Raw genomic sequence first — 63,622 nt, 5'->3', positions numbered from 1 at the left:
GACTGGTCATCCCTCCAGCTGCCTGAATGCCATCCCCTCTGCCTCTTGTCATAAGTTTTTAAGATATAGGAGCAGAATTAGGCCTTCAGCCCATCGAGTCGGCTCCGCTATTCTATCATGGCTGATATGTTCCTCATCTGCTACCTACAATGTTACAGGCCAAGAGTTGCCCTCAAATCTAATCTCTTCCAGTAAACAGTGGTCCCCTATGCTAATATTTCTTTATTTGACTGTGTTGAATGACGTCAGGTAACACTTTAGTCAGTGAAGCATCTCGGAACACTTGTTGATGTTAATAGTGCTATATTAGAATTCCTAGTGCAGAAGGAGGCCATTTGGCCCATTGGGTCTGCACCGACCCTCTGAAAGAGCCCCCTACCCAGGCCCACTGCCTGGCCCTACCCCCACAACCCCATCTAACCTGCACATCTTTGGACTGTGGGAGGAAACCGGAGCACCCGGAGGAAACCCACGCACACACGGGGAGAACATGCAAACTCTACACAGTCACCCAAGGCCAGAATTGAACTCGGGTCCCTGGCGCTGTGAGGCAGTAGTGCTAACCACTGTGCCGTAACCAACCATAGCACCATTAATGCAGGTTGCTGGTACATTCTGAAATATTATAATGTGGCATTCTAGTCTCCTGTTGTATTGTAGACTGATAGAATGTTACATTCTGGTTTACTGTTATGTTCCAGCCTATGGCAATGTTATGTTCTAATTCCTCTCCATATATTATGCTCACAATTATTAGCATGTAGGAATCTAGCCTGTCTTTGTAGCCATCGTAGAATGTTATATTCCACATATTTTGGCCATGTGTGCCATGTATAGAAGTCCCACTGAGGGTGTAAGATGTGCTGGAATGACTACTGTTCCATCATAGCTGATGTTATTCCCTGGCCAATTCTTATAGCTTTCTATTCATCCCAGACAAGGCAGTCAGCAATAATTATACAGGCTTAATCCCTTTATCATTGTTTTAGCTCTATTTAAATCATTGAAGAACTCAGCATGGCTGTTTGATGCTCCATCAACAGTTTCTTTGAGGTTCCCGTCTCCTTTTGATGTGACCTTTCCTGCTTTCTAAAATATATAACTCAATGGAAACTCTTAAATTGAGAGATTTAGAAATAATGCACGGCCACGATTGTCTTTAAGTTGCAGCCGACAGATGCATTTTGGAAAATAAGTAGCTCGTAAACATAAGCCTACACGAGCCTCTTTTGGTTGCTTGGCAATGCATTAATTGTCCGGTGCGATAGTGAGTCATGCAGCAACTGCACCAACAATCGTTTGTATTCATCTAGCACCTTTAACCTGTGAGAACATCCCAAAGCACTCCATTGGACTGTTATCTGACAAAGATTGACGCTGCATCAAAGCGGAGATATTACATCCACTGTGCCACACCGGAGTAAAACAGGTGCCTTTTAAGGAAAGATTAAATGGAGGAGAGATGGAGAGGTAACAATGTTGAAGGAGGGCAATTCCAGAGTTTAAGGCCCAGATAGGGTGGCACGGTGGCACAGTGGTTGGCACTGCTGCCTCACAGCGCCAGGGACCCGGGTTCGATTCCGGCCTTGGGAGGCTGACCGTGTGGAATTTCTGCGTGGGTTTCCTCTGGGTGCTCTGGTTTCCTCCCACAGTCCAAATATGTGTAATGATGTGGAGATGCCGGCGATGGACTGGGGTGAGCACAGTACGAAGACTTACAACACCAGGTTAAAGTCCAACAGGTTTGTTTCGATGTCACTACCTTTCGGAGCGCTGCTCCTTCCTCAGGTGAACTCTTCATACCTCTTCATTCACCTGAGGAAGGAGCAGCGCTCCGAAAGCTAGTGACATCGAAACAAACCTGTTGGACTTTAATCAAATATGTGTAGGTCAGGTGGATTGGCCAGGTATTCTATGGATAGCTGAAGGCTTATGTTTACTGAGGGGGATGGGGGAATACATGAGAGGCTGGAGATGGAGGAACCCAGAGGTGGGTTGGGAAGCTGCAGAAACTGACAGGAATAGGGAGGGGAAATGCCAATAAAGGGATTCGAAGGGAGCAAATTTTATAATCGAGGCATTGGTGAACCAGAAACCAATGCACATCCATGAAGGGAGGGGCAATGGATGAGATACACCTGGCGCATGTTCGGATGCTGTGAGTAGAGGTTTGGATGGATTCTGGTTTCCTACCACAGTCCAAAGATGTGCAGGTTAGCTGGGGTTACGGAGATAGGGCGGGGGAGTGGACCTGGGCAGGGTGCTCTTTCAGAGGGTCAGTGCAGACTCGATGGGCCGAATGGCCTCCTTCTGCACTGCACAGAAGTGGAAGCAAGCAGTCTTTACGGTGGAAAAGTTACAATTTGTTCCCCTTCTGTGCTGTCTTAACCTCATCAAGGTCTGAAGTTCAGTACAGAACAGTTGACCTTGCTACCTATGGGCTTGAGTGTAAAAAACAATCAATCATTATCTAGTGACCCCTGCTGGAAAGTGTGGACATCAGATGAGAACAGCGCGATCTCATTGGTGCCAAAATTCACTATCTATGTCAAATAATGAAAAATGCACATCCATAAATATGAGGGAGCCACCAGTGGACCCCAATGCCAGCACACACCATCAGCCACAGATCAGCAGCAAACATAAAACAGATATATAGTTAAATATAAAACTACCTGCCAGGTTGACTATTGGCAAGATAATTACACTGTGCACCCATCAAAAAGGTTGAATTGTTTTAAATCTTGTGAAACTCAACCATTCGATTTGCAGTTTTCTGCAATGGGAAATAATTTTAACACTGTTCTAATCGGGGGGGCGGAGGGGGATGGGGGCGCACTTGATTAGAATCTGTTCCAAAATGCTCTGTATCAAAAAAGGGCCCAGCCATTCTCACACATAAAAACTGACCCTAATCCCGAAGCATTGTGACTGCACTTTGCCCACAGACAGAGCAGCAGCAATGAATTAAACATCTTATGGACACCTTCCAAATTGGCTGCATCCCTAATTTGTAAAGCCGCAGAATAGCTTTGACAGTGACTGCGAGAAATTGGCCATGTCGTTCAGGAGTCCAGCAATTTTTAAAAAAAACAGGAAATCAGTGATCACTTCCAACAGGCTGTCAGTCAGTCAGTCCGACAACCGCTTGGACTCCAGCCTTGGGGCAAAGCCACCCTGCAACATTTAGACACCCCAGGAACTTTTAGGTTTAAGGTAAGCAGGGAACTCACCATCCTTGAGCATTAACAGCAGCACAGTGGTTAGCATTATTGTTTCACAGCGCCCAGGGACCCGGGTTTGATTCCCGAGCTGGGTCACTGTCTGTGCGGAGTCTGTACGTTCTCCCCGTGTCTGCTTGGGTTTCCTCCGGGTGCTCCGGTTTCTTCCCACAAGTCCAAAAAAATGTGCTTGTTAGGTGAATTGGACATTCTGAATTCTCCCTCAGTGCACCCGAATAGGCGCCGGAGTGTGACGACCAGGGGATTTTCACAGTAACTTCATTGCAGTGGTAACGTAAGCCGACTTGTGACACTAATAAGATTATTTTAATCTCTCGGGCAATTCATGTAAATACAGACATGCCCAGCTCCCTCCTTGCCTGGCACAGCAACAGATGAAGAGCAGCCTTTGCGGTATAAAGTGTGATCTGCTGCTATACTGCTCCCTCTGCCACATCAGTGCAATGGAAATACAGGTCTAAAGTTCAAAAATAAATAAAATAGATCTATTTTCCTTCGAAGGAAGACGCTGCTTAACAACCAGCGTTGGACGTTTAATTACCATCGAGTTAAAAAATAAAACCAGCCCGCTTTCTACATAATCATAGAATTTACAGTGCAGAGGAAGGCCATTCAGCCCATCGAGTCTGCACCAGCCCTTGAAAAGAGCACCCTACTTAAGCCCCACGCCTCCACCCTATCCCCTTAACCCAGGAATGCCACCTAACATTTTTGGTCACTAAGGGCAATTTAGAATGGCCAATCCACCTAACCCGCACATCTTTGGACTGTGGGAGGAAACCGGAGCACCCGGAGGAAACCCACGCACACACGGGGAGAACATGCAGACTCCACACAGACATATTTCTCCCAATCCAGGAGATATATCTATCCCACATTTTACAGTATTCGGTTTCCCACCATATCTGTGGGTCTTCCTGGCTGAAGGAATTACCACTGGGAGATTGGGTGTGTGGGTTTCAGAGAGAACCATTGAGCTACCTCACTCTGCCTTGTGTCAGCCAAGTGTGGAAATGGGGGAGGTGGGGACTGGAGTATAGAGGGAAGGAGGAGCCTTATTCCATATAGGACGGAGGTGATTTGCGGGGGGGGGACAGTAATTTTCCCATTTCAATCTTAATTAACCGAGTGGGGTGGGGGCTCTGAACGCTCCATTTTCCAAGTGAGGGGCAAACTAGTGATTAAGGAAACAGAATGAAACCTGTTTCCCTGCTTGTCTTCGAAAAAAAAGGTGATATATAGGACTCGCCTGCCCAAAGACACCAACAGCCCCACAGATCTAAAACATCAAAACTGGATGCGCCTGTTGAGGTGTCAGAGCCTCTTTTGTCTCCTCACAGCCGCATGGGCGGATACTACAGGAGGAGGCAGTTCGGTCTAATCTTTCAGGCAGATTTTCCCATTTGTCCCAACGATAATCTGGCACAAATGAATCACGGGGATCGTGATTGCAATTGAAAGCGGGGAGGGGACCACTTGTGATTTAGTGAAGAATGCTAAAACGCCTATAAAATAAAATAAAACACTTCCTAAATTCTGCTGTTTAAAAAAACCCCCACAAATAAAGCTTCACCTTCCCTCCTTAACCATTCCTGTGTCAATTTCAATCCTCTTTGTTTCAATAGCACAATTGAAATAGCACACGTTGTATTCTCTCCCTCCCTCTCACCCCCTTGCCTTCAGAATTGTGAAATGTACATCATTTATGTGAGATTGACAGTTAACATTCGTCCCTTTCCTTTTTTTGACACAATATATCGCTGGTACTTACCAGGAGCGGGCCGCTTTGATGGGGAAAAGAGGAGCTGGTGACTTCCTGAGGTCTTGTCAGGAGGTAGAGTCAGTGAAGAGAGAGAAGCAGACTTGAGAGAGAGAGAGAGTGTGAAATAGAACGAGAGACGGAGAGCTGGTTGCCTAGGAGATGCTCCCAGCGTTATTTTCTCCCTAGACTTGGTGCTGGAGGTAGCTTCGCAAGCTCCACACGGCTGACGTCTCTGAAATGAATGGTCTGCACTCGGATCTGACCTGCTCTGCCTGATCAGCGAGGGCACCTCGGCTTGGAGAGGGTCCAAAATGCCATCCTAATTGAACCCCACTCAGTATTCAGGTAACGTGAAGGTGAGAGCTCCGTATTGGAATAATAATGCATCCCTGCTTTTGTTTTCTGTTCCAAAGAACTATGCGGTAAAATAGGACACATTCGGGTTTTTCTTTAACAAACCTCTAGAACAGTGACTTTGCACCCTGCATAGATTGAAGTTGTGCGGGTTTTATTCACCAGACCACATCAATTTGAATTGCTGAGTGTAAATATCAAACTCAAAATGAGTTTCCTACAGATAGATACACCATTGAGAGTCAGCACCAATAAGAAATTACCTTGCAACCCATCAAAGTTCAACAAGTCGTGGTGTTGCCACTGTTACACATCCTCAGTAGATGGACATGTCCAATCACCTGTTGCATGGATCTCAAATGGCAAATCCTGGATTCCATCATTTCCCACTGCAGGAGTTTGAGACAGGGAGTTACCATTGTTCAGCATTAATGTCCAAAATTGGCATGACCTGTATTTCCCAATAAGACAGCATGGCATTCTGTAACACTGTGTAAGAGTCCTTCCTGCCTATTTCCTTTGTTCCCATGTATTTTATTGTTTTGGTCGGTGGATCAATAATTGGGATGTACCTTTAAGTAGAGAGTAGAAGGCACACGACTCCAAGTTTAAATGCCTGCTTGCGAGGATACTGTATTCTCAGGCTTTGTGTTTGGGAGAAGGATAAACTATACCCTTGTACCAAGTAAATGGGAGGAATTGATTTTGGAGGGAGTCAGTTTGATTAGTTAATTGGAAACTGGTTGGCGAGGGACAGTGTTCTGCCTGACAACAGTCAGTGATTAGTTCCTGCTGGGTGATGTTTCTGAGAGAACCTTCCAGAAGGGATCAGATCTTAGAAGTGAAGGGAGCTATGCTGCCTGCTCTCTGGATTGGATTGGATTGGATTTGTTTATTGTCACGTGTACCGAGGTACAGTGAAAAGTATTTTCACTGAAACTGAAAGTGGAAACTGAAGATCTTTTAAGAGTATCAAAACCAGCAGCTTGCTGTTCTTCAGTAAAATAGTGGATCTATTGTTTTGAAAGCAGTGAGTGTCCAGTATATCATTTGCTGTGAACCTGAAATGATGTTGAGTCTGCAGGGAATGTAGACAATCTTGCTTAAGAAGAGCATATCTAAGCACGGCACAGTGGTTAGCACTGCTGCCTACAGTGCTGAGGACCCAGGTTTGAATCCGGCCCTGGGTCACCGTCCGTGTGGAGTTTTCACATTCTCCCCGTGTCTGTGTGAGTTTCACCCCCACAACCCAAAAAATGTGCAGGGTAGGAGGATTGGCCACGCTAAATTGCCCCTTAATTGGAAAAAAATAATTGGGTACTCTAAATTTGAATAAAATGTTTTTTTTTAAATCATATCAATCATGAAAGAAAAGAAGTACCAAATGGAAAGACTGAACTTCAGAAAGATGTTGACTGGAAGCCATTCCGGCAAATACAAGATCCCTATCTTTTATTTTTATTATTTTATTTTCCTTCCCACCACTCTTTCCTCTCTATGTTGTTTGTCTGTATGTGTGTGTAAAGAGTTGGGTGAGTTAAAAAAAGGGGGGAGGGGAGTTGGTAGTAGATAGACAACTACATCTTCTGTCTGGTTAATTAAAGGTACTGTTCATAATAAAAGGTTACTCATGCTTTAAAGGTACAAACCAGGTGACTGTAGTTTATTGGACTCAACCAAAGATCTTGGGTATTTAAACAAATCTAATTTCACTGGTGTCGCGAGTCAGGATCAACTGGGGCTGGAGTTGGCCATGCACTAACCCAGGGTTCATAACAACTTTACTTTGAAGACTACAGACCTAGAGGAAAAACAAATCAGTGAGCCACGTAACAAATTTTGATCAATCAAATTGTATCCAATTAGGGTTGTAAACTCTGGTTGGACATGGGTTTCAACCCATCATGTCCCACCTCCATCCAGACAATCTCTTTTCCCATCACCACGTTTTTACAATTAACAAAGCTTCCAAAAGAAAATGAGGAAAAGCACACTACTTATTTTGTCTGCTGGGTTTCTTGTAGAAGTGCCCAGATGAATAACCTTTAATTCATGGACGGGGAAGGGGGGGAATGGGGGGGCAGTATCCCCAATGCCCTGGCCAATATTTAAATTCTCAGTCAACATTACTAAAGAATATTGATTATCTGGTCATTATCACATTGCCCCTTGGGGGATCTTGCTGTGCATAAATTGGCTGCCAAGTTTCCTACATTACAACAGTGACTGCACTTCGAAAAGTACTTCATTGGCTGTAGTGGTCAGGGATTTTCTCGAGCCATCTTTTGTTTTTTTCCCCCTTGCTCCATTACCATGTCCTTTTATTTTGCATTCAGAGAGTTGGCGAACACACAATGGGCCAAATGGCCTCGTTCTGTGCTGTAATAATTCTGTGACACTGTGAAATATGGATCAGCATGACTCTGGGATCTGGTGTCAAATTTAGTTCAGATCTTTGGGATGGATAGGTCCTTTCCTCGCCCATTGAATTGATCTTGCCACTCAATTAGTTTGGCCTGTCTTGAGGTAGGACTCTGGAACCTCGATGACTGCCAGGGGCATGTGTCACAAACCAATGGCACATCAGCTCTTGGTACCCACCCACTCATTTTAATGGATTGAAAATCAAACACTTTTATGATTACAAATCCTCTTAAGTGCCCAGCGTAGCAAAATGGAATTTGTATTTCCACAGTGGACACAGGTTTACAGAACCTTAATTTGTCATTTCCTGTCACTTGAGTATATCCTGTTGCAAAGTCATGCTTAATAAAAAAAAAAGACTTTATTAATTTCCAGCTGGAAACCACCAATTGCATTTTGAAAAGACTGAAGCCACATTCTGGAGACGTGAAGATGTAGCTAACCGTAGCTTCTGAGATGACTGAAAATCTGTGCCACTGCACACGATAAATTGCAATGCTATTAACGCGGAGCCAACCTGTCTAGAAAATGCCAGTATGGACAATTACCTTCAATGACTGTGAATGGGATCATCCCCTAACCCATTCAAAGAACGACAACCACCTGGGTGGGGATACCCTCAGACAATGAATTCTGGCTGGGAAAGGAATCCACTCCAGCCATAATCGAAACGAACCAGAACCATCCTGTCTGTGTGTGACTTGACAGAGTGAGCAATTGGGTGTTTGGTGAGTGAGGGAATCTTAAGGATTAATCTCTTTCTGAAAATCTAATTTTGGTTGCATTTACCATTTAACTGAAAAATATTATGTAAGTTAAGTTTAAATTTGCTCCAGTCTCTCTGGTACAGTCCAACTGTATTTAGTTAATTAGACGGCTAACATAATCTGTTTACTGCAGCTATAGCAGAGCTGACACATTTACTATATATACAGTGGTCTCAGTGCAGCTTGACACAATGAGCATCTGGGAGTTTGGTGAGTGAGGGCATTCAGGGAAACAGACCAATGAGGTGCTCCTTTTTCCACCTTTTTCAGCCTCCTGTATTTGGTTCCCACTTCGGTACAGAGGAACCTGACTGATGAGTGATGACTCTAATTATAATAAATAGTTTGTAAAGTTTAGGTATGGCTGGACAGTTTGGCCAAGTGGAATGTGTGTCCTGTGGCACGTGGGAAGTCATGGGCGCACCATGTGCTCTGGACAAAAACCTCTGAAGGAGGTGTCGCTGGCTGCAGAAGCTTAGTTCCAGGTTTCAGAACTCGAATGGTGGCTGATTCGTGAGGCAGAGAACTACATGGACAGCATGTTTGGGGGATGGTTACACAGTAAATTAGGAGCATCCAGGCACAGAGGGAATGGGTAACTACCAGGCAGTCTAAGAGAGCCAAGCGGGTAGTGCAGGAAATCCCTGAGCCCATCTCACTCACTAACCAGCTTTACATTTTTTGATACCGGTGAGAATGATCGTTCCTCAGAAGAGTGCAGCAAGAGCCAATTCCGTGGCATCAGAGGTGGCTCAGCTACACAGGAGGGGAGAAACACAAGTGGAAGGGCAATAGCGGTAGGTTATTTGTTAGTTAGGGGAACAGACATGTTTCGGCAGCCATAGACATGACTCCAGGTTGTCTCCCTGGTGCCCAGGTCAAGGGTGTCACAGACTAGCTGCGGGTCATTCTTTTGGGGGAGGGTGGCTGGTCAGAGGTCGTGGCCCACATTGGTACCAAGGACATAGATAGGAAGAGGGATGAGGTCCTGATGGCAGATTTTAGGAAGTTGGAAAATAAATTAAGAAACACAACCTCGAAAGCATTAATCTCAGGGTTTCGCCCCGTGCCACGAGCTAGCGAGCACAGGAATAGGAGGACTGAGTGATTGAACATGTGGATGGAGATTTGGTGGTGTAGGAGGGAGAGCATCAGATTCCTGAGGCACCCGGACGAGTTCTGGGGCAGGTGGCACCTGCACAAATGGACAGGTTGCATCTTTGCAAGACAGGGACTCAGATCCTCGCGGAGAGATTTGCTAGTGCTGTTTGGGAGGGTTTACGCTAGTTTGGCAGGGGAATGGGAGCCTGAGAGGGAGCTTGGATTGGAGGAAAGCAAAACTGATAACAGGAAGTAGAAGAGTAGTAAACAACAAGACAAGGCAGGTAAAGCAAAGGCAAGCATCAAATAGGATCATAATGCAGAATAACATTAAAAAGACAAAGTTAGGGCACTTTATCCAAATGCACCAAATCCTTTTTTATTCTTTCAAGGGATGTGTGCATCACAGGCAAGACCAACCTTTATTACCCAACCCTAATTGACCTCCAGCCAAGTGGCATTTATTTTTTAAGAGCCAACCACATTGCTGTGGCTGTGGATCTGCAGCCTCATGTCGACAGACTAGGTAAGGACGGCATATTTCCTTCCCTAAAGGAGAATTTCATAGAGCCTTGGCGAATTCTGGAGTATTGTGCAGATGTAGATTGGATGGTTCCCCTCGCTGGCGAGTCTCAAGCCGAGGGACACAGCCTCAGAATAAGGGCCAGGCCATTTAAAACTGAGATGAGGAGGAATTTCCTCACTCAGAGGATGGTGATTCTTTGCAATTCACTACCCCAGAGGGCTGAGGTAGCTCAATCATTGAACATGTTCAAAACAGGAATCGATAGATTTCTGAATACTAATGGCATCAAGGGGTTTGGGGATAGGGTTTGAAAGGGGCGTTAAGGTAAATGGTCAGCCATGATATAATTGAATAGCAGAGGAGGCTCAATGGGCTGAATGGCCGACTCCTGATCCTATACGCATCCACCTGGAATACCCTAGCCATGACCATATTTGGGTCGCTTGCCGATTGGAAAGAGAGAGAGAGAGGGGCATGTGACAAGCCAGCTAATTAGTTTTGTTTTTAAGGAGCTGTTTTATCCAGATTAGAGACAAAGCAGAAAAAACACCAAAGTGGGAAGACCCAAGTATGGGCCTCATTCTCTCCCTCCACCTATCCTACAAGCTCAAATCCTATCTGATGCTTGACTATCAATGTGCTGCAAACAGAGATTTTAAAAAGGATTCAACCCTGCAGCTCATTTCTCTCGAAGAACAGATAAATCATTAATTTACATACTTAAACCGCCTCAACGTTGAAACCAACAGGACCCCTGTTGAGGAAGGAAAGAGTTAAGGGGCAGAATTCTCCATGAACCGGCGGGCCAGGCCACTCCGGCACCAAGGAGTGGCGTGAACCTCTCTGGCGTCGGACCGTCCCAAGGGTGCAGAATCCACCGCACCTTCAGGGGCTCGGCCGGCGCCGGAGTGTTTGGCGAGGAAGGGCTTGGCGCCACGCCAACCAGCGCCGAAGGGCCTCCGCCTGCCGACGTGAGTTGGCGCGTGCACGGGAGCGTCAGCGTGTGCTGGTGTCATCCCAGCGCATGCGCAGGGGGGTTCTTCTCCGCACCGGCCGGAGCGGAGGGAAAGAGTGCCCCCACAACACAGGCCTGCCCGCGGAACGGTGGGCCCCGATCGCGGGCCAGGCCACCGTGGGGGCACCCCCTGGGGCCAGATCCCCCCCCCCCCCCCGTTGCCTCCCCGAGGACTCTGCAGGCCGCCCGTGGAGCCAGGTCCCGCCGGTAAGGACCTGTTGTGATTTACGCCGGCGGGACCCACCGAAAACGGGCGGCCACTCGGCCCATCGCGGGCCGGAGAATCGCCGGGGGGGGGGGGGGGGGCGCTGCCAGCAGCCGCCGACCAGCGCGCTGCGATTCCCGCCCTCGCCAAAACCCCGGCGCAGAGAATTCGGCAGCCGGCGGGGGCGGGATTCACGCCGACCCCGGCGATTCTCCGACCCGGCGGTGGGGTCAGAGAATCCCGCCCAAGGTTCCCTAGCATTACAACTTACAATGGCATCAACTTGAAAGAGAAAGTTTTCTTCATCCTCCGACAACGGCGGCAAACACAGGAAGGGTGCTCTGAAAGTTAAATAAATGCATATACGGGTTGCATAACGCTTCCAGAGTTTGGCATTTCTCACTTGAGGTTGGTGTTGTTGAAGCGGAAAGCAGACCCAGATGTGTTTTATTGGTGTGGTATTATCATAACTGTCAGAACTGCAAGGGTTAATGAAGTATCAAGAGTAGCCACTAGAGGGAGCTACAGTTACAACGATATAAGGCAGTGATGCTAAGCCTTGTGGGAGAGTGTGTGCAGGAGTTATCTAGAGGGAGTCAGAAGTGCAGATAGTGTAAGTGAGAGCAGATCATAGTTTAAACCAGTAGTGAGATTAGCTGCAGATGAGTGTAGTTTAGATGTTATTAATCAATTGTGAATTCTTGAGGAGTACATGTCGAATCCAAGTTAGTAGTGTTAATACATTGATAGCTTTGTTTAAGTTCAAGCTATTTTGTGGTCTTTTTGAACACTGCGCCAACCATCCTGAAACAAGCAACACAAAGAACACCACAATTGGCACCATGGAGGGAAGCTTTCAAGCATTTTCATGATGCATGTAGATGGTTTTTTTGTGTGGTGGTTGTGGCAAATTTGAAAATACTCTCATTAACAGTGTTAGAACAGAGTTCAAGGTTTGAAGTCAGGCCTCTGGAGCATTCAAATACATTGGGTTAGAAATCAGGCCGAGAAGTTCACATGGCACTCTACATCAGCAGCCTTAGTCATAGAATATTAACCCCAAAAGAAATTACTCTTAATAGGCCCTCACAAAATGATATGGTGGCTTCTAAAATGGAAGAAGACGAACTCTGAAGTTTAATTGGGCAGCTGAACTGGTGAGCGAGACAAATAAGACCGGATAGCAGCTTTGATGTTTTCGAACTAAAATGAACAATCCTAAAGTTGAAGAAATTATTCGAGCACACAAAACATTGGCAAAATTAAAATTGGAGAATTGTGTTTTGAAATTCCCAGCTTTAGGCGATTATTAGACAACTGAAACTGATTGTTTACAATGATGCATCTTATGCCAAAGTCCCTGCTGGCTTTCCGAATGCAGGAGGGGGAAAGGTAAATGTTGTGCTTTGGCATGGGAAACCACTAAAAAGATAAGAGTGGTAAAAAGTACATTGGCATTGGAGACTTGCTCTCGTGGGGGCAGTAAATATGGCTTTTTTTCTAACCAGGATCCTGACTGAATTTTTTAATGGAACAGGGTATTCAGGAACTGCACCCAATAAATTACCACATAGCCAATAGGTTTGTTTGGGAGAATGTCCACTCTATGAAATGGATCAATGAAAAGAGACTACAGATCGACATTGCAAGTCTAATACAGGTGCTAGAGAAGAGAGAGATTCACAAGATCAATAGGGTGATAGCAGATACCAATTATATGATGAAAGGAAGAGCTAGCTCGAAGAAGTTATTAGAAATTATTAAAGAGAGGTGCCTTTTCCTACAAGGAAAAGATCTGTGAGTGCAAAAAGGGGGAATAGGATGTATTTATTGCACACAATAAAGCATACATTTGTGTTCATAGAATCATCAAATTTTCAGTGCAGAAGGAGGCCATTCAGCCCATCGAGTCTGCACCGCCCCTTGGAAAGAGCACCCTACTTAAGCCCCACACCTCCTCCCTATCCCCTTTATCCCCGTAACCCAACCTAACCTTTTTGGACATTAAGGGCAATTTAGAATGGCCAATCCACCCAACCTGCACATCTTTATAGCATAGTGTTATAGTATATTGTGATTTGCGTCAAAATTAAAAATCTTTTTCTTTTCAGGAGGAGAATCGGTTGGGAAAGAGTTAAGGTTCCCTCGTAATTAATATAGATTTGGGTTTTTAATTGTTTAATAGATTGCACCAATATATAAAGGGGATGTAGGTGGCACTGTTTTGTTGTGAAGAAATAATAACTGTACACAATAAACTTGGAGTTGAAGAAGTCAAGACTTGTTTTCTAGCTCTTAATATAGCGTTACGATCGGAACTCGACACGAGTGATTGTGTATGTTCACATTTATGTGCGCAAGCGAACGTCGAATGCGAAAATTGGACGGTTGATATTTTTTTCTTAGACTGGGTTAAGTCTTCCTGAAAAGCCCAAGAAAACATGTCTCTTTGTGTCTTTTATAGTCACAGCACATAAACAGTCAAACAGTCTGTGAACTGACGAGCACATTTTATCAAAAACCTGTAGTGACGAAACGAGGAGTGGGAAAAGAAGGGAGCTATTTGACTGTTACTCGCCTGACTGTAACAAACCTCACTCAGATGATTACAAAGATGATTGGTGTGGGAAATGGAACTGTCAGAAAATGCTGTTGGGGCACTTGCACCAGACTGGTGGAGCAGTTGGGATTACCCTTATTAGACTTAAAAGGTTTAGTGCCTTAAATAAATAAATCTTGACCCTGTATACTTGTCCTGTCTTATACCTGAGCTGGGGCCAAAAACATTGCCAAAAATGGTGTGGTAGTGCAGCCCCTTTAAGGAGAGAGGCTCATGGTCCACGTGACCAACTCGGGATCAATCCCACTGGAGCGCAAAAACCCCAACCAATAAAGAGAAAGCACGGGGCACTGGAAGCAAGGCCCGGACAGCGTGGACCTCGGAGCCACGGAGTGAACACCTAACCAGTGTTGCTCTGTGCCTGCGTATCCGACTGTTAATATGTGGGCCGGTGTAGACTGGATGGGCCGAATGGCCTCCTTCTGCACTGTTAATAAACCCCCTTCGTCGTTGCTGGAAGTCTCTATTGTATTGTCTCGAACCTCCACAAATGGTTTATTATAAATTTTATAAGATCAGAATTGCTTCTGCTCGGCATTCCTCGAACGCAATCCTTGGTCATTGAAACCAAATGCTTTACCTTTCTTGCCGTGCCAGCCACCGCAGTTTGTTAGTGAGTAAGGTTAGCGAGTAATGTGCTAACCTTTCACAGTAAAGCACCGCTGCTTTACTGAGCCAGGATTCTGACCTCAGGTGACACTCTGTGTGGAGTTTGCACTTCCACCCCCCCCCCCCCCCCTCCCCCCCCCCCCGTGTCTGCGTGGGTTTCCTCCGGGTACTCTGATTTTCCTCCCACATTCCAAAGATGTGCAGGTTAGGTGGATTGGCCATGCTAAATTGTGCCTAGGTGGTGTTATGGGGCTAGAGCGGGGGACTGGGCCTAGGTAGGGCACTCTTTCAGGGGGTCGGTGCAGATGCGATGGGCCGAGTGGCCGACTTCTGCACTGTAGAGATTCTATGATTCTAATGTCTTTGCAATAACAAATCAAACTGTAATCACTTCTAATCCAGTGCTAACGTAACCAAAATGATATTCGCTTATGCTTAAATGAAGATGCCTGGGGCTCCGATTTCAGTCTCTCACTCCTTTTAACTCGGAATAACCATTTTACCACTTGCTGTGTGAAAATTTGAACTCTGTAGGTAACATCTTTTCAGGAAAGCTAACTTCTGCTATTATCAGCCGTCAATCCAAGCTGTACAGATGTTGAGCACATCTGATACAAATGGTGTGACGTAGATCTAAATGGACATGGGTAGCGACAGAATTACGGTGTGTCGGTGTGCAAGAAGGTGGAAACCAAAGGAGAAAAGTTGTGAGAAATATTCCAAGGAGATAAGCGAGCTTATAAAATCCGTTCTGAAATCTGAAGCCCAGAAGAAGGTTGGTCTTCCCCACCACCCAGGAAAGGTTTGGCAACCCTGAAAAAGAGATGCTTGTCAATACATTGAAGAAACCCAGTGGGAATCCTCTCCATTGCTTCAAATGTTCACTCCACCATCAGCCTAGCACGACTGCAGCAATCGCTATTCTACAGGATTCACTGCAGCAACTTAATAATGGCTTATTCAACAGCTCCACCCAATCCTACTGCCTTCCCCATCCAGAATGATGAAAGGCACACACCATCCCAACTTGGACATATATCGCCGCTACTTCATTGTCACTGGGTCAGCGTCCTCCATCTCCCTGTCAGCACCGAGTAAGCACCTTCATCCCACAAACAGTGCAGTGTCTTCTTTTTTGTTTTTTAAAATGAATTTAGAGTACCCAATTCATTTTTTCCAATTAAGGGGCAATTTAGCGTGTTCAATCCACCTACCCTGCACATCTTTGGATTGTGGGGGCGAAACCCGCGCAAACACGGGGAGCATGTGCAAACTCCACATGGACAGTGACCCAGAGCCGGGATCGAACCTGGGACCTCGGCGCCTTGAGACAGCAGTGCTAACCACTGTGCCACCGTGCTGCCCTCAAACATTGCAGTGTTGCAGGGAGAAGGCCCAATCCCCAAATTGACCAAATGTAGCCAAAACAGTTCAACTGGCTCTTGGCCAGGGAAGGCGAAATCAGTCTTGAGTCTTCGGTCCAGATCTTTGCTGAGTGATCCTGCTGGAACGTCTGTTTCCACAGACCCTTAAGCATGACATCTTTTCAGTTGAACATCCTGGTATTGGGGTGGCACGGTAGCACAGTGGTTAGTGCTGTCGCTTCACAGCTCCAGGGTCCCAGGTTCGATTCCCAGCTTGGGTCACTGTCTGTGCGGAGTCTGCACGTTCACCCCGTGTGTGCGTGGGTTTTCTCCAGGCGCTTCGCTTTCGTCCCACAGTCCAAAGATGCGCGGGTTAGGTGGATTGGTAATGCTAAATTATCCCATGGTGTCCAGAAGTTAGGTGGGGTTGCTGGGTTGTGGGCATACGTAGGGTGCTCTTTCAGGGGCCGGGGTAGACTGGATGGGCTGAATGGCCTCCTTCTGCACAGTAAATTGTATGATTCTTTGATCAGAATGCAGACATGTGTGATCTATTGGAAAGCTGGGGATGAAAGCACATATGAAACAACAGCAGTGCTTTCAGCGAGGAAGGGAGAAGGTGGGATTATTTTTTTTAATAATGGAGGGGTGTAAATTAGTCTCATGTTTCAGAATTTCATAATACTTTGGAACCCACTGAATGGATTATCTTTGTAATCATTCACTACCGCGGGTGCAGACCAGTTCTTTGACGATGGTCTCTGCTGGTAGTGTGTATTTATCAAATCACCTCCCTCAGGATTCGTCCCTACAGCATGCCCATCCCTTGAACGAAGTGCTACTTGCCGTTAAGTTACTGAGATACCCTCAATTACGACTCAGGAGAGGAGATTGATAATTCAAAGGCTTTAATTACCAGAGAACCAGACAGCTGCTGAGAAGTGTGCTCACTGCACGCTGCCTACTGAACGTAACCTTATATACAGTTTCCTGGGGGCGGAGCCGGAGGCGGAGTCCCCCCAGGGTTCCAAACCCAGTCTTAAAGGGGCCTACGCATTAAAGGTACATGTGTATACAGATATCATTCATCACAATTACAAAATATAAATGAGACAGGAATAATAAGCCAGTTCGAGGAGCAAAAGCAACTACTTACAGAGAAGATACAAAGAAATATAGAGGCTGAGGTCAGGACCAATGGCAATAACAGGTGGGCAGGAGAGAACATGAGCGAATCACTTCTGTCTTTTGGATAAGACATTTAAACTGAGGAGAAATCTGTGTATTTCCAATGTACTGTGTGGAGTAATTCTTGGCTTGGAGTGGTAACATCCCTTAACCAACACCACACAAACACTTTAACTGCTTATTCAATTAATTTGTCTTTTTGATTGTCTCTATTTTCCTGCCGAACAACAGGCTAATTGAAAACTTGGTTCTGAAGCAATTTTGCATGTGTTAAGGATGGGAAAAGTCTTCCCATCCTCGCTGACCTCGTTAGCTCCTGACTTCCCCCATCATCTCCAATTGAAACTTTTCAGCATTGCATTTAAATGCACTCCCCCCCCCCCCTCCCCCCCACAACCATATCCTGGCCCCTCTATATATCTATAACTGCTCCAGCTCTCCCCTTCCTACTCTTCTCTTCCAAATGACCTCTTGTGTTCCCCTATCTCTCTTGATTCCCAACATTGGCAGTTCTGCAATTGGCCACCTTGCTCCCCCTCTGTAAAATCACCTTTCTTTCAATGCCACCATTTCCCAGTGAGCGAACCCACTGGCCACACTTCGAGTAACTTCTCCGTTGGCTCCACCAATTGGCTTTGCCACGTTTCTGCAACAACAACAACAAAAAACCTTCAGGTTGTTTTTACTTCAAATCCCCGATATAAATGCAAATTATGGTCAAATTAGAAGTATAACGGTGATTGAGATGGTCTCCCAATTTCTACCTATCCCAAGAAGAGCTGTTGATTTTGTGGGAGTGGTACACTTCAATCATTGTGCTCCGTTTGTATGTCTATCTCCATAGCTGACTGATGTGGGAAAAGATGGCTTTGAAGTTGGCAATTTCACGAGGATCTGAGTGGAGCAGCGGGTTCCTACTGCTAACTGAGATAAGAACATGCATGACCACTAATAAACCGTATTAATATTCATGTAACTTTCACAGTCCAAAATATCGTATCATGTAAACCCATGCAGTGGGAACTTATTAATTACACTGTCTACAGTAGGGATTTTGCTGCTGGTGTGTAATAGAAAATTACAACTTGAACAGGCCAGTGTACTCTCTATCCAGTATCACTGTTAAATTGGATTTGATGCCATGAATTTATCACAACATGAAGCAGTAGCAGGCAAGGAGAAAGTTACCATGAAAACACGAATGAAGGACCAGGGATATAAACACAGAAATATTACCTCTTCAATGATAAATGTGCACAATTAATATATATTCGAAATGAGGGTTAAACTTGCACCCTCTTCATTTTTTGCATTTGTCACAGGATGAGGGTGTAACTGGCGAGATCAGCATTTATTTCCCATCTCCAATTGCCCATGAGAAGTTAATGATGGGCTGCCATCTCAAAGCACTGTAGTCCATGTTGTGTAGGTACACCCACAGTGCTGATAGAGGGTTCCAAGAATTTTGATGCAGTGAGGGTGATGGAATGACAATTTAGTTCCAAGTCATGATAGTTTGCTATTTGTAAGGGCACTTTCAAGTGGTGGCGCTTCTGCCCTTGTCCTCCTCGGTGGTAGAGGCCATGGGCGGGATTCTCCGACCTCTCGCCGGACCGGAGAATCGCCGGGGGGGGGGGGCGCCGTGAATCGAGCCCCGCTGCCCCGTCGCTGGCTGCCGGAATCTCCGGCGCCGGTTTTTCGGCGGGGGCGGGATTCGCATCGCGCCGTTCGGGGGCCGTTGGCAGTGCCCCCCCCCCCCCGGCGATTCTCCGCTCCGCGATGGGCCGAGTGGCCGCTCTTTTTCAGCCAGTCCCACCGGCATAAATCGGACAAGGTCCTTACCGGCGGGACCTGCTTGCGGAGTCCTCGAGGGGGGGGGCAGGGGGTAGCGGGGGGGATCTGGCCCCTGGGGGAGCCCCCACGCTGGCCTGGCCCGCGATTGGGGCCCACCGATCTGCGGGCGGGCCTGTGCCGTGGGGGCACTCTTTCCCTCCCCGCCGGCCGCTGTAACGGTCCGCCATGGCCGGCGCGGAAAAGAACCCCCCCTGTGCATGCGCTGGGATCACGGCAGAACTCGCTGGCGCTCCCGCGCATGCGGCAACTTGCGCCGGCTGGCGGAGGCCCTTTGGTACCGGCTGGCACGGCGCCAACCCCACCGCCGCCGGCCTAGCCCTGGAAGGTGCGGAGGATTCCGCACCTTCGGGCGGCCCGACGCCGGAGTGATTTACACCACTCCTTGGCGCTGGTACGGCCCGCCCCGCTGGGTAGCGGAGAATCCCAGCCCATGTGTTTGAAAGCGCTTGAAAGTAGCCTTAGTGAAGTTGCTGTAATACATCTTGCACATAGATTGGATTTTGGATTTGATTTTTTGCCATGTGTACCGAGGTACGGTGATGAGTATTGTTCTGCGTACAGTCCAGACAGATCGTTCCACACATGATAAACCATAGGACATACACAATGTAAATCCATAGAGACAGGCATTGGGTGAAGCATACAGTGTAGTACCCTCAGTAGAGAAGTTGCGTGAAGAGATCAGTTCAGTCCATAAGAGGGTCACGTTGCACGTGGCTGCCACTCTGAGTCAGTGATGGGCAGAGTGAACATTTCATGTGGTGGGTGAGGTGCAAGTCAAAGTGAGTATGTTGTCCAGGGTGGTGTTGTGCTTCTTGGGTGTTGTGGAACTGCACTCATCCAGGCAACTGGAGAGAATTCCATCACACTCCTGGCTTAGGTCTTGTAGACGGTGGACAGGCTTTGGGAAGTCAGGGGGTGAGTTACTCTCTTCAGGATTCCCAGCCTCTGACCTGCTCTAGTAGCCACAGTGTTTAAATGGCTGCTCCTGTTCTGTTTCACGTGACCTCCAGGATTTGGATGGTGGAGGTTTCAACAATAGTAAAGCGACTGAATGTCATGGGGAAAGAGTTTGATTCTCAATTGTTGGAAATTCATTGCCTGGAACTTGTGTGGCATAAATGTTCCTTACCACGTGTCAGGCAAAGGTCGAATGCTATCTAAGTCTTCTTGCATGCAAGCACAACCGCTTCAACATCTGAGGAGTTCTGAATAATGTAGGACATTGCGCAATTATCAGCAAACATCCCCTTTCTGACCTTATGATGGAAGGAAGGTTATTGATGAAGCAAAGAACAAAGAACGATACAGCACAGGAACAGGCCCTTCGGCCCTCCTAGCCTGTGCCGGTCAAGATACCACCCTTGGCCAAAACCCTCAGCACTTCCTTGTGCTGTATCCCTCTATACCCATCCTATCCATGTATTTGTCAAAATGCCTTTTGATTGCCGTTAATTTATCTGCTTCCACAACTTCCCCTGTCAACGCGTTCCAGGCACTCACCACCCTCTGTGTAAAAAAACCTGCCTCGCACATCTCCTCTAAACTTTGCCCCACGGACCTTAAACCTTTGCCCCCTGGTGACTGACCCCTCCATCCTGGAAAAGAGTGCCTGCCCATCTACTCTATCCATGCGCCTCATGATCTTGTAGACCTCTATCAGGTCGCCCCTCAACCTCTGTCATTCTAATGAAAACAGTCCGAGTCTATTCAGCCTCTCAGCAAAGCTAACACCCTCCAGACCAGGCAATATGCTGGTAAACCTCCTCTGCATCCTCTCCAAACCCTCCACGTCCTTCTGGTAGTGTGGCGACCAGAATTGTGCACAATATTCCAAGTGCAGCCTTACCAAGGTTCGATACAACTGGAGCATGAGTTGCCAGTTTTTATACTCGCTGCCCCATCCAATGAAGGCAAGCATTCCATATGCTATCTTGACTACCTTGTCCAATTGTGTTGTCACTTCAAAGATCTGTGGACCTGCACGCCCAGATCTGACTTTCTATATTCATAAGAGTTTTTCCATTTACAGTATATTTCCCCTCTATGTTAGACCAACAAAATGCATTACCTCACATTTGTCTGGATTAAACTCCATTTGCCATTTCTCTGCCCAAGTCTCCAACCTATCTATGTCCTGCTGTATCCTCTGACACTCCTCAACACTATCTGCCACTCCACCAATCTTGGTGTCATCCGCGAACTTACTAATCAGACCAGGTACATTTTCCTCAAAATTGTCTATGTACATTACAAACAGATGAAGATGGTTGAGCTTCAGACACTTCCTGAGGAACTCACTCAATGATGCCCGAGGCCTGAGATGATACAACCATCCTCCTTTGTGCTCGACATGACAACAGCCAAGGGAGAGTTTTCGCCCTGGTTCCCTTTGTTTCAGTTTTGCGGGGGCTCCTCGATGCCACACTTGGGAAAATGCGGCCTTGATGTCAGTGGCAATCACTCTCGCCTCACTTCTGGAATTCAGCTCTTTTCTCCACGAATGGACCAATGTTGTGATCAGGTGGAGGGAATCAAATTGTATGAAGAATGTAAAATCTTTGATCCATGCATGTTTAATTACACCCAGATTAGCTGTCACAGATTCTTTTAATGATGTACGAAGTGTCAGTTACTGCCAACAAACCATGAAAATTAAGTATTACAAGTGTGGTGTGTGATCCCTCCTGGTTTTACTCACTATTTGATATTTTAAAAATGTAAAACATTTGAAAAAAAATTAATTTTCTTTTCTCACTCCCTGTTCAATTTCAGCAGATTACATCAGAAAATATTGCGACAAGGAAATGAGCAAGGACAGGTTTAGTTAACAGAGGATCTGTTCGTTACTCAGCCCCGGCAAATTATGGGCCATTGTGGTAAGCTGCTGTATGCTAATATCACACAGTAAATTCTTTATTCTGGCAAACATTTCAATTATCCACATTGCATCGCTATATGTCATGTTGTTTACCTCAGCCAAAACTGTGCTGAAGATAATAGAGTTCTTGCCCCCAGCAAAATGTCACCAAATTTTATCAAAAGGTTTTCATGAAGTTGTTGTCTTTGGTCATTGGATTGATTCAAGGCAGATTTTTGATAGACAAGGGAGTCTAGAGTTATAGAGAGAAGACAGGAAAGTGGCGTTGAGACCCCAGCTAGATCAGCCATGATCTTATTGAATGGTGGAGCAGGCTTAACGGGCTCAATGGCGTATTACTGCTCCGAAGTCCTACGTTCCTGTTTTTCCACTCTTCAACTCTGGCACATATTCCACAGCATAGAATTTCCCAGAAGTAACAATTAGTCCATCATATAGTATAGCGAACTGAAGATTTGTTGTGGTGTATGGCGGATTCTCCCCTCTGCTCAAAAAACTGGTAACCACCACACAATCTGAGCATGTTAATCAGGTTAAATCTGGCATTCAGATTTATTTACATATAAAATAACATACAGGAGTAAAATAAACTGTCTCCAAGTCATGCAACTTCTTTCTGATTGCTTCCCAATTTATAGGTTCAAGATACAGACAAGGCTTGGGCCAATATGCATGGAGTGAGTGGCTCAAATCACATATGCATGTTATTGTCGGACATTTTAGTGAATGTTGCCCAACCATTCCAGCCCATAACAGATGTTTACACATTTCAATTTAAACATAGGCTTGGCTCTTTAATTTCATAATTCTTTCACTAGTAGTCCAAATTTACATTCCTTAAAACCTACAGGAGCTAAACATTTGAATAAGAACCACTTAAATTGTTGCAGGGAATGCACTTTGGGATGGAAGACGGAAGAGAAAGGGGCCAAATGTACTGTTATTCCAATGATTCTACAAAACGCGATTCACACCTTCGTGGAATTGCTGTCCACATTCTTTTGGCCCTTTTAATTTCTGTCAGTAAAAATAACATCTGACTCATTACCACAGGTGAGGCAGTTCATTGGCTCGTGTCAGACTTGCAAGAATGGAGCTGGCATTCTATTGGGTGGCTTTGCCTTTGACTCACAGTCAATTAAAGTGATATGTTATAACTGCAGCCTTACACCACTTTTGCCCTTCAAGAAGCCTTAACACTCACACAGAGGGTAGCATTGCACAGGGTTCATGATGCTGGGCCTCCCAACAATTTGTAACATCAACACTGAGCAAAGCCTCTTTGTAACAATAAAAAGGATAGAATGCAAAATTACCCAGTGAATTATTACGATGTAGATTTTCTTTTTAAAGTTCCTTCCTCTGAGTTACTAAACCGATGTGCAGGGTGGACGGGGCAAGTCCATAATCCATCTCTTTCCTTGCTTCAAACACAAATTCAATTTCAATCTAACTCACAGCCCCCAGACAAGGGACATTACTAGATCCAATTTGACAAGAACAAGCTTGATCTCATCCAAAAGGCCGCAAAGCAAATGATTTTTAAACAGTTGTGGGTTTTAAGAGAGTTTATTCAAAACAAATTCTCAAATTCCTTCCCCAAACCTCTCCACCCCCTTATCTCCTTTCAGTTGCTCATTTAAACCCACCTTAACCAGGGGCTGGTTTAGCAGAGTGGGCTAAATGATGCAGAACAATGCCAGCAGCGAGGGTTCAATTCCCGTGCTGGCCTCCCCGAACAGGTGCCGGAATGTGGTGACTAGGGGCTTTTCACAGTAACTTCATTGAAGCCTACTTGTGACAATAAGGTATTATTATTATTATTATTCTTTGACTCAGCTTCCTTTCATGAACTTGTCCCAATGGCTCATTTTGTGCCTCGGTGTCACATTTGTCCCGTGATGCACTCGGGGAAAACCTTGGGTAGGTCGACCACGTTAAAAAGTGCTGATATGAATGCAAGTTGCTGTTAACAACCTTGCACAGATGTACTGTGCTTCCAAGTAAATGAAGCTTTGTGTAGCATTGCCAAACTGGCGAGCCAAGAATAAACACAAGATCCTTTGCTAGTTCAGCAGTTCCTGCAACAGTTTCTGAAGGAGATGGTTCATTTTGCTTTGATGGCCCATTCAGACTCATCAAGGGGGAGCAGCCTTCAAGGCTTGGTTCCAAGGATTGCTCTGGTAAATAATTATGTTCATTTATGGAAATGTTTAATAGTTTGTTAAGTATTAAGGAGAGGAATAATAATTTTTTCCTTGCCCGAAGCTATAGGAAGTTGGCACATTTGTGTTTTCCCACAGTGGGGAGCTAGCGTTTCTTATTGTTACTTTTCTTTCAATATGTGAAGCAAACCCTTGTTGAAATAGTGTCTGAATATTGCACAGATTCTTACTCGGCGTAAAACCTCAGGAAAGGGACATCTGAGTTTCATGTGGGATTAGCTGTTACAATCTCTCTGGGCCTGTTTTTTGCTGAGTTTTGTTAACTGCGAATTGAGTGGCGAAGCAGCATATTGGTAAGCGATGAAGGCAGAATGAAGTGATATTCAAAGAACAAAGAAAAGTACAGCACAGGAACAGGCCCTTCGGCCCTCCAAGCCCGTGCCGACCATGCTGCCCGACTAAACTACAATGTTCTACACTTCCTGGGTCCGTATCCCTCTGTTCCCATCCTATTCATGGTGGCAGTGTGTTAAAGTGCACTCAGGGAGTCCAAGTTGCTGTGGCAACATGGACTTTGACATGTATGTTGCACTCTGAAGCTACAGCTAGAGGCTCCAATATTCTATCCACATGGCTGCCCAGGAATGCCTCTCACTCCTACTGTCTGCCATTAGTATGTTTGAGAAGGATTTGTGGGTCGATACCCAACTTGTTTGGCAATGTCATGAACACTTAAGATCATAAGACGTAGGAACAGAATTAGGCCATCGAGACTGCTCCACCATTCAATCATGGCTGATATGTTTCTCATCCCCATTCTCCTGCCTTCTCCCGTAACCCCTGATACCCTTATTGATCAAGAACCTGTCTATCTCTCTCTTAAAGACACTCAGTGATTTGGCCTTCACAGCCTTCTGTGGAGGCCAAATCGCTGAGTTTCTTTAAGACCGAGATAGGTAGGTTCTTGATTAATCGGGGGTTCACCTCCCTTAACCAACAAGTCAGGGGCTTCAACCCTGTTGACTCAGAGGCAGGAACATTACCCACCGCACCACAAGAACAACATACAATACCAATACATGACATTGGTCTACTGTAGCCTGGAGGGGAGCCCATAACCCAGAATTTAAACTAGCTTGCTCAGCAGAAACATGTGTTTAAGTTATGTTTTGAGGATCAATAAGAATATAATCAGGGACACCCAGTCAATGCAGTAGGCATCTTATAACAAAGGGGACGGGAGAGCAAGATGTCAAAGCAAGTTCAACCAGGAAATGACGACTAGATTTTAAGGTTGATGTACATGGATAATCTTAGAGCTGGGTTTTGTAATTCTCGCCAGAAGTAAAGACACCTGATCGAAATGAACTTGTACATTACACATCACACAAAGTATTGCTTCTTCCGAAAATCCCCCAGGGATCGTGCACCGATGCAATGTTAGACACTTGTTTCCAGAAACTTGGAGACATTGTGCGCAAGCTTTAGTCTTTAACATTTGTTGAAGGTAGGGGTATGCATCGAGGGACCATTTACTCAAATAGTTCTCGGAACGTCCATCGTCGCCCTTCTTTCCAATAGAATCATCATTGAATCAGAATCTCTACAGTGCAGAAGGAGGCCATTCGGCCTATCAATTTTGCACCGACCCTTCGAATGAGCACTCTACCCATGCCCGCTCCCCTGTCTACCCCTCCCTATCCCCGTAACCCCATAACCTAACTTGCACATCCCTGGACACTGATGGGCAATGTATCATGGCCAATCCACCTAACCTGCATATCTTAATAAATGAATAACTCTGATAATTAATTGTGTATTATTTCCAATGATGCAATATAATTCATATTGACTCCGCACCAAGAATGAAATAATTATATCCATTGGGAGTTCGAAGGGTATTGGTTAATCAATCATGTCAAATAAGAGGTTTTAGACCAAGACCGTACTATATTTGGGCAGCACGGTAGCATAGTGGTAGCACAATTGCTTCACAGCTCTAGGGTCCCAGGTTCGATTCCCGGCTTGGGTCACTATCTGTGCGGAGTCTGCACGTTCTCCCCATGTGTGCGTGAGTTTCCTCCGGGTGCTCCGGTTTCCTCCCACAGTCCAAAGATGTGCGGGTTAGGTGGATTGGCTATGCTAAATTGTCCTTAGTGTCCAAAATTGCCCTTAGTGTTGGGTGGGGTTAATGGGTAATTGGGATAGGGTGGAGGTGTGGGCTTGGGTAGGGTGCTCTTTCCAAGAGCCAGTGCAGACTCGATTGGCCGAATGGCCTCTTTCTGTACTGTAAATTCTATGAATTCTATATTGGCAGAATATAGAAACCGGCTATGACAAAACTCAATTAGTTTGTGTAAAATCAGTCCCTGATAGGATTGCATTTCAGAGTAAGGACAGAAAATGTGCAAGGGGTTGTCACATTCACTGCTTAAGCGCCATTATCCATTAGGGATAATTGAGTTACATTTCTGCCTTGTTTAGCGTATGTTTAGTCCAGTGAAAGATATTGAATTGTCTGTGTTGGGGTAGATTATATGCCATTCACAGCCCTCCAATTGGAATGTGCTCATCCCTGTCTACAGGCTGCTGAAAATCTTTTTCCCAAGCTGAAAGAACGGAGCATTCACAAAGGAATGTAGGAGCGGTAACTTTATATGCACCATAAATACCAGTTTGGGAGTAAATGCTTTCCATTCACTGACAGCAACCATTCATTGCTTTGAAGAGCTCATTAGGAGTTTTCATCACTTGACAATTATGTCATACTGTCTGGCTGAAATGTATCAAATACATCCTTTATGTATGTTAAATTATCAAGTGGTCCAGACTTCACCAACATCGAAAGGAAGCTGAGATAAATTAAGTAGCAGTGGTTAGGTGGTACCTAGTTGGTTTGTGAAGCCTATAATTTGTTATGGGAAAGGAAGACTGAGGGTGAAGAAAACGGTTCCCCAGGTCGGAGGCTCTGGGAAAGATTGAACAGATATTTCTATTGCTTTGATTTACAATCTGGGAGAAGCAGTGTGTATTAGGCAGCTCCCACCATTTTCAGAGCTAAACTCAGTTGCAGTCAAGCGGGTGCTTTGTTCTGGCTGGTGTCGAGCTTCTTGAGTGTTACATAAAACATACAGTGCCGAAGGAGGCCATTCGGCCCATCGAGTCTGCACCGACCCACTTACGCCCTCACTTCCACACCATCCCCATAACCCAGTAACCCCTCCTAACCTTTTTGGTCACTAAGGGCAATTTATCATGGCCAATCCACCTAACCTGCACATCTTTGGACTGTGGGAAGAAACCGGAGCACCAGGAGGAAACCCACGCAACACGGGGAGAACGTGCAAACTCCACACAGACAGTGTGGAGACCCAGACCCAGCGGGGAATCGAACCTGGGACCCTGGCGCTGTGAAGCCACAGTGCTATCCACTTGTGCTACCATGCTGTTGTTGGAGCTGCACTCATCCAGGCAAGTGGAGGGGGAGTATTCCATCACACTCCTGACTTGTGCCTTGTCGGCGGTGGATGGGCTTTGGGGAAAGTCATGAGGTGAGTAACCCATTTTGGGATTCCCGACCTCTGACCTGCTGTTGTTGCCAGTATTCCTATGGCTGGTCCAGTTCCATTTCTGGTCAATGGCAAACGCCCTGATGTTGATAGTGGGATGTTTAGCAATGATAATTCTATTGAATGTCAAAGGAAGACGGTTAGATCCTCTCTTGTTGAATATGGTAATTGCCTGACGCTTGTGTGACACAAATGTGACTTGCTACTTATCCACCCAAGTCTGAGTGTTGCCCAAGTCTAGCTGCATAAGTACGTGGACTGTTTCATTCTCTGGAAAGTTATGAATGCTGCTGCACATTGTGCAATCATCGGCGAACATCCCCACTTCTGACCTTATGATGGAAGGAAGGTCATTGATGAAGCAGACGAAGCTGGTTGGGCCAGGGTCACTACCCTGAGCAACTTCCAAATTGACACCCTTGGCTTGAGATGATTGGCCTTCAAAATCCCGATCACCTTCCTTTGTGACTCTGTAGCCAGACACAAGTTGGGCTGGCAGAGTGGCTCTCTCTGCAGTTCCCATTGACTACAGCTTATTGGAACTTCTTGATGCCTTACACGGCCAAATGCTGCCTTCATATTCATCGCTGGAACCAGCACTTTTGTCCATGTGTATAAAGGGGTCTGGGGCTGGGAGGCACTGGCAGATTCAAAACTGAGCATTGGTGAGTAGGTTATTGGAAAGTGCCCTTTGATAGTGCTGCTGATGGCACCTTCCATCACGTTGCTGGCAACTGGGAGCGGACAAAGGGGGTAAGAATTGGCCGGGTTGGTTTGGGCCTACTTTTTGTGGACCATTTTAATCTATTTCACCTTGTCCAGATCAACGAAACCAGAGAACATGACCGCTATTTGAAGACTGGTGAGGGTAAAATCAAAACTAACCTGTGGAGACAATGGGCCGAATTTTATGCGGGGATTCATGATTCTGATTTCAGGATACAAAATGGGTACTGAGCCAATACTCACCAGCACCTGGACCACATCCTCAATTTGGCAGTGGCCGCCCTCTTCGCCGGTCACTGGCTGCCAGTTAAGGACATCTCAAGAACTGTAAAATTCTGAGGCACAGAACAAGCCCACTTGGTCCCTCATGTCTTTGCTGGCAACCTGGAAGAGCAATTTAAAACAGATCGCTGTGAGCCCTGCTTATTAGCTCCAAATTACCCAGATCAGTCGGCCCGGATATGTCTCAGTTCTAGCTGATTCAGCACTGCCCTGGAAATATCTGCTCTGTCTGGCTAACTTCGCAGCTGAGAACTGCAGAGAGAAGTTGAGTCATTCCGCCAGCCCAACTGATAAGCCTCAGCAGCAATATTGGGGGATGGGTGGGGATGGGGGTTGGGGGGTGGTTGTTGGTAAGGCAGGCATGATCATTGGGACTGAGTGCGGGAAGGGAAAGCCCTCCTTGGGAAGATCGTAGGTTTTCCTGCTCTCTGCCCCTTCTTTCCACCATTAAACATGGACTGCTGATGCCGGGGCTGTGGGGGAGGGGACCCCCCCCCCTGGTGGGGTGGGGGGGCAGGGCCTAGTCAGGAAGCTGCCACAACCTGGCTCACCGCTATTTTACTGGCAGCCCCCATCTCCAGAGGGCTGGCAATGAGCAAGCGGATAATCTCTGAAATAGGCTCCTCAGGAAGCTGATGCAGGTAGTTCATTTTGAGGGCAGCTAAGAGGCAACCACATTGCATGTAGCCCAGACCAGGTAAGGATGGCAGATTTCCTTCCCTAAAAGTACATCATTGTACCAGATGTGTTTTAACGGCAATCGTTTCACGGTCATCGTTAGCCTTTTAATTCAAATCTCACCAACTGCTGTGTGGGATTGGAACCTGGGTCCCCAGCGCATTACCCTAGGTCTCTATTCCTAGTCCAGTGACGATGCCACTACACCATCGCCTCCTCCTGGGATAAAGGATAAATTGTAGCCCCAAACCTTTGGTCCAACATGTATCCTGTTTAGAGAACGTTTAGCTCCCTTAATTACTTGCTTTTATTGGTTCAGCTCTCTACATCTGCTTTGAATCAGATAAAGAACTTGTGGACAACAATTTAACAACAACAAAAAAAAAGAACCTCCGTATGTTTTCCCAAGCCCTCATGAGAGACTTAGCCCAATATCATTCTGGGATTTATTTTTGTGCTGAAGCATCACTCAGCATTGATTACCATGTTCAAGGGTGAATTCATTCCACATGAAAAAGCAAAACAGGTCAAAGAACAACTGGAAAGCAGGGACTGTTAGGCATTATAATTTATTGAAATCAACTGTTCCATTACTTCGCAGGATAATTATTCTGCACGGTAATACTGACTGACTCAGATAGTGAAATTGTTCCATAAATTGGGCCTACTGCTGTGACTCATCCTCCCTGTCGTGCATGAACCATATCCCTTCCTCGTTACTGAGCCCGCATGCAGCCCTCTTTCTCATTCAATGAGGTTAAAAAGTTGCACAGGTCTGGTTTGTGCTATTCAGGATGGGGGAAGGCAGCAGTCGACCATTCTTACTTAACCCCAGCCGCATGGTGCGCCACAACACTAAGAAAGTTACTTCATTACTTACAACCGTTTCTAAATCCACGTTAAGTAAAAACTCACATAGCACCTAAGGTGACTTCTTGATGAATAACTCGCGTTAATTTTTCGTTCTAGGTTACGTGTATTACTAGCCCTTGATGGTCATCCCAGGCTGTCCTTTAGAAGGTCGTGGTGGGCCTCCTTGATCAATCCAGCTTATTTTCTGGGCATAGAACATGTTGAGCTCCCACACTAAGCCTGTTCTTCTGCTAGTTCTGGATTATGGTTCGATGAATATTGGTTTCCTTCTCGTGCAAGAATCAATCGTCAAATATGAGCTTTGTTGGTGAACATTGGAAAACTACTCCATCAATGAGGACAGTGCAGCTCTGTCCGACACTGCCGCCGCATGTGGACATTACCAGCACTACCCCCTGGACAGCCATCCGCAACTGTAAAGGGTCTGAGGCACAGAACAAGGCCACTTGGCCCCTCATGTCTGTGCTGGCTCCTCGGCACAGCAACGTAAAATCTTTCGCTGTGAGCCCTGCCTGCTTTTCCTCATGCCAAAGCTCAAGATGACTGAGCTCAGATATGTCTCAGTCCCGGCTGAGTCAACGCTGACCTGGGAACATCTGGTCTGTCTGGCTAACTCCACAACTGCAATTAGCAATTCAACCACTCGGGAGCTAGTGCTTTATGTCTTACTGCTGGATAGTAAGCGGCAAATAAACAGACAGATTTATGATCATGTTATTTGCATGATCCTTTATTCATTGTTGTTATGCTTGAAGTTCTGTAAGGCAAAAAGCCAACAGTTCTAAAAGTTGCTTCCGGCAGAGTGAAGAGTAACGTACATATCTTTAACGCTATGTTTTTCTTAAATTCATTCACAGGATGTGGATGTCACTGCAAGGCCAGAATTTATTGTCCATCCCTTTGCCCCTTGAGAAGATGGTGGTGAGCAACCATGTCCAAATTCAATAAGACCTGTACAATATCCAGGTTTGGGTTGGCAAGTTGCAGTTAATATTCGCGCCAGATAAGTGCCAGGCAATGATCCTCTCCAACAAGAGAGAATCTAACCATTGCCCCATGACATTCAATGGCATTGCCATCTCTGAATATTCCACTATCAACATCCTGGGGGTTACCATTGACCAGAAAATGAATTGGTCCCAGCCATATAAATACTGTGGCTACAAAAGCAGGTCAGAGGCTAGGAATCCTCCAGCGCGTGACTCATTTCCTGCCTCCCCAATGCCTGTCCACCATCTACAAGGCACAAGACAGGAGTGTGATGGGATACTCTTCCATTACCTGAATGAGTGCAGCTCCAACAACACTTGACACTGTCCAGGACAAAACAGCCCACTTGAATGGCATCCCATCCACAAACCCAAAACCACTACTGTCGAGATGGACAAGGGCAGTGGATACATGGGGGCACAATCATATGGAAGTTCCCTCCAAGTCACGCTCTATACTGACTTGGAAATATATCATTGCTCCTTCATTGTCACTGGGCAAAATCCTGGAACTCCCTCCCTCACAGCACTGTGGATGTACCTACACCACATGGACTGCAGCAGGTCAAGAAGGCAGCTCACCACCACCTTCACAAGGGCAATTAGGGATTGTTGCTAACTTTTGGTTGGTTCAATTTGCTCTGTTTTAAAACCTTTGCTCTAGAGTCGCCAGGTATCTTTATGATACTGCCACGAGGTTCAAGTTCAAGTACTGATCAATAACTCAACACACCAGTTAGTAAGATTCCAATCAAAACACATTTATTATACACAGTCAATCGCTACTCATGCATAAATGCTACTGAATAAACTATCTCTATCACTAACAGGCCTATACTTAGCTTTGGACTGGCCCACCAGGTCAGGAAAACAAATGGCCTTTTGATCGGGTTCTGAAACTGCAGGATTCAAAAGCTGGTATGGACTTGTAGCTAGGAGCGCCTATCTCGTAGCGTGCGTTGACTGGAGACTTACTTGGTTGGTGCGGCAGCTTGGGTAGTTCTCTCTCAAGGGTTGATTCGCTGCTGAGTGACCCTGTCAAGCAGGACGAATTGAACTTGGGGACTCTATTTTATAGTCCCCAGGGGCTTTCTGCCCCTTTGGGTGGACCCCGTACCTGGTTCCAAGTGATTGGACTATGTTCTGATCACTTGGATCGATTTCTCCAATACTGGAGCTGTTCCCTGATCGCTGGGCGGTCCCTAGGTGTCCTTTGGCCTTCCCTTGTCTTGGCTGCTGCTGGCGCCGAGGAGTCTGGCTTGGCCTTATTCACCTTAAATGTTTCGATTGTTCCCGGGGATCGCTCATTAGTATGCAGATGGCTGTGAGTTTCAGCGCTGTCTGGGCTTTTGCAAGTTCTAATACACAGGAGACTTTGCTAGTTTTTCCTGGCTTGGCTGAATTTCCCTGTAGTCTTTGCGGATCTCCATTTTAAGTCGGGAAGTGGCCAACCCAGGTGGCTACAGGATGGGCAATAAATGCTGGCCTAGCCAGCGAGGCCCACATCCTCGAATGAGTTTTTTGAAAAACAACTTCTTGAACACAAACGAACAGTTTGTTAGGTCACTTCAAAGGCCAGTTAAGAGTTAACCACATTGCTGTGGGTTTGGAGTCAAGGTAGACCAGACCGATGGTAGATTTCCTTCCCTAAAGGATATTATTGAAACAAATGGTTTTTATAATAATCCGGTCACTGATACCAAGACTACCATCTTATTCCAGAATTAGTAATTAGCTTAATATAAATTCACCATCTGCTCCAGTGGTGAGGTTTAAACTCTCTGTCAGTCAAGGCTTCCCAATTCACAGTCCAGTACAGAGCCACTGTGCTACCGTGTCCTGGCATTAAACCTCACCATGAGCACATGACAACTATTACACAATCTTGATGCATGAAGTTGTACCACAGGATCGCTAAGGAAGGATTGGGCAATTGTCTTGATGCAGTTAAGGCTTCTTCATTGCTAAACAGAAATCGGTATAACTCTAGGTATTCGAAAATGCCGTGTACCTTTTATGAGAGGATCAGGGGTTATGGGGAGAAGGCAGGAGAATGGGGATGAGAAAATATCAGCCATGATTGAATGGCGGAGCAGACTCGATGGGCCGAGTGGCCTAATTCTGCTCCAATGTCTTATGGTTTTATGGTCTTATATTAAAAGTGAGATTAAAAGGACAGATATCCAGCAGTATTCGCTTGCGCGATGGGTAGTGAAGTGCCCGAATGACGTGCTAGAAAAGATGGCACTGACCAGCGCACTGGACTTATTTATAATAATCTTTATTGTCACAAGTAGGCTTACATTAACACTGCAGTGAAGTTACTGTGAAAAGCCCCTAGTCGCCACATTCCGGCGCCTGTTCGGGCACACGGAGGGAGAATTCAGAATTCCGATTCACCTAACAAGCACGTTTTCCGGGACTTGTGGGAGGAAACCGGAGCACCCGGAGGAAAGCCACGCAGACACGGGGAGAAAGTGCAGATTCCGCACAGACAGTGACCCAAGCCAGGGATTGAACCTGGGACCCTGGAGCTGTGAAGCAACAGTGCTACCCACTGTGCAGCCGTGTGCCACCCACATTTAAGAAGTGGTTGGAGTTTGGAATTGGGAGATGGAATTCTGAAAGGATGGAGTCAAACTGGCTGAAGAGTTTGCTTCATCCAAATCAATTTTGTAACAGCGTCATCAATTTTTTTCCCAGTCACTTTGATCTTTGTGGCCCCAACTTTAGAAATGAAAAATGAAAATGAAATGAAAATCGCTTATTGTCACAAGTAAGCTTCAATGAAGTTACTGTGAAAAGCCCCTAGTCGCCACATTCCGGCGCCTGCTCGGAGAGGCTGGTCCGGGAATTGAACTGTGCTGCTGGCCTGCTTGGTCTGCTTTAAAAGCCAGCGATTTAGCCCTGTGCTAAACCAGCCCCTCAAAATGCAGGTCGTTTATCAAAGTCGGTCCGGTGTTTTCCATGAACCTTTGACTTGTATTGTTCTCCAAGAGAGCCAAAGTCGTAGTGTTTACAAAGAACATTGAGCTATATGTTTAAACCAAAGCTAGTTCATTTTACACTACTTGAAATGGTTTGCACACTCTACTGAGTAACAGCTAACTTATGTTACAGTAATTAATTATCTCTCTCTAATATAACCAACACGCTAACTCAACCTCACATTATTCTTCTCCATCAGCTACTCCATCAGCTTCTCCCGGAATGCTTAGAGACGCAGCCTTTTATAAGACTACTCAGTGATGCCATCTAGTGTTGATATACATGAACATCACCTTTACTCTCCTTCGATTATACATATCATTACAATAACCTCGGCAATATTGTGGATTAAACGGAGGCTTTACCCTCAGTCGTGTTTGTGTTTGTGTCACCTCAGTTCATGTTAAAGGCTGCCTTTTACCTGTTCCGCAGCTGTTGTTGTGCAGTATTTAGGCTGATTTGATTGCAATGACTGTGTTGAAGATAAATTCTCTAAGAGCACATCTGAAGTCAGGGTTAAGGGAAATAAAGTGAAGGTGATACCACGCCAATATTTGTAAATACAGATTTCCGATTCACTATTCACTCTTGTTATATTGGTTTGGTATAACTATTCAACAGCAGATTTTTAAATCTTTTGGATTGTCTGAATTATCCCCATGTGTTAACACACTGGGGACAAAAGTTGCCCTGGACAGAGGACAAAATGGTCAACAATGCCTCATCGGCAGCAAGTTTTACCCTAGCCCCAGTCTTCAATTCCATTAATGTTCATACGAAAGAGAACTTGCCATAAAGTTAAATCGAGTACCAATTCCCGATTGTCCATATTGTGCATGCATCCAGGGCGATTTTCACCCCTCCCCTCGCCGTTAGCGTCCTTTAAGACTTATCTGGATAGGCACATGAACAGACGGGGTATAGAAGGATACATTTGTTGGTCTAGATAGGACACGTGATCAGTGCAGGATTGGAGGGAAGAAGGGCCTGTTCCTGTGCTGTATTGTTCTTTGTTCTTTGTTATTTCTTCAGCTGCCAAATAACACATTTTTACTATAAGCAACACATTGGTACATTAAAGGAGGCCTTGCAGACATTCAGATGACACCATAACAGCAAGACACTCAAAGACCCTTCGAGCAGTCCACAGACCGACATCTGCTTCACTGACCCGTGGTAATCCTCATTGAAACTACACTACAGAATGGACTCTCAACCTGCACTTGACCCTTGCTGATAGCCTTCCTTAAGCCATTGCCCAAGGCAGACAGTCCACTACTTCCTGAAAACTGCCTCCTTTTTGAACGTATCGTCGCTCTGCTTCCTTGTCTCGATTCAGCATGCTTGCGCTAGCTCTTTGTTAGAACAGTCGATAACTAGTCTAACTGCCCTGCTCTCTGATTACAACAATGGGCTGTCAGCCATAGCTCAGTTGGGCGCACTTGCGCCTCTGAGTCAGTGGGGTTGTGGGTCCAAGTCCCACTCCTTGACTTGATCACAAAAACCTCAGCTGGTGTCCCAGAGCAATACCGGGGAAATTCTGCATTGTTGGAGATGCTGCCTCTCAGACGAGATGTTAAACTAAGGTTCTGTCTGTCCTCTCTGGTCGATGTAAAATAATCAATTGCTCTACTTGCAAGAAGAGCTGGAGAGGTTTCCATTGTGTCTCGGCCAATATTGATCCCTCAACCGAGTATCACCAAAACAAATGAGTTGGTCGTTATCATATTGCTCGTTGTGGGAGCTTACTATGAGCAAATTGGCTGCTGAACTTTCTATATTTTAACACAAATTACACCTCGAAAGTACCTCATTAGCTGTAAAGTGTTTTATGGGTATCCTGAGGTGATGTAAGGTGATATATCTGCATCAGGCAGATTAGGGGCTGGTTTAGCACAGTGGGCTAGACAGCAGGTTTGTGATGCAGAACACGACCAGCAGCGCGGGTTCAATTCCCGATCCAGCCTCCCCGAACAGGCGGCGGAATGTGGCGACTAGGGGCTTTTCACAGTAATTTCATTGAAGCCTCCTCGTGACAATAAGCGATTATTATTATATAAATGTAGTTTTTTCCTTTTACGTCAAGTATTTATCTAATATTTCCTCAAAAGACAGAATGTTCTGTTTCTTGTGGTATTGTCCCTTACCCAAAATCTCTGCATAAATACACCAGTCTGCTCCTCACTCTTACGAATAGATTAACGGCCCTTGACTCCTCAACCCGATGAAGCAGTTTTCCTTTATTCACCTTGCAAAAATCCTTCGCAATTTAATAAAAATAGTTAAGTCTCCTCTTTGCCTTCTCCGTTCCCCGTAGGTAGTCCCTTTAACTAGTGTCTCCCCTCACAACTAAGTTTCCCATCACTAGGTTCATCCTGGGGAACCTATCCTGCACATTTTCAATTCTTTCATGTTCTTTCTGCAATGTGTGCAAATGCAAACTGCATTGAGACTGAGACCTAACCAGTGCCTTGCAGAAATGTATCGGCACTTAGTTGGTTTTGCACTCTGCCCCTAACCTGATAAGGTAGTCAATAGTTACCGAGCAGGCGTAATCTATCTATGTGCCCAGCTTTTCCATGAACAAGTCTTCTGAACTTCAGTCAGTATTACAAGGATCAAACTCAATGCGTATCCTAAAGTACCTGCCATAGCATTCCGACAACACTTAAGATCAGCTGAGATCGAAGCTTTCTCAAGAGTCCACAATGCAGAGGTAAAGTGGGAATTGTGTTAATATATTTTAATCTGTGTTAACCGTAAACGTATCCGATATAGTTACAGTTTAAAACCTGGCTATGGTGTTTCTTTTATTTCTAGATCTTAGTGGGGTCTTTAAAAGTCTGAGCCATGTGGATCGGATTCCCACCTACAATGGCAAGCGATATGTTTCATCTTCAGGATTGATAGTTCACCCTGCATCTGCTTTGCGTGGGTTTTGGTCCCTTGTTGGTTTGAATGCTTTCTCCTCCTTGAATAACAATAGCCTGGTGCAGATGTACTGAAAGTCATTGATTCCTGCAGGCCAATGACCTGTCAGTGTCCTGTACAAAGAACAAAGAATAATACAGCACAGGAACAGGCCCTTCGGCCCTCCAAGCCTGTACCGGTCATGATACCAACCTTTGACAAAACCCTCAGCACTGCCTTGTGCCATATCCCTCTATACCCATCCTATCCATGTGTTTGTCAAGGTGCCTTTTGAACGCCGTTAATGCATCTGCTTCCACAACCTCCCCTGGCAACGCGTTCCAGGCACTCACCACCCTCTGCGTAAAAAACCTGCCTCGCACATTTCCTCTAAACTTTTCCCCACAGACATTAAACCTGTGCCCCCTGGTGACTGACCCCTCCACCCTGGGAAAGAGTACCTGCCCATCCACTCTATCCATGCCTCTAATAATCTTGTAGATCTCTATCAGGTCACCCCTCAACCTCCGTCTTTCTAATGAAAACAGTCCCAGTCTATTCAGCCTCTACACATAGCTAACACCCTCCAGACCAGGCAACATCCTGGTAAATCTCCTCTACACCGTCTCCAAAGCCTCCACATCCTTCTGATAGTGTGGCGACCAGAATTGTGCGCAATATTCCAAGTGCGGCCTTACCAAGGCTCTATACAACTGGAGCATGACTTGCCAGTTTTTATACTCGATGCCCCGTCCGATGAAGGCAGGCATTTTGTCTGCTTCCTTGGATCTTGTCTCAAACCTTTGCTCACATTTAGCCACAATGTAACCTCTCTGGAAAACTGACAGAAGCCATGAAACTTGCTTGCACACAAGAGAAAGGACTTGTGTCCGCCAGCCACCTCACAGCCACTTCTTGACGTGGCCCCACTGACGTAATGGAGCAGCAGCCAGTTTTCGCTCAGCAAGATCCCACGAGCAGCGATATGGCAATGGGCAGGTCGCCAGCGGCAACATCCCTGCTCTTATTCAAACAGTGCCGCGGTTCTTACACTTCCACCTCACGAAGTAGGCGGTGCACAACCTTGACCTTGCATCTCAAAGATGGTGCCTCCGACGGTGCAGCATGCCCTCAGGCTTTTACATGTGAACTCACAGCCGTCTGACTAAGCGATGATGGTGAGCCAACTAAACCACAGCCTGACCCCAGGTAATGTGCACGGAGCTTCCGGTGGCGGCCACGGAGCGGGTGGTCGCACATTTGGTGGCTCCCGCTCGAGGTGGATTTTTGTTAGTCCTCCTTCGCCCGAATTATGTGGTGTTTCGTTGGCAGAAGGTGCATGAGCACTGAGGGAATGTAAAACTCCTCGGGTGGGATCGGTTTATAGGTCATCGGATGCGAAGTGCAAGGAGAAAGGGACAGCAGCTTGAACAAGAGGGTATTTGTGGCGCGGCACAGGAGAAGATGGCAGGGCGGCCGCGCCCACTGGTCTGCGGAGCAGCTGGCGGAGTTCCTCAACAATACGTTCCACCAGCAAAGGAAGGGGGCCTTCGAGGACCTGGTTAAGGTGGTGGAGCTCCTTAGGGCGGCGTTCGAGCGCTTGGAGCAGAGGCAGGAGACACAGGGCCTGGCAATCGAAAAGGTGGAGGAGACGGTGGGGGAGCACGAGGATCGGTTGACCTCGCTGGAGGCGGAGATGGGGATGGTGACGAACTGCCAGAAAAGACTGAGGAAGAAGCTGGAAGATCTCGAGAACGGCCCCAGGAGGCAAAACCTCCAGATTGTGGGGACGCCTGAAGGCATTGAGGAGGCCGCCAATGTATGTGGCGAGCATGCTGGAGGAGCTGATGGGGGAGGGGGTATTTGACCATCCTCTCGAGGTGGATCAAGCGCACTGGGTGCTGAGGAGGACGCTGCAGGTTGGGGAGCCGCCCAGGGGGATGATGGTGAGGCAGCATCATTTCCTTGACAAGGAGACGATCTTGAGCTGGGACAGGCAGACCAAGAACTGCACTTGGGAGGGGAGCGAGCTGTGTATCCATCAGGAGCTGGGAGCGGAGCTCGCCAAGCGGGGGGCCGGGTACCATGGGATCAAGGCTGCCCTCTACAATAAGTGAGTGAGGTTTGGGGCTCTGTACCTCACTTGTTTGCAGATTATGCACCAGAAGCAAAAGGGGGTGAAGGACTTTATGAGGTACTGTGGACTGGGAGGAGTATGAAGACATTGAACCTTGGAGTGGTGTTTTGTCTCGAGTGTTGGCACATAGGGTGGGTAGATTGGCGAATGTCACGACGGGGACGCGGTGAGGGTGAGTGTGTCTTCTGTTTTTCCTTATATCTTTGTTGTTTGGAGGGATGGGGTTTTGAGGGGCGAATTGGGGGGATGAGGGGTAGTCAGAGGCCCCAGGCGGGTGCCACCATGGTGGCTGGTGGGGCTAGTTAACAGGAGTGAAATGGGGGGTTGACAGGAGGAGGGCTGGGGGGGAATAGAGTTGTTTTTTTTGTTGGTTATGGGAGGAGGATTGGGGAGGGGGCGGATGCTGACATGGGAGTGGTTGGGGTGGCGCAGTTGATTAAGGAGGGATGGCACCGGACATCTTGGGCGGGCCTGGCAAAGTGCGAGATGCGGATTGGGGGGAGCTGGCTAAAGAAGGGGTACGGCTGATCGGCAGGGGAAGGGGGCGGGGTGCCCCTGACCTGGCTGGTTACATGGAACATGCGGGTGGTGAATGGGCCTATTAAATGGTCCTCCGTGGTTTCGCGCACTGGAGGTTTTTGAAGGCAGTCGCTGTGTACCTTCAGGAGACGGAGATGAAGCTGGGAGATGAGACGAGGCTGAGGAAGGGGTGGGTGGGGCAGCTGGTCCACTCTGGGTTGGACATTAAGGTGAGTGAGTGGTGGTGCTGGTCTACAGGAAAGTGGCCTTTGGGGTTGATAGTATTGTAGCCAACCCAGGGGGCTGGTGCATGATGGTCAGTGGGAAGCAGGAGAGGATGCCTGGGGTCCTGGTGAACGTCTAAGCCTACAATTGGGATGTTGTGGACTTTATGAGGTGGGTGTTAGGGAAGATCTTCCATCTGAACACGCACCAGCTGATAATGGGGGATTTTGGGTCCGAGGATGGACTACTCGTGTACCAGGCCGTTGAAGGTCGGCGGTGGAGAGGGAGCTGAGGGAGTACCCAAGGGTGGAGGAGGAGAAGGTGCAGGGGTTGGGGGTCCCGATTGGGCTGAGGGAGGTGATGGACTGCATAGGCTTGATGCAGCGGGGAAGGCCCCGTGGCCGGATGGGTTCCCAGCCAAGTTCTATAAGACATTTGGTGCGGAGCTGTGGTCCCTGATAGTGGGGATGTATTATGAGGCGAGGGGGAGTTCCCCCTCACATTGTGACAGGCGTCCATTTTGCTGGTCTTAAAGAAAGATAAGGACCCCGAGCAGTGTGCGTGGTACTGCCCGATATCGTTGCTCAACGTGGATGCACAGTTGTTAGCGAAGGTATTAGTGAAGGTACTAGCATCGCGGATAGAGGACTGTGTGCCGGGGATGACAGGGGAGGACCAGACGGGGTTTGTGGCAGGACGGCAGCTGTCTGCAAATGTGCGCAGGTTGCTCAATGTCAGTACGATGCCCTCGGAGGGGCAGGAGGTAGAAGTAGTGGTGGCAATTGATGCGGTGAAGGCGTTTGATCGGGCGGAGTGGGTGCATTTGTTGGAGGTGCTGGGTTGGTTTGGGTTTGACCAGGGTTTTGTGGATTGGGTTTGGCTGCTGTTTAGGGCACTGATCAATAGTGTCCAGATGAATAGGACGGGTTTGGGGTTCTTTGCGCTGAATTGGGGGAACTCATTGAATCGGGGGGGGGGGGAATTTAGGGGTTTGTTTTCATTGATTTGTGTGGGGGAGATGTGGGGGGGGAACTAAGAGGCGGGTTAGTTGTGGACTTGGTGTCAGAGGTTATTGTGGGCCTGTGTTCATTGTGGGTTATTGTGGGCCTGTGTTCATTGTGGGTTATTGTGGGCCTGTGTTCATTGTGGGTTATTGTGGGCCTGTGTTCATTGTGGGCCTGTGTTCATTGTGGGTTATTGTGGGCCTGTGTTCATTGTGGGTTATTGTGGGCCTGTGTTCATTGTGGGTTATTGTGGGTCTGTGTTCATTGTGGGTTATTGTGGGCCTGTGTTCATTGTGGGTTATTGTGGGCCTGTGTTCATTGTGGGTTATTGTGGGCCTGTGTTCATTGTGGGTTATTGTGGGCCTGTGCTCATGGTGGGCTGGTGTTCATTGTGGGTTATTGTGGGCCTGTGTTCATTGTGGGTTATTGTGGGCCTGTGTTCATTGTGGGTTATTGTGGGCCTGTGTTCATTGTGGGTTATTGTGGGCCTGTGTTCATTGTGGGTTATTGTGGGCCTGTGCTCATGGTGGGCTGGTGTTCATTGTGGGTTATTGTGGGCATGTGTTCATTGTGGGTTATTGTGGGCCTGTATTCAGTGTGGGTTATTGTGGGCCTGTGTTCATTGTGGGCCTGTGTTCATTGTGGGTTATTGTGGGCCTGTGTTCATTGTGGGTTATTGTGGGTCTGTGTTCATTGTTCCTGTGGATTTCTGCTTTTTCGATATTTCTATGTAATATGCCTTTAATAAAAATATTTAAAAAAACAATAGTACCCGTTGTAGTTTTGTTGGTTATGCTAATTTAATACTTGCGATAGCAGATATATCACATATCTATACGGGACAATTAACTTTCCTAATGTTCAATTTCTGTGTTCTGTGATTTTGCATGTATCTGTGAATTGGAAATTACTGCGTGTGTGCGTTAACAACTATTTTTAGACAAATATAACAGGTTCTTCTGTGTATTCAGTAGCTCAGGACTAATTTAATGCAGTCCACCATGTGTGCTGTACAGTTAAAGATAGATTTCTTGGTATATATGAATAAATGATTAATAATTACCTTCAATAAAATGGCATGATATGTATAAGAGAGGCACAACTTAATCTATATTTTAAAAAAAGCAAAGCCCCATGGCTGCCTTCATAAACCACTTAGCTTTAGTTTTAATATTACTTGGACTTTGAAATGCATTGTGTACACACTGGCATAAAAATATTAATGAATTTAAGTAATCACTTCCATTTAAATAGTGGACAAAGAAATTTTATATGAAGACACTGTTAATATCCTGATGTTTGCACAGTGTTGTTTCGAGGCATTGATGTTTCATTTGGCCAATAATTAGCATGATGTTTTTTAATATGAACTTTGGCTCCAGAGTGTGTGTTTATTGCATATTGTTTGAGTTTAATCGTATGCAGGTTTTGGGCATTAACTGGGCATTCACTTGAGCCCTTGGTAAATAGACACGGGCAAAAACTGTAGTTGTTGGGTTAGGAGTTTCATGCTAGTAATGTGTAACTCTGCAAATAAATGTAAAAGTGTGTGAAGATCGGCTCCAGTTCTAACCTTCATCAACTGGTTTCTTTGAACAGTGCTATAGAAACCATCATTTTGTAAAATGTTTGTAATTTTCGAAAGGGACAAAATACACTCACAAAGGGAAATAAAAGGTATGCCATAGAAATAGTTCATGAGGGTGGGAATAATTGGATAGCTTTTTTTGAGAGCCAGCATGGGTACAATGAGTTAACCAGTTTCCTTTATGTTTTATGCTTTTATTTAATGAATCCCCTAAAGCACTAATTAGGAGGCTAACCTCAGACGATCACTTCTGCTGCAGCTATTTCCCTTATCCACACCAGGCACACGATCTGCCATCTTGAGTAATGTTGTCAAGATAATGCTGATATGTGGCTACTTGAGGATAGGAGTGTGCTGATATCCACCACGGACCAGTTAAGACTCCCCAAACCCACTTTACAGAACCAAACAGACTTTGATTCCTATGGTCTGCAATGAATGAACAATGGGATTGTGAGTCTCCCATCATTGATGAAACTCTCAACCCACAATGGTGCCACAATGGTTAGCACAGCATCAGGGACCTGGGTTCAATTCCGACCTCGGGTCTGGCTAGAGTTTCCCTGTGTCTGCGCAGATTTCCTCTGGGTGCTCTGGTTTCCTCCCACAGTCCAAAGATGTGCAGATTAGGTGGATTGACCATGCTGAATTGCCCCACAGTGTCCAAAGGTGTGCAGGCTGGGTGGATTGGCTGTGATCAATGGGTTATGGGAAAGGAATGGGGGAGCGGAACTATGTAGAGTGCTCTTTCAGAGGGTCAGTGCAGAGTATATGGGCCGAATGGCCTCCTTCTGCACTCTAGGGATTCTACGGATTCTATGAACAACTGTATGCCACCTGCACTGAGATGTTGCCAGCAGAGACAAGAAGGTGATTGCAGTGTTCCTGTGTACCCATGTAAATTAAACTCACAGGTTCCAGGATGGCTGTGAACTTGAGGTATATCTAACCAGAGGGAACATTAGTGTATGACAATCTCACACTAATAGATGGTCAGGCTAAGAATGTTTCACTGCTCTTAGACTTTTTATTTCTCAGAGCAACATTCAAGTTGAATCACTTGGTAAAATCACCAGAAAGGTCTGCCACTGCAGTGACTGCTAGCGTGACTCTGTACAGGTCCTGTTTCCAGGAAACTGCGAGTGTTGATATCCGACTGAGCTCTCACAGGAAAGATGCTAATAAAAATATGTGAGAAGGTTTGTGCGGCAAAGAGGAAACCAGCCAGAATTGACGCTGAACTAACGGCATCAGATTAAAACATCAACAGTGATAAGCAAAGCTGCAGGAAAAATAATGCTAACCTGGACATAGAAATAAAAGAGAGATATATCATGTTCACCGGATTCAGAGAAGCTACCAATTCCTCCCACTCGCACCCCCCTCCCCCTCCTTCTCATTATCCTCAGAGTTGAAAGATTGTACATGAGCAATTAGCTGGCGCAGTGGGGTGGGTTTGCCTTTGGGAACTTGCCAGTGATCAGATGCTGACAGTTCTCTGCAAAATGGTTGCAACACAAAAATTATTGGAGTGAGAATGGCCTTTTCTTGATGAGGATGGCACAGGTTTAGTAAGGCTTGCTCACCCATTGAGGCAAAGTGGAAGGTGCTAAAAGGGCTCGATGTTAAAACTGAGTGACACATGAGAAGAAACCGCTCCGATTTTCAGCCGCGCTGATATCTTCTCACTTGACAAGCATAAGCATCATTAAAATAAATCGTTGCGGGGCGGCACGGGACACCAGTGCAACTTAAGTACGGCCACATTTGGCAAAGTGTGAAATAGCCCAGAGCGCACTGTCGCCGGAATCATCGTTATTGGATCTTTAGTCCAGCGATTGGGCAATAGAAGTTAGATACCTGTGAATGTGGTCCGAACACCCTTGCTGCAATATGAAAGTGGCAGCAAACTTTTGTTTTTAATTCGTTCCTGGGATGTGGGCACCGCTGCCTAGGCCAGCATTGGTTGCCAATCCCGAATTGCCCTTGAACTGAGTGGCTAGCTGGGCCATTTCAGAGGGCATTTGAAAGTCAACCACATTGCTGTGGTTCTTTAGTCACATGTAGGCCAGACCGGGTAAGGACGGCAGATTTCCTTCCCTAAAGGACATTAGTGAACCAGATGGGGTTTTACGACAATCGACAGTGGCTTCATGGCCATCATTAGATTTTTAATTCTAGATATTTTATTGAGTTTAAATTCCGTCACCTGCCGTGGTGGGATTCGAATCCGGGTTCCCAGATCATTATCCTGGATCTCTGGATTGCAGTGACAATCTCACTACGCCACTGCCTCCCCATGTGTTGTTGCTTTTTAGGTGTGTGCTTATCGCCTGTTATAACTCTGTGTAACTCCTGTACAAAGGACGTAAAGTACAGATGTGACCTGTGTTATGGATGCCTGGCCAGATCCCAACAATGATTAAAATACTGGACCGGAGCTGCAATGTCTTTTAATTTTTACGACTGTGCAGAAAGATCGCTTTGCTCCAGGAGTGATTTGCATAACAAATAGAGCTTAGTCATTTTTACAAACATAACTTATTGAAACAAAAGAAAAATTATATTTAAACTTCAAACCTAACAAGAACAGCTTACATGTATCTTTTAACCCTAACACACGATTTTTCATTAAAAAGCACGTAACATAAGAACATAAGAACTAGGAGCAGGAGTAGGCCATCTGGCCCCTCGAGCCTGCTCCACCATTCAATGAGATCATGTCTGATCTTTTGTGGACTCAGCTCCACTTTCCGGCCCGAACACCATAACACTTAATCCCTTTATTCTTCAAAAAACTATCGATCTTTATCTTAAAAACATTTAATGAAGGAGCTGCTTCACTGGGCAAGGAATTCCATAGATTCACAACCCTTTGGGTGAAGAAGTTCCTCCTAAACTCAGTCCTAAATCTACTTCCCCTTATTTTGAGGCTATTCCCCTTAGTTCTGCTTTCACCCGCCAGTGGAAACAACCTGCCCGCATCTATCCTATCAGCCGGGGTAACATGACATGACATGACTAGTAACATGACATATGCTCCACTTACACAGACAGGCAACCTTGATACTTGCATTCACAGAGCATAGTCCTGCTGGTAATGAAGCATTTTCAGACCACTTTCCGAAAGACTCTCTTGGTGGCAACGTTTCATGACCTGTCTCAGCTGCTTTGCAAAGCATTCTCTCCCCACCTGTTTGAACATGATTCTTTTCTCTCTCTGAGTTCTGCTCAGCCCCTCAAACAATGGTTCTGCTCTGGGGAGTCCAGACTTGAACTCATACTTGCTATCTGGGCTTTTGATTGCCCATTCCCATTTACACAAATGAACAGGGCCATGAATATGCAATTGACCACCAATTTGCAGAAAAAAGAGGCCATCAGACTCTGTAATGAGCTAATGGCTGACAGTTCAGAGTGTCCCGGAGCACAATGGATCTTGAGTGAATCACCCCGGCTGAACACGGATACCCTGTTTATTCTCCTTAACGAGTTTAAGTCTGAATGGGACAATGCCACTCAGGCCAGGTGTGGGCATATACCTCTGACTCAGTGCCAACAGTTTTACCCTCAGTCTGTTAACTCCTAAATTGCCCACTCCACCTTCAGTCCTATTTCCGGATCCAATTTCTTAACATCTCCCGATCGTGCCACCTGCTACACCGATGATTCAGATGCCAGCAAATGATTGGGCACAGATTTGTGCTCCCAGTCAGGGCGGTCTATTTCCGCCCTTGAACCCAGAATAAAATCGAATCCTCAGAACTTGCCTATCAGGAATGACCCCAGTCAAACATGCACATAAACTGTTTTAGTCCTTTTTGTTCAATAAAAACTTGCCAGTCAACCCAAGAATAGGTTCATAACCGATTGGCTGGGTATTCGCAAATGGAGCAGGTAAGGACCGCATGTTAGTTTGGAATCTTTGGTGGGCACTGGGCTGTTTCAGTAAGACAAACAAGAACATGGAAATAGATGGGAATTAGTAATTCACATTCCCGGTCACATTCCATGCTGATAATGGCAAGCAGTTGTGTGCCGTCACAATCATGCCTGGCTTTTCTACACCAAACCAGTGATGGGAAGTGAGTGACAATCATCGTTATTCCTTAAATAATCCTTAATTATAGTCTGCAGATCGGGGCAATGACAATTCGTTTCTGCATTTTTCACCACTGACACGGACTTTCGCAGCAGCTTCACTGGATATTTTATGGATGCCAACGCGACAGCACATATTTCTTATATTATTTTACATTTTCCGAACTACCAGTGGCTGATGTTAGTGTCTCTGCAGGTCTCGGCTAAAGCTGACAGAAACACAATCACCGGCAGGATGACAGGCACAGCTTTTGCCAATGCATTTTCCTGCCTTTTCAGATAGATCTCAACAGAACAGAAAGCGGCGGATGCACTCTGAATCCAGATTAGGAGCGCTGTTTATATACGTGGCATAGTTGGTCAGGGCTCAGATGGGAGCACTATTGTTTCCACGTTGGACGGCTTTGCATTCACGTCTCACTCCAAATGTGGGTGCAAGTATCTAACCCAAAACTTCAATAGACCATAGGATATAGGAGCAGAAGGAGGCCATTCAGCCCATCGGGTATGCTCTATCATTCAATCAGATCGTGACTGATCTGATGTGATAATCGTCAACTCCACTTTCCTGCCTTATCACCATTACCCTCGATTCCCTCACTGATTAAAAATCTGTCTATCTCAGCCTCAATAGCTCTCTGCGGGAAAGAGTTCCACAGATTCACTACCCTTTGAGAGAAGAAATGCCTTTTTATAAACCGTACAAGACCTAATTGGAGGTGACCAATTAGCCTCCCCGTGAGCCTTGTAGAATACAAGCTTTCCCGGTGAGGGGCGGGAGCCCATCAATGGAGTAATGGACTTTGACATCCCATTTTGGACTCCATTGTGGCCCCTAAATTCCTCCTCATCACTGTCTTAAATGGGTGACTCCTCACTCTGAGATGATGCCCTCTGGTCCTAGACTCTCCCACAAAAGTAAACAACCTCTCAGCACCTACCCTGTCAAGCTCCCCTGAGAATCCAATATGTCTCAATAAGGTCCCCTCTCATTCTTCTAAACTCCAACTAGTACAGGCCCAATCTACTCAACCTCTCCTCAGAGGAAAATCCCTCCATACCCGGGATAAACCTAGTGAACCTTCTCTGGACTGCCCCCAATTCCAGTATATCTTTCCTTAGATAAGGAGACCAAACCAGTTCACAGTATTCCAGGTGTGGTCTAACTAGTGCCTTGTACAATTTTGGCAAGACGTCCTTAATTTTATACTCCATTCCCTTTGAAATAAAGGACAATATTCCATTTGTTTTCCCTCTCACCAGCTGAACTTGTATGCTAGCTTTTCGTGATTTACACAGGAGGAGCCGCAAAAATCCCCTGTGCTGCAGCTTTTCCAGTCTTTCTCCATTGAAATAGTATTCAGCTCCTTTATTCTTCCTACCATAGTCCATCATTTCACACATTCCTACATTATATTCCATCTGCCATGTTTTTTTGCATACTCAAAGAGTGTGCACTGTTGACGATGCCATCTTTCAAATAAGGTATTCAATTGAGGCCTCTCGGTTGGATATGCACGATCCCGTGATATTACTTCCAAGAAGAACTCATCCATGTGTACTGGCCAATATTTATCGTTCAATCAATGCCACAAGAAGTGATTTTTCTGGTCATTGCTACATTGCCTGTTTGTGGGGGATTGCTCCGTGTAAATTGCCTGCCTCATTTCCTACGACACAAAAATGAGGAGTCTTCAACAGCACGGAAAACACTTTGGGATGTTCTGAGGTTGTGAAAGGCACTATATAAATGCAAGTCTTTCTTTCTAAGGTGGATGAACTTCATCCTTCCCCTCGTGTTATGGTAAGATTAAACTTATGAAAGGACCTAATGCGATGATAAGGGTTAATAAAGGTGAGGCATTTTGAGACTGGCAGGAAAGTCTCTTCAACATTCATAGCACGGAATTATTTTTTACATTTCCCCAATAGAGAAAGCTTCAGCAAAATTGAATTGTAGATTTAACCATGACACCAATTCATGGCAATTTTGCTTTTCCCATTTTCTGGAATTCTAAATCCACCTAATCTGCACATCTTTGGACTATGGGAGGAAACCGAAGCACCCGGAGGAAACACACGCAGACACGGGGAGAAAGTGCAAACTCCACACGGACAGTTATCCGAGGCCGGAATTGAACCCGGGTCCCTGGAGCTGGGAGGCAGCAGCACTAACCACCGTGCCACCGTGCCGCACAAACGGTCGGGAATCTTTCGAATTGGACTTGCGGATGCTTCATGGTTCGACACATGGAAATCTGGGATATACATATTTTTGGTCTCTCAGGAAATTGAGGGATATGGAGAGTTGATCAGCGATGATGGTATTGAATGGCAGAGCAGAATCGACAGGCCATCTGGTCTATTCCCGCTCCTGTTTCCTCTGTGTTCTTGTGTCCACTTTTTCTTCGGTCAGTCAATCAGGCAATGCATCTTTTTACTCCCTTTCATTTGACCATAAGACCATATGACATAGGAGCAGAATTAGGCCATTCGGCCCATTGAGTCTGCTCCGCATTCAATCATGGCTAATATTTTTCTCATCCCCATTCTCCTGCCGTCTCCCCATAACCCCTGATCCCCTTATTAATCTAGAACCTAACTATCTCTGTCTGAAAGACACTCAGTGATTTGTCCTCCACAACCTTCTGCGGCAAAGAGTTCCACAGATTCACCACTCTCTGCCTGAAGAAATTCCTCCTCATCTCTGTTTTAAAGGATCGTCCATTTAGTCTGAGATTGTGTCCTCTGGATCTAGTTTTTCCTACAAGTGGAAACATCCTCTCCACGTCCACTCTATCCAGGCCTCGCAGTATCCTGTAAGTTTCAATAAGATCCCCTCTCATCCTTCTGAACTCCAACGAGTACAGACCCAGAGTCCTCAAACGTTCCTCATACGACAAGTTCTTCATTCCGGGGATCATTCTTGTGAACCTCCTCTGGACCCTTTCCAAGGCCAGCACATCCTTCCTTAGATACGGGGTGCAAAACTGCTCACAATACTCCAAATGGGGTCTGACCAGAGCCTTATATAGCCTCATTAGATAAACAAATCAAAATTGCCCTCTGATGCTCAGATTTTCTGTTCCGTATTACCAGGTTAGATTGCAACTGGGTGATATTGCTGCAGCCATGCTTCTTGTTCAGATTCAGAAGCACTTACACTGCTGTTTTTAGAAGTTGTGCATTTTAATGGTACATGAATTAGAATAGACAGAACAACAAACCAGCTAATGGTTATACTCCACTTCAGCCTCCCCCCTCCATCTAATTTTGACAGGTAAACCCTCTGTTGCCTTCTTTCTCATATCCCTATCCTGTTTCCACTCTCACATCGATACTGTTCACCTCAACTTCCTTTGGTAGCGAGCTTCTCTTGAATTCCTTATCTTAATTATTGCTTATTATCTTACATTAATGGCCCCGGGTTTTACTCTTCCCCTCAAATGGAGACAACAGCCGGGATGTTCTGCTCCCCTCCACCCCCCAACTTGAAGGATAAATTGTTTATTAAAAAGAACCAGTGATCTGAAGTATCACAGAATATGGAATTAAGTAAAGATTTGGGTGATAGAGAAAACATGAAAAAGTAAAGCATAAATTGCTACAAACACGGAAAGACAAAATGACAAATGTTCAATTTAAATCGTAGAATCCCTACAATGCAGAAGGAGGCCATTCGGCCCATCGAGTCTGCACCGACCCTTTGAAAGAGCACCCTACCCAGGCCCACATCCCCACCTCATCAATTTAGTTGATGTTCCTGCATTAACTTGTATTTATTTTTCATTTCAGGATCTTTATTCTTGTGGTCGGATCAGTGCTTCTTCTCCAGACTGTTATTGCCAAGCCTGAGGTGAGTTGTTTGATCGAAAAATGTGCTGAGCATCGGGGAGTAACTGATACCTAGAAGGGAATTGCAAAGCAGACATCCAACCTGAAGGTTTGGAAGGCGTCTATTACAACCTGCTGGATACAACACTACATTATTGCATGAACTTGATGTAGTGGAAAAGAATACAGGTTTATCATTTTGTGACAATATTAAGGAGCTTCTTTCATCTACGAGCATTTAACAGAGTGGGTGGGATTCTCCAGTCTCATCCGTCGCGGGTCCCGTTGTGAGCGAGAACGGAACATTTGGCGTTCCAGCCAAACCCCCGTTCTTTTTTGGTGGCATTTGAAAATCCCAGAAGATGGAACGTTTCAGGCAATATTCCTGCTCAGCTTAGGTCCCCATTACAGCCTCAGTAGAAATGTGGGCACAAGATCTGAACTCCAGAGGTGAGGTGGGAAAGACAGCAAGTTTGACCTCAAAGGCGGCATTTGACACAGTCAGCGGAGGTTCAGAGGGAAAGCTCCCCACTGGCAGGTGTACCTACCACAAGGGAACACGGAGGCCAATCATTTTAGTCCCAGGGCCTGGCTTCACGAGTTAGAACATAGAACATACAGTGCAGAAGGAGGCCATTCGGCCCATGGAGTCTGCACCGACCCACTTAAGCCCTCACCTCCACTCTATCCCCGTAACCCAATAACCCTTCCTAACCTTTTTGGTCACTAAGGGCAATTCATCACGGCCAATCCGCCTAACCTGCACGTCTTTGGACTGTGGGAGGAAACCGGAGCACCCGGAGGAAACCCACGCAGACACGGGGAGAACGTGCAGACTCCGCACAAACAGTGACCCAGTGGGGAATCGAACCTGGGACCCTGGCGCTGTGAAGCCACAATGCTTTCCACTTGTGCTACCCAATAATAATAATCGCTTATTGTCACAAGTAGGCTTCAATGAAGTTACTGTGAAAAGCCCCTAGTCGCCACATTCCGGCACCTGTTCGGGGAAGCCGGTACGGGAATTGAACCCGCGCTGCTGGCCTTGTTCTGCATTACAAGCCAGCTATTTAGCCCACTGTGCAAAACCAGCAGAGCTCCTCTGGGCATTGTTCTAGGCCGAGCTGTCTTCGGCTGCATACGTGAATGACCTTCCCTCTCCCCTGAAGGTTAGAAGTGAGGATGGCGGCTGCTGTTTGCACAGTGTTCAGCTCCAGAGGCAACTCCTCAGATACCGGAACAGTCCACACCTGTATTGCAGAAATACCTGGCAACATGCAATCTGGGGCTGGCAAGTGGCAAGTAATGTTCATAGCACACAAGTGCCAGGCAATGATCATCCCTAATAGCGACAAAAACAGCCAACTCAAATGAAATTTTAAAGGCCAAGGAATTCTCTCAGTTATATGGAATTCCTCGACCTGCTATTTTAGTAGCTATTGAGTAGAAGTGAAAAGTCGCAACACGCATTAATTATTCCAATCACCAACAGTCATTTCCAGGCTACTGTGAATTCCAAATGCTTAAGCCAAGGTGTAGAATTTCCACCTGAGCTTTCCTTCTCTTCTGCCTTAACTTTAGCAGAATCCCTCGAGCGTGAATGTAAATGCGTATTTTTTACTTTTCCAGAGCTTCCGCTGAACTTACTACAGATCGGCGGAACTCCAGTGAAAATTCTACTCCTGAATCTAACTGGAATAGAGTTGCTTACTTAAAACAAAATCTACATTGCATAGGGACAACTCTGTCAGCTTTCTGAAATTTTATTTCTAATGGAAATGATAAAGTATTTGTACAGTGCCGTTCAACCACGTCCACAGATGATGCTGCATTACGATAGCTAACCAGATTGAAACTCTATCCAACCACCAGGCTGTTGTCCTCAGCTTGCTTGTATAAAGATTCACAAAAAACAATGATGAAATACATTTAAGTTGGTTGAGATCACTTTAATGTGTTTTTTTAAAAATTCATTCATTGCATGTGGGCGTCGCTGGCTAGGTCATCATTTATTGCCAATCCCTAATTCCCTGCAGGTGGCGGTAGTGAGCTGCCTCCTCGAATGCTGCAGTCCATCTGCTGTAGGTACGCCCCCAGTGCTGTTAGGGAGGAAGGTCCAGGATTTTGACCCGATGACAGTGAAGGAAGGCCAATATAATTCCAAGTCAGGAAGGTGTGTGGCTTGGAGGGGAGCCTCCAGAAGGTGATGTCAACCTTCTTGAGTGCTATTGGAGCTCCGCTCCTCCAGGCAAGTGGAAAGCATTCCATGACATTCTTGACTTGTGCCTTGTTTTGAGGGGATTTAGGAGGTGAGTTGTTGGAAGAATCTGCAGCCTCTGATCTGTTCCTAGAGCCACAGTATTTATAGGGCTGGTCCAGTTCAGTTTCTGGTCAATGATAACCCCCAGGATGTTGATGGTGGGGGAATCATCAATGGCAATGCCATTGAATACATTGCAAATGGTTAGCTTCTATTTTGTTGGAGATGTTCATCACCTGTCACTTCTGGGGCGGGATTCTCTGACCCCCCCGCCGGGTCGGAGAATCGGCAGGAGTGGCAGCGTGAATCCCGGCCCCGCCGGCCGCCGAATTCTCCGGCACCGGAGATTCGGCGGGGGCGGGAATCGCACTGCACCGGTCGGCGCCCCCCCCCCCCCCCCCCCGCTGACGCTCCTGCGCATGCGCGGACTCCCGCCCACCGCCGGAGTCCCTTCGGCCCCGGCTGGCGTGGTGCCAAAGGCCTTCCACGCCAGCCGGCGGGGCGCCAACCACTCTGGGGCGGGCCTAGCCCCTAAAGGTGCCACTCCGTCCCACCAGGACCCACCCGCCCCGCCGGGTAGGGGAGAATGTCATGAATGTACATTCGGTCAAATCGTAGAATTGTCCTGAATGTGGTGGTGACTCCAAGGGGCACAGATTCAACAATGACTGACACCGTGGAAGTCAAAGTCCCGTTGACAGAACTTGAAGCGGAGGTGAGATGCCTCGATGATCTGTCATCAGAGCCCAAGAGAGGTCATGGGTGAGGGAATGGCTGGGTTCTAGGAAGTTAAATTCACCTCCTTAACACGTCAAAGAAATTTCAAACCTCATGTTCATAGGTCTGAAACAGTGTTTGCAACTAGTTAGTCACAAGTTCACTGCAGTAATCAAAACCTTGGGCGGGATTCTCCAATATGCCAGTTACATTTTCCTGGGCGGCGCGCCACCTTCCAATGGGATTTCCCATTGTGACCACCCCACGCTGCCGGGAAACCCATGGGCGTGGGTGTGTTGTCGGCAAAACAGAGAATCCCATCGCTGGAGAATCCAGCCCCTGGTATTTGCATCCCTGGCACCTTAGCTAGCTAAGTGGGACTAAGCACAGACTCTGCAAGGGCTGCCAACACCCAAAACTCTCATCCAATACTTCTTCATTTACCAATTTTGTTGTCAGTGAAAATTGAGCTACTGCTCAATTATTGGCTCCAAATATAGGGCCCCAGTTGTTTAGCACTCCTGTGATCCCTGTTTGTTTGACAGCTTGAATACAAATCAGCCACTCTGATGTAGCAATAAAGAAGTTACTGCCAGTTCGATCAAGCCCAGTAAAGCCTGAAATGGAATTGTAACTAGAATTTCCAACTTTCAACCACCAAAAGCATGTTGATATTTAATCTTTTACCTCACATTGCTGAAAGCGCCTCGTAAATTGAATGAGGCTGGATAAAAGGGTTATTTTGTGCAAATGAAATAGCCATAATCTTCCCCGCATAATGTTTATAACTTCAGTAACCAATTAACGTGCATGTGCAATTATGGCATTAATTCTTTAGAATTAATCCCTCAACAATCAATTAAATGATGACCTTAATTTTTGTGCCAGCTTCATTCGCCAGTTAGTCAATATTTTCCAAATCAAAGTGCAGACAGTTGGGTAAACATTAATCAGTGCTTATTATAATCTATCATAATTACCCAACGAATGGAAATAAGTATTATTTTACAAATGGAACACACAATGTCTTTTCTATGTTCAGTTTCAGCCATTTGGATGACATTTTCTATCTGTTGAGATGATGGCAATCGTATCGCATTCCTGGCAACTAAGCATCTTTTGCACAAAACACTTTAAATGATCTTCGGTCCAGTGTAATCAGTTGGGTGCAGAATAATGGCCCCTCTACGCTCTCCCAACGATTTTCGGTAACCACATATGCAGATCAGGCATCCCATTCCACCAAGCTGATATTGAAATGTTTGAACACTTGACTTCTTAATCAGCAATATCTTTAATTTAGTGTCAACTTGTGTAAAATGGCGGCGGTGCCAAAACTACCCTGAACTTTCAAACTTCTTTGACTGAGGAACTCTTGCAGCCACCAGAGAAAGGAGAATGTAATTCTATCGAGACGAGCTTGCTGATGAGTGTCAAAGAGATAATGTCCTAACCCACTGCACTATCCAAGTCCCTCATTATCATTACTTCTCAATACCCTTTTGATTTATACTCCACAGAAATTCCAAGCAGAGAACGTACTGGCTCGTGCTGAGCCAGAGGAAGATCGAGATATGATCTTTCACAGCATCCCAGATAATCTTCCTCATCAACTCCAGCCAGAGGTGTTGGTGCTTCATGCAGAGCCAATGAATGAGCCAGAGGAAGATCGAGATATGATCCATCATGGTACTTCCAATATTCCTCAATGGGAACTGCAGGCAAAGAGGGACCTACTACATGAGACATCAGCGAATGAAGCAGCGGAAGATCTGAACAATGATCATAGCATTCCTGAAATCCCTGAACATCAGCTTCATGCAAAGATGGTCTTGCCATATGAGCCAATGAGTGAGCCAGAGGAAGACCGAGATATGATCCATCATAGTCTCCCAGATAACCTTCTTCATAAACTCCAGCCAGAGAGGGTCGTTTTACTTGAGGAGCCCCTGAATGAGCCAGAGGAAGACCGAGATATGATCCATCATGGGTTCTGAATTCCTGACAGGCCTACAACTTGGCAATGCAGCACAAAGAGGCAGATTTGATTCAGATGTGATTAAGAAAGCCTTCAGATCTCTTCCAAATATGAAGCAGAAGACATGACTGCTGCAATCATCACAGTTTCTAAATATGAGAACCCCAAAACCTCGCACTGAGAACTTTAAGATCAAAGTGGAAATTAAATGACCAATTATTTGGTAAATCAAATTTTAAGGCCTGATTTAAGACAAAAGTGAAAAGATTTTACCTGTGGTAATATCATTGCATTGGTATTGTAGTTAACTTTGATTTATTACTGCTAAGTCACACTTTATGCTGTGGATTAATCACAGACATTAAGAACTGCCAGTCACATAGCCATAAAACCCAGGTAGGAAAATCCTACCGCTCATACTAAAAATTAGCCATGACGTTAACACTGCAAGATAATGCTAGGAATTTCCTCAGAGCTGCCTTAACCTCTCCAGAAGTTTGACCAGGAGCCCCATATGCATGTGCAAAAGGTGTTGGCGTGATGGCATTTTCGGCACAGTTATGGCGATGGACCAAGAACAGACCTTGGAAATTCTTAGCCAAATGTGTATGAACATGTTAAACGTTTATCAATAATTCCTCTCTCTCTCTCACACACTCGTCCTAACAGCATTATCTATCAATTTAAAATAAGCGAATTGAATGCTCCTCTTAAACTGCAGAGCGAGGAAATTCAGAAAAAAAAGATTATATTGTCCTACCTATTACGCCTCAATGTAATTTCAAGCCAAATGATATTCTCTGATGGTTGTATCATATGCAATAAAAATATTTCAGTTGTTCTGACCTGAACACCAAATTGAAACTAATATCGGCAATTTATTTTATTGTTAAATACCTTTCAGCGCTGCCAGACAAACTGAATACATAGAAGTGACGTCAACATTTCCTTTGTCTTTTAATGATTAAAATCAATGTTATGAGTTTAAGAAACAAATTAAATATTTAGATGTGTTTATCTATCACATCATACCACCCCCGTACCACCTAGCTGTATAAGGTTAAAAATGACGGTGATTAAAGATTGAATTAAGTTTGAACGTCAATTATACATCATGGCACTTTTGCACTCTTTTTAACCCACTGCCTCACAGTCATTGAGGAAGAGACTAATAGTGCACAATGCTTCTTTGGCACAGCATATTGTCAGCCTTTGGGAGGAGATTTTTAAAAAATATTTGATATGCTGCAGATTTTTCACTTGACCAAAATGATGAGAGCTCCCTGCCCCCTTGCAATGGAGGCTGTTGCCTCTCGTTGTCACTGGGCCCAAGATCTGATAGTCATTTGTTTTGTCATCGTCAGCTTCAGCCTTCCCGTGTGGTCAGGTGGCGCCCTACTGTGATTGGCTGTCTTGCCCCTGCCTCCTCTGACCCCCATGCTGTGGGGAGTGGGGAGAGGGCCATTTTTAACACGAAAGCTGTAATCTACGAGACCAATGGCGTCGCTGTCACATTAAGGGCTGAACGGTCCTGTCACGGAGGGGGTTGGGCCTGGAAAATGCGGCGAGCCATTCAAAAGTCCACTGACATCGGCGGGAGTGAAAAATGCCGCCTGGGGAAGTTCCACCCAGGAGTGTTTAAATGTATTTTTAGGTGATGTGTTGCCATGGGAACCACACAGCTTTAATCCAGAGAGCAGAAGGAGGCCATTCGGCCTGGCAAACGTGGTTGACTCTTAAAATGGCACTCAGCTCGAGGGCAATTAGTGATGGGCAACAAATGCTGGCCTTGCCTGCGATGCCACATCCCGTGAAAGAATTAAAAATACAACTATGTCAGCTGTTTGAACTCTGCAACAAAATGGATCTTTTGGGGAGGGGACATTTCCTGCTGGTTTCTGTCTTAAACGGAGGGGGGGGGGGGGGGGGGGGGGGTCTACTCGCTCTCATAGCAGAAAGTGCCAGCTCTCTCTTTCCCTTTTAAATGTTAATCACCTCCCAGCAAACTGGATCGCTGACACGATTGCACTGTCGAGATTCGATTATCTGATGGCTGTCGCATCTTATGTGGCCTTTGTTTGGGGGTGGATTTGAATTAGAGCTTCGACTCAAGTCCCACTTAAGTAGCACCCCTCAATGCGAGGCTGCAGCGCCTTTCAATTAATCCCATCGTAGTTCTGTGAGAGAAACGGGTCAACTTTTCATGGCTGCTCGTCAATGCGCTTTCACTGCAAAAACCCACACACTGTCAGGAAATATTAACCATGTCCAGAATCCCAAATACTGTTTCCTGGTATTCTCTGCAAGTCCAGGGGCAATACGTGCATTTTATTGTTGTTTGGGCAAAATCTCCTGGCGAAGCCGGTATTATAAATGCATGTGCATGTCTCTCGTTTAAATTGACAACTGAACCTGCTCTGGGTTCCTCTCCTCCCTCACATTAAACGCATCTGGGCTCAATGCATTGCCGCGTCTGACTGATGTAATCCCTATGAATAATTATTTTCTGAATCAAATGGGGCCGAGGATTTGCGGTTGACCTGCAAACTGTTTTTTTGAAATATTATCCCCGCAATGCGCATCAGTGAGCTATTGCATTATTCGGAAAGGAAATGCAGAGTGATTCAAGTAGGGAGCCCAATCTTGTTCCTGAAATGAAATTATTAAGACCAGCTTCAGCAAATAGGCATCCCTCACAATTGGGTGCTGCCGTCGCACGAGGAACAATGCGGAAATGGAGCTGCTGTTCATGACCTGAATCTCTGCTCTCAATTAGCTGTCCCACAATAGTTGCACAATCTGGAATTCAGACATATCAAGCAAATTAAGATTCCTGATTCACCCCCACCCCTAAGCAGTGCATTAACAGGAGGGGAGCATGATCAGTTTGGCAATCGTTTTGAACCTTACAGTTAGAACAACAGACCTACTTAGCTGTTGGCATTTTGCACAATGTTGACATTAAGCAAGGGATTTGCTTTAATTTCGCAAGGGACGGGCGCAGAATTTGATCTACAGTATTCTGCACTTGTGGTGCAATCTCTTCAATCAGATTGCGTGAGCTGTGTTTTATCTGAGCTTATATAAAGATGGTCTTAATGAAAAGTTATTGCAAACACTTGGAGAAGAGAAACATCCCACATGTTTTTAAACAAAAACAGTTCACTGAACATTGTTTGTGAAGGCGGTGGCCTCCAATATAAATTTGTTCTTGGCTTAATGTTTACAATAGTTAGACAATTCAAACAAATGAAATTCATCCCGAGTAATTCATTGTAACACTGAAAGCGATGTCACATATTCCCCACAAATATATAGCACCAGAGTTTAAAATAACCTGACTCATGAATACATTTTACCCACGCTGGGTTAATAATCATTAAAGGTGTCTTTATTCAATGCATGTAGCAGCTCCCAACATTTGAAAATGAGCCTACCAATCTGTTTCGTAATCACAATTCCTAACAGCAAATGGCCACAATGTTTAGCCCACTTGCTCATCATTAACATTCACATCAGGAGCCAGTAATTTATACATGTTGAGATTAGCATTTCCAATTATACTATATAGAATTTTTTTTCCATATTTCACGGTGATATCATTGAGAAATAAGAATATTGAGAGAAGAAAATTCACAGCATCACTGGAAACAGTAATCTGCACCTCATCACCTTTTATCAATAAAATTGACTCTGAGATTATCCTCGGCTATATTTTCAATCACCATTTTCTCCGGCCGGAATCACACCTTTCCTAAGGATGAGGTTTCCGTACAGTGCAGTTTCCCTGAAACAAAAGGCAATAAGGATGTAACATATGCTTCTTTACAAGATTAATCATGTTACTCAGCCAGTACCATGGTTTAAGTGTCCAGTAACAGCTACTGCTTAAGCATCATCGCAACATGTTCTGGACAATACTTTTAGTAATTTGTTTCCCCAACATTTCTTGAAAAACATTTTTATTGACATTTTGCACTTTTGTGAGGGCCACGAAGAATCCAGCATGAGTTTTAAGGATTCAAAGTAACAACATTTATTTACAATAACATATATATATAACAGCAGCAGCAACCTCCCTTGCTGCACACTCCTTCCTGCTGTTTCCAAACTGGCCAGCTTTATTTATACTTGGAGTTTACTAATGGTTTCTCCCCCCCCCCCTCATTGGGGAAGCTCATACTGCCACAGGATTGTGGGATTGTCATTAGTCCCCAGCCAATGGTAAGTAGGCAGGTTATAACATCACTCCCCCCCCCAAAGTCCAAGGAATCCACCGAAGACCCTGGCGAAGGAGGGCGTCGGACTCGTTTTGCCGCAGGCCGGACACCATTTGCACGCGGCGCTGGATCAGGCGGCGTGTAACGAGACGGAGACCGGCGCTTCCGTGATGAACGGCGCAACGGTTGTACATCCACGGCCCGTGAACCCGAGATTTCCCCTCTGATGCATCCTGTTTCTCCATCTCGGAGTCAGAGTCTGCTGCCACCGTCATGTCACCGTCTCTATTTCCATTCGGTCCCGTAACGACCTGCGCAGGCTTCGAGTGAGGCACCAGTGGAAGATTGTGAGGACTACCTTCCCTTGTCTCTGGTCTCTGCGGCTGTTGAAATGAGCTCCGGGGGCGGGGAATCTTTTGAGGGGATAGTCTTTTGGACTGAACGTGGTCTACATGATTGCGCTGGAGACGACCGTGGGCTTGCACCTGGTAAGATATAGGGCCCGTTTGGTGAAAGATTACACCAGGAACCCACTGGGCACCACCAGCAAAATTCCGAACGAACACTGGGTCACCGGGCACAAACTGCCGAATCGGCCGATGCCGAGAAAATCCCTGTCCCTGCCGTTCTTGTGTGCGGTGTACTTTTGCGCCAATGTCCGGGAAAACCATACTAAGGCGGGTGCGAAGTCTCTGGCCCATTAGGAGTTCTGCGGGAGCTACCCCAGTCACCGCATGGGGGGTGGTCCTATACGTAAACAAAAAGCGAGCCAGTCTCGTGTCCATTGATCCGGAAGACTGCTTCTTTAGGCCTCTTTTGAATGCCAACCCATTTGAAGCCGGGTGGGAAGGGGCAGTGCGGATATGGCGTATGCCGTTCATCTTCGTGAACCTCGCAAACTCCTCACTCGTGAATGGAGTGCCGTTATCCGTGATCAGCACCTCGCTGCATACGAGTATTCTCTGGTTGCTGCTGCTGTTATATATATATGTTATTGTAAATAAATGTTGTTACTTTGAATCCTTAAAACTCATGCGTACTAAACGACAAACGCATCTTTTCAATTGTTGTGCAGGACGTTGTCCCCTGCATCTTATGCACCTCTAGCCATTTAGACTGGGCGTCAATTAATAGAAGGAACATGGATCCTTGAAAAGGGCCTGCGAAATCTGCATGCAAGCGTGCCCAAGGCCGCCCTGGCCATTACCAGTGATGTAGGGGCGCAGCCGGCGGAAGCTTCTGATGCTCCTGGCAAATGGAGCAGTTTTGGGCCACCTTCTCAATGTCGGTGTCGAGGCCTGGCCACCAGACATAACTCCGGGCCAACATTTTCATTTTGGTCACACCTGGATGCCCATTGTGCAAGTCTGTTAGTATCAGCTCCTGGCCTTTTTCCGGGACAATCACACGCGTCCCCCACAAGAGGATGACGTCTTCCACGCTGAACTCTGACAGCTTGGAGGAAAATGCCCGCAACTCGCCTGGGAGCTGTCTATGCTGCCCACCATACAGGACTAAGTGCCGAACCTTTGACAGGACTGGCTCCGTCTGGGTCCACTCACGGATCTGTGATGGCGTGACAGGCAAGGTGTCCATAAAATTTAGGGATCCAACCACCTCACCGGTCGTGGGGGTTGACATGGGGCCGGTCGATAAAGGCAATTGGCTCAGTGCGTCAGCATTTGCTATCTGTGTACCTGGTTTGTGCTCCAGAGAATACTCGTATGCAGCGAGCAACAAAGCCCAGCGCTGGATCCGTGCGGAAGCAATGGGCGGTATTGGCTTATCCTCTCTGAAAAGTCCCAGCAGAGGCTTATGATCAGTCACGATAGTGAAATGGCGGCTATACACGTACTGGTGGAAGCGTTTCACCGCAAAAACCACTGCCAGGCCCTCCTTCTCGATCTGCGCGTACTTTTTCTCCGCTGCAGTCAATGTGCGGGAGGCGAAAGCTATCGGTCGCTTGGCCATGTTCTACATCTTGTGGGACAGGACGGCCCCAATACCATACGGGGATGCATCACATGTGACGAGCAAAGGTTTTCCAGGATCATAGTGGGTTAGTAACCCAGACAACGACAATTGTTGCTTTACCCGCCTGAAAGAGGTTTCTTGCGGCTGACCCCAAACCCAGGTGTGATTTTTCTTTAGCAGAAGGTGCAAAGGGGCCAACGTAGTTGCCAGATTGGGGAGGAACTTCCCGTAATAGTTTACGAGACCGAGAAAAGAACGAAGATGCGAAGTGTCAGTCGGGGCGGGGGCATGTTGAATTGCACGCACCTTCTCTGCGATGGGGTGCAAACCTTCGCGGTCCACCCGATAACCTAGGTAGACTACTTCTTTTGCCTGAAATACGCACTTTGTGTGACCTAAACGGACTCCAGCCTCCGAAAAGCGTCTAAGGACAGCCTCCAGATTTTCCAAATGTTCCTGCTCCGACGTCCCTGTAATCAAAACGTCATCTAAGTAGACAGCAACACGTGGTAAACCTCTCAAAATGCCCTCCAAAACACGTTGAAAAATTGCGCAGGCAGAGGATACTCCAAAGGGCAACCGTGTATATTCATACAGGCCCCGGTGTGTAATAATCGTTACATATGGTCGGGAGGCAGTGTCCAGCTCCAACTGCAGGTAGGCGTGACTCATATCTAATTTTGTGAACGAGAGTCCACCTGCAAGCTTCGCGTAGAGATCCTCTATGCGAGGCATTGGATATCGGTCGAGTCGGGAAGCCGTATTCACTGTAAGTTTATAGTCGCCACACAAGCGAACTGTGGCATCTGGCTTCATTACAGGTACAATTGGTGCTGCCCAGTCAGCAAAACGGACGGGCCTGATAATACCCAAACTCTCCAAACGAGTGAGCTCCCCTTCTACCTTCTCGAGCAAGGCATAAAGCACCGGGCGCGCCCAGAAATAGCGCGGCGTGGCTCCTGGTTCGACTTGGATACGGGCTACGGCCCCTTTTATTTTCCCCAAACCAGGCTGGAATACATCTGGGTATCATCCTAGGACTTCAGTCAACCCTTCAGAAACTGTTTGGAGGATGTGCTGCCATTGCAACCGCAAATGGCGCAACCAGTCCCTACCCAACAGGCTGGGCCCATGGCCACGCACCACGATAAGTGGGAAACGCCCCTCCTGGCGTCCATAGACAACAGGGGTCATTGTAGTTCCTGCAATGTCCAGTGGTTCCCCCGTGTAGGTGGCCAACCTGGCCTGTGAGTCGGTTAATGTAAGGGTCTGTATACCCTGCTTGATGCGGTCGAATGTCCTCTGGGCGATCACGGAGACCGCTGCGCCAGTGTCCAACCCCATCTCAAGCGGGTGGCCATTGACCCGTACTGTCACCTTAATGGGGGCCACACGGGGAGCTGCCACACAATGCAGCTGCAGGCAGTCGTCCTCCGTCTCCACGTCCTCAGGAGTAGTCGCCGCAGGTTCATCCACATGGAAGGTACGGCCCCTGGGCTGGTCCCAGTTACGGCCCCTGGGCTGGTCCCAGTTTCGGTCGGAACGACGGCGCCTCTGGTGCCCCCAGGACCGCCGTCCGCAACGGGGTCGGCGCCTACAAGTCTGACGCGAACATGGCTCCTCATCCATTGGTTCTGGAGAAGGCTCCTTTCGGGGAGGAATGTCCGACGGCCACTGGCGCCGGTCCGGACGTTGCCTCGCCCAAGGTACCGCAGGAGTGCGGGGGGACGTTTTCGGATGGAAGGGGTTGCGCCCCAAGGCATGCACTTCCATTCCCTGTAGCTCCTGCACTCCTCGTTCTGCGCTCTCTCAGGACAATACTATTCGAATGGCGTGTTGAAAAGTCAATGTTGGCTCCGCTAACAACTTTCTCTGGGTGGCCGCATTGTTAATTCCGCAAACTAAACGGTCGTGTAACATTTCTGACAAGGTCTCACCATAGTCACAGTACTCCGCAATCCTGCGTAGCCTGG

At 46.3% G+C, this 63,622-nt stretch overlaps 2 long non-coding RNA genes across 4 annotated transcripts in view; one reads left to right on the top strand and one right to left on the bottom strand.

Annotated features, from left to right (window-relative positions):
* The first annotated feature begins 3,108 nt into the window (after positions 1 to 3,108).
* LOC140407022 (uncharacterized) lies at positions 3,109 to 34,623 on the top strand. 3 transcript variants are annotated; one of them, XR_011939421.1, is made up of 5 exons: positions 3,109 to 3,216; positions 5,017 to 5,360; positions 8,158 to 8,510; positions 21,807 to 21,910; positions 34,382 to 34,623. It is a non-coding gene; the product is annotated as an uncharacterized lncRNA (long non-coding RNA). The 3 variants fall into 3 exon arrangements; XR_011939420.1 differs by lacking the exon at positions 34,382 to 34,623 and adding an exon at positions 30,302 to 32,513; XR_011939422.1 differs by lacking the exon at positions 34,382 to 34,623 and adding an exon at positions 22,551 to 22,613.
* Positions 34,624 to 58,828: 24,205 nt separating this feature from the next.
* LOC140407021 (uncharacterized) overlaps positions 58,829 to 63,622 on the bottom strand; it is an 8,423-nt gene continuing 3,629 nt past the window's right edge. Inside the window, exon 2 of the long non-coding RNA XR_011939419.1 lies at positions 58,829 to 59,242. This is a non-coding gene — a long non-coding RNA (uncharacterized lncRNA). The remainder of the gene's footprint in view (positions 59,243 to 63,622) is intronic.

The sequence above is a fragment of the Scyliorhinus torazame genome, unplaced genomic scaffold (assembly GCF_047496885.1).
Source record: "Scyliorhinus torazame isolate Kashiwa2021f unplaced genomic scaffold, sScyTor2.1 scaffold_1097, whole genome shotgun sequence".
Classification (NCBI taxonomy): Eukaryota; Metazoa; Chordata; class Chondrichthyes; order Carcharhiniformes; family Scyliorhinidae; genus Scyliorhinus; species Scyliorhinus torazame.
The sequence above is the reverse complement of the archived record's forward strand: the minus strand, read 5'-3'. Positions and strand labels throughout refer to the sequence as shown.